Below are 70326 nucleotides of genomic sequence, written 5' to 3'. Positions count from 1 at the left end.
GCATTTATGATAATCGTGAATTTATCCATACTTGACGATGAATCTTAAAATCGTCTTTCTCTCTCTCTCTCTCTCTCTTTCATACATAAATTTTTCTTAATTATATGTGTGAAATAATCAAATGAGTCGATTATAATTTGAGAGTATTGACTTCCTTGCATTCTCTTCATGTGTGGTAATTATGATTGATGTCAACCCTACGCTATCTTGGAGAACATTTGTGAAATTGTTAGTATTGGATTGGATTGGATTAGAAGTTTCCGTATTTTTTGAGATGGTAAAACATATACTAAATATATTCTTGATAATTAAGTTGTGAGTTAATGGATTAGATCAGTGAAATATATAGAATGTGTGTTATTTAAACAACCATTTGTGTGACAATTTTTGAGACAGTTATATATTTATAAAGAAAAATATGTATTGACACAAGAATCAAAACAATTGAAAGAGAAAGTAAAAATACATAGTGCAAGCATGTGAGAGAAAGTTGTAACAAATTTTTTATTTTTTTTTTAAGAAAGAAGCTGTAACAAAAACTATCACAAAATAGCGATACAAATGATAGTCCATGCATGAACCACTTATGAGTCTCTCTACAGCTCTTTTGATTGATGTATGGGAAAAGTCATTTTTAAATAGTTAGTGTGCTCCTTTTTTTTTTTTTTGCTCTCTCTCTTTAATTTATCTAATGTAATTAAAAAAGAGTATTGATATTTATTTAGAGAGTTTTTATCAAGAATTTATCAAGAAAATGTTTCAATTAATTAAATTTGTCATTTGGCGGAAATCAAAGGAGGTAATTGTGTGTAATTAAAGAAAAGTGTTAGCAAATACATTGCTTTGAAATTTTCTTGATAAATTTTGTCATTGGATCTATCATTTCCCATTAAAAAATGGTAAATTGATACTATCACATTTAGAAACTAAGACTATTTACGATGGTTTTTTCATTCAACACCATTCAACACACACTTTTTCAATTCCCAACACTCCACGTCATTTTCTCTCTCTTATTCAACACTCGTTCAACTTTTACCCACTCCAATGGTTTTTCATTCAACACTTTACCCCACCACTTTTTATTTCTTATTCTTATTTAATTTTATATTTACATAAAATTACAATTATTGATTATAATTAAATTAAAAAACACTTAACAGTTTTTGTTTTTGTTTTTTTTGTAGAAACAAAATTTATTTAAATAATTTATTTTTATTTTCTTAACTTAAAATGCAATACAATAAATTAAGCACGCGACACGCAAATAATTTAAAATGCAAGGCAACATACTAATAGAAAGATAATAATATTAAGATAGTGGAAAATTTCTTTTTTTTTTGTCTCCAAATCAAATGAACCAAGTCTCTTTATTTATAGACAAAAAAAAAATCATGAATTTTGGTAAAAAAAAAATTAAAAATTCATTTATCATGAAATAATTGAGTTTAAATAATTAAGATGAGATTAATTCAGCAAGCCAATCAACAAGCACCACATGGTAGCTCTTACCTCTTATCCACCACCACATTCTCTCTCGTATGGAGAAAGACCAGTCACGCCTGTCAGGCGTGTGTAGTGCACTCTTCCTACAAACCACTTGTTTTGCGCCACATCATCTTCAACTTGGCCCACCAATTCAACATCTCTCTCCTTCACATCATCGTTCAACACACCATTGGAGCACTTCCACTTGTTGAAGGTTGCTTTCAACATAGCAATTCAACACCATTGGACATGGTCTAACATGATAGAATAAGAAAATAAGTTTATTATTTAAAGTTGTAAAATGTAATTTACGAAAGAAAAGAAAAAAAAATCTAATAAAATGTAATTTTTTTTAGCAAAAATAAAAGATAATTTCTGTCTCTTACACATTAAATTTTTATATTTTTCACACACATTATTCAGGAAGAAAAGGACTCTCGTAGACTAACGTTATGTTTTGTCGAGATGTGAGTAACGTTTTACCACAAATTGTTCCATCATCGGAGATTGAACTCGGGAAGTAAAATATGACTTTGGTGACCATTTTGCAGTTTTGCACTCTTTAATCTATAGGCTTAACCATATTTGAATACATTTCGGGAAAAGAATGAAAAGTGCAAAATCAAATTGTATCCTTATTTATCATAAAAATCTAACAACAATATTGGTACCTAACTACTTTTTTAATTCCTGGTCCCCATTTTTTATCAAACACAATTATTCTATAATTATTGGATATGTTTTGAGTTTATAAATTGATAAAGGTTTCAATATTGAAAGTAACTAACTTACTTGGAATCATGAAAGAAACTCTATATATTATTATATATAAAGAATGAGTTTATCTATACACACAAAAACACAAATTTTTTATTGTATCTCTTATTATTTTTTACTCGTGTAAATGCAATTGTGGCCAACAAGCTTTTTCAATGGATGATTCTTCAACTCCTTTAATTTTAACCTCGTTACCACTTAAGTCAAGTGGATGTTAGTGTTTTATTAAGCGATTGATTGAAGACTTTTCATACTAGATATCACATGTGTAGCATGAAACCAAGGGTAGCTTGCCAACTTATTAAATATTGGCAATGCCATAAGGAGTAAAAAAGTTATTTTTAATGTGTATTGTTAAATCTTTTCATACTATTTATTGGTTGCAATTTGTAGTTTATGACAGCTGACGAATGAAAATCACTCAATTATATTTGTATCTATCTTGTAATTAAAAAAAATTGTATATATCTACCGTTTATTTATCAACATGACATGACATAAATAATAGATACTTGTGCCTTTTAAATATGTGATTAGAGATTTAATCATGACTAATGTGTATAGAAAAAAAGTCTGGAGTGATGCGAGTCATCTCAATTACCTCATAAAATGAATCATTGGGTGAAACGAACCTTGTAGATTAACGCTAGTTACCTTATCTACCCAAATTCTTTTTTACCATGAAGCATTTTAAAGCTTCTTGTATGTGAAATTGACTTCAAATATTCCCAGATGATGAAAGTAGTCTAAAAATATATAAAGATAAAAAAAAAATGGAGAAGCCAAAATATAATGATAAAACGTCCCACATCTTGATTTTTTTCTCCGCAAGGCAAGCTTTTAAAATTGATTATGGATTTTAATTTTTTTGAATGGAACATTGATTATAGATGTAGATATATAGTTGCACTAACATATGAGAATCAGAGATATCAAAAACTTATGTCTGCATAAGGTAAGGTAAATATACTAAGCATCTGTTTTTGGTGATTGAGCAATATATTAATAAAACTTTGACAAATCCTATGTTTATATATGCTCCCCTCACACTCTCATAACTTCCAAAACTATATATTTACAAGTGATAGTTCTAAATATATGATTAAGCATCAACAAGACTGGTGCTTTTTCCTCCACAAAAATCTGTGATTTAAGTGTGGATTTCCCTACTTCAAAGTTCAAAATATATCTTTACATTGAAGCTCATAGATAGAATTGCAGGGTAATTAAGCACTCTGGATTGGTGCTTTTGTTTCCTACCAAAAATTGTCCTCTAAGGAAAGAAAAAATAAATAAAACTAGGAGACTTTAATTATGGATTGGTGGATTCTTTGAGGCAGGTGTGTAATCCATTGTATCCAACAAGTCATCATTTTTTTCTTGTGTTTGTGTTTTTTCTTGAGTTTGTGTCCCTTCATGGTTTAGCTTAAACAAGCTACTTTGACCCTTTTCATCTCCATCATTAGTATCTCTCAAGTTTCTAGCTGCAAGATACCAAAAGAAAACACATAAATTATAGGCTCTGAATATACAAATATTAATGAAACGAATCTGAATCTTCTACGACTAATGTATGGTGCAACAATCTTAGAGATTGTTAAATTTTATAGAAAAATTATCTTTCTAAATCTAACAATCCTTAAAATTAATGAACCATGCAGCAGCGGTAGGAGATCCAGTTTAAAGTGAAACTAAGTTTACCTTGAGTTGTAGTTAAGATGAAGCAAATCAACAAAAATGCAATAAGAAGGCGTTTGCTTGGTACAACAGCCATATTTTAATCACTCTCAACTCTAGGAATTTAGTATATGGTTTTGAAGTTGTATAAGATATGGTCTAGCTGATGTCTTTTTATAGGGAGGGAGTTAAGTAATTTGCAAGAGGGTGTATATTTCTCAAAGACAAAGAAAAACAATTGTTGTGATTTTAGGTTCAAATCAATGTCTCCTGCTCTGTCCTCCCTGAAAATGACAACACTTTTTGCTTCGATTACAGGATCCAAGTTAAATTAGAACACAAAGGGTTCCATTCCCTCAATGTTACGTTGTTGGCTTTTTGTGTCCCTATAATTTTTTGGCACTGTGCGTGTATTAACCAAATATCTGCATTAATAAAATACACCCCCTCCAAAATTGAAAGGTTATTAAAATAAAAGAGCAAGAGAAAACAAATAAGCACGTTTTGAGGAGGGGGGGCTCCATTCCTTGCATACAGGAGACCTGTAAGGGTGATATGTGATTCCCTTTTCCTATCTCACAACACATGGTGAGTTTCAATACTCCATACATATATATTCCAACAAACATCAATGTTGATTTTTCGGTGCATGTTTGGTATCATGGTATATGTGCCGATGGCGAGCCACCGTGATAATCATGCACATAGACAATTTACAAAAACACATAAATAAAATCTTGTGTTAGCTAGATGTCTCATTTTTTTTAAAACAAAATGTTTCATATTTCTCTCTAATTCTAATGTCTTGTTGGGTTTGTGTTGTCTAGCCACAAATTCAACAATGCCATTAGAGTGAAGAAAATTGCTAAGACACGATTGAAAAAAGTCCTTGTGTCAAAATCTAAATTTTACAATAAAAATTTTTGTTGAGAACTTCTTCTTTTTAAAAGAACATAATTACTTTTATGAATTTTTTTCGGTTTGTTACAATTTTAAATATATTGAGGGTATGAAGAGAAAAAAAAGTCAAAAGTTCCTTATAGTGAGAGGTCATTTTGAGTAGTTTATCTAGACAGACATGTTTTTATAGAAGTTTTAAAAAAAATGTGATTTTCAGTAGTTTATAAACAAATAATACAAATTCTTTTTTCTTTTTAATCTCTAAATTTTTTAAGTGAAAAAAATAATATTTTTTTATAATCTATAACGTGTGTATTTACAAGATCTATAATGGGTTTTATATCTCAATTTTATGTATACACACACACGGGGGTAAAAAAAGTATTAAGATCAATCAATAACCAATTATCTATATATAAAAAATCTTCATTTTTTTCTTACCGAAATGAATCAAAATTCTAATCTACTATTGTAAGCTTCATATTCAATTTTTTAAAAAATCTCTTTGGAGCTTAAATTTGTCTAGGATAAGGGGTAAGAAGTTGGAAATCCTAGTTTAAACTTCTATGAATAAATAAATATTAATCTAACAATTAATTACTAACATTTACTATTAAAAAAAATGGTGTTAAGAGAAATAATCTATAAAAAGTCTTAATTCAAAATTTTATTAATGAAAAATTGAAGAAAAAAAAAATACTATCATATATATATATATATATTTCTGGGAAGTCCTTGTGTTGCACCTCTCCCATCTTTTTTTTGTGTAGCCAAAAAAAAACAAATATATATCACTATGCACTCGAATATAACTTTTTTCCTTGCTATAATAAAAAATTAGGAAACTTTCAAAACTTGGTAAATAGCCTATATATCTGATATAAGAAAAATTGTATATCTCTTCTTTATTCATGGAGACGTAATGTATGTTACAATTTCTCCATCACAATATAAATATCTAGTATTGCTCAAAAAAAAAATATAAATATCTAGTAAAGAATTTGTAAAATTATTTTGAGTCGCATATAAAACCTGATAATTGAGTGTTTTGCCATGACTTGATAGAATAACTCTCCTCCATGCATATGGCTCTTCCCCAACTACACTACATGTATAAAGAGTGGTCGATATGCATCGATCATACGTACACCTCTTATATTTAATTAGTTTATCTTGTTACTCAATGATTCATCACACATTACCCCTCCCCTTAATCGTCCTTATGTTTAATTTGGTTATACAAGAAAGGAAACAATTCATTCATTAATCATTATTTTCTGATAAGGATTTTAGATATGTGATCGTCTAATTGTGGGGTTTCTTTGTCTCTTAATTTCACGTAAACCAGACACTTAATTAATTTCTCGAGTGATGTCTAAGATTAATGACAAAGTTGATGGGAAATAAAGATTAAGACTAAATAAATTAAGACTGTTAACGGATACCTAAGCAATTTCCATTATAGAACATATAGCATATAACAAAACAAGTCAAAGAAACATATTTATATTATTTTATTTATTTAGAAAAATGTGAGACATCATACCATACATTTTTCAGTGGAGGTGATCAAACTCAATCTATTAGTATTACACTATTACACCAACTCTAAAAAAGTTATATGGAGGGTGGCGTAGTTTAGTTAATGTGCTACATTACAACTTGTAAAGGGGATAGATCATTTCGCCTAATTATTTAATTTAGTTGATGTATTTACTAATTTTAAATAAGATGGACTGATATGATCAAGGGAAATGTTAATTTGTACCTTTATGACACAAGTTATAATGACTCTATAATCAATACCCACAATTTTATAAGTGAGTATCGATCAAATTCACTAACATGGTGACGACGTTGCACAATACTATACGAAAGTGAACAAACAAGACAAAAAAATGTTAAGTAAAACATGAAGCATCAACAAGACAATTGTAACTACGTATCTGTATGACGATCACAACCTCCAAGATATGATATGTCCTTCCCCAACAAAGCTGAAGAAACATAATTAAATCACAATTGATACAGTTTAATATCAAATATTATTTCATAATTCAACCTTAGGGAATTACATCCAAGAATTTAATCGTTTAGATGATATCATAAACATAATATACGAGCAATTCACATCTTAACATGTAAAATGTGTAACTTTTTTGTTTGAAGACACCTAACATTCTTACTCACATTCAATGAAATCCGGAGTAGAGATATTGTGTGGGCATTCATAACATCAAATATTACTGCATATCGATATCATTGACTTTCATCATAGTTAAAATAATAACGTCCTCTATAGTTTCTTACTTATAAACTCGTTTTAAAGGAGATAAATTTTCACAAATGACTGCAACAAATATAAACTTTTAAAACCTTCTCTCAAAAAAAAAAAATATGAACTTTTTTTTTTGAAGGAAAAAAATATAAACTTTTAAAACCTATAGTTGTTCGTACATGGTACACGATGGTCAGATTTTCATGTACAAACGACAGTGTACCACCCCAGTCCCCAGTAACCTTATTATTTTCACCTTTTTTGACCAACTTTTTTATTTTCACCTCAAAACAAATTAACGATTTTTTTTTTGGGGGTAGAATCAGTAGAGAAAGGGACACTGTCCGCAACCAATTTATTCATGCATTACCAAATTTAGAGAAATGATATTTGAACAATTATTTTTTACAATTTTTGTGATAACTTTATCTTTCATACTCACATTTTTTTTTACTTTCTTTTTCTATTGATTTGATTTTTATGCTAATACCTAATTTCTTTTGTAAAATTTTAGTTGTCACACATATAGATGTTCATAATACAACTCCCAAATTTGAGAGTAGGGGCCAATGGGTCTCATAACGAAGCGCGTGGAATGGGATGAATGGAGCTACATTTGAGACCGACACATACATACATTAGGTCCATTCGAAGGGAATTAAACATTGGATTTGTTTCATAAAAATAAAGTGGGTCCCATAACTTTTTGGATCATGAACCTAAAGGCTGGAGAAGATGTTTTAGGACCCTCTGGGCCATCACGTGCTTCCACAAGGATTGGTTTTTTGCTTCGTTTATTAACATGTGGTTTAGACTTTAGATAGAGGATTTGGAAGAGATAATCAAGATTGGTCTTGGATTTATTTGCTTCGTCAATGATGAATAAGAAATAATCACGCTTGGTCTCTGGGAGTTTTGTTCGAGGGTACATGATCACGTGATTGTGGTCATTCGGGCTTAATTAGAGCTCAGATTTGATTCGAGATCGGGAGTTAGTTCTTTGGTTTAAGTTGGTTTTTGGACTTTTGTTTTGTGCTCTTTCGGTGGATCAGAGGTCGAGAGTTTGTGGAAGCTGCATGTTCATTCGGTTTGGAGCTTTTCGAATATGGCGCAACTTGGGTGTTGAAGTCTGGGGAGTTTTATTTTGTGGAGTGTTCTTTGGGGATGAGTAGTGACGATGGATGATTGTGGATACTGTGTTTACAGTGTTTTGTTTATATTTAGGTGTCCGTCTTAGGTGGTGATGTGTTTTGGTGGGTTTATCTTCATGTATTTTGTTTGGTAGTTATTTTGTACCGTCTATATGCGGCATCATTTGTATATTGTTTCGTTCATACATTACATCTTGCGGAAATGACGTTTAATAATATTTGTTGATTAAAAAAAAAAAATTAGAGCTCAGATTTCATAAAACAAAAAAATAACTATTCACTCAGAGCCACTACCTATTAAACGAGTTTTGTCATTTTATTTTAGGGTTTGGCAATGTCCTAACTCCCAAGGGCATTAAAAGAACAGAAGAAGAAAAAAATAGAGCAGTGATATTTGAGGTGAGGCCTACGTTACCCTCTTTTATTTAGAGGGTAATTACTCTCTCATGATATCAACCATTCAAAATGTAATATACATAGTAATATTAAATGTCAAATAAATGAATAGATTTTTTTCTAAAAATAAAAGAGTTAATCTTAATTTTTTTGAAGAAGAAAAGTTAATCTTAATCATAAGGTAACTTTTAATAATTTTAATTTTTATTTAATATTTTTTTTAAACATCAAATGATTTTTTTATATTTTTATATTAAGGTGTTCAATCATAATTAATTTACACTAGAAGACTTATAACAAATAAATTTTACATCAAATTTCTTTCATCTCGATGTCCTTAAATTCATCACTTACATTCATAAAATTATGTATTTAAAAAATGAGAAAAATGATGTATATGTGCTTTTATATGAGATAAAAGACCTAAACGGAAAAAAATAAAGATAAAGGACCAAAATGTCACAAATAAATAAGATAAAGGATCTCAAATGTAATCATGTCTATAATTAAATAAAATTTAAAAGTATTAAAAGTTAGCTAATGATTATAATTGATTTTTTTATAGGAAAAATTGACTTATTTATGACATTTAATGTTGTCGATGTATATTACATTTTGATTGGTTGATATCATGAGAGGGTAAATACCCTCTAAACAAGAGAGGGTAATCTAGAAAAAATTGATATTTGAACAACCATTTCAAACAACTTTTGGTGACAACTTATTTTCTTTCTCTTTTCATTGACTAAAAACAATGGAGAGAGAAGAAGAAATAGAGAGAATAAGAGGATAATGTCAGTATGAAAGAGAAAGTTGTAAAAAAATTATCACAAATAGATGTAAAAATATCATTTCTCAGAAAAATATAACACTACATTGGCCCAAAAAAAGTATATATATATATATATATGAGTTAGGATCCGTTGACACCAGGTGTCAACGGATTCGTTGACACCAAATCTCAACCATCAATTTTATTTAATCAAAAGGCTCATATTTACTTAACTAAATCTCACGTTGTCATCACTTTATTGGATTCTCGCTCGCCCTTTCAATTTCATCTTTCTCATTTTAGTTATTGTTATTAATATTATTACTGCTCAGATTTTTCCCTCTTTGCTATCGGTTCTCTTATCCCAAATCAAATTCACATCATCTTCTCCATTTCAATATTTTTTACAGGTTCAAATTTGAGCATTGAAATACTAAGGGACAATTATAATTTATTCCACCAAACTACGATTCAAATTTGTGATTTATCAATAAACTGGGTAAAATTTAGATCAAACACAATTGTCAAACCTAAAATCATACAAATAAATTAAATAAAACCCATCCAAAATACCCCAAGAATCTTAAATTCATTGCTATTCAATTGCAATCGTTTTCATAAATTTGGCATAAATTGACTTAATCAGCTATGATTGATAGAGGAATCAGTCAAGAGGGAAGAAGATGCAGACAAAAATATTATTAGTGTGCGTGTGGCAGATAGTAAAAATAGAATTCAAGAAGAGAGAATAAGGAGTATCATGAGTCATGAGTTCATGTTTTTCAATGGTTGAACAAAATTATATTATGCGGTTGAGAAAATGGATATGCACAATATAGAAATATGGATTAATTACAAGCCTTTTGATTAAAAAAAATTGATGGTTGAGATTTGGTGTCAACGAATTCATTGACACCTGGTGTCAACGGATCCTGACTCTATATGAGTTAGGATCCGTTGACACCAGGTGTCAACGGATTCGTTGACACCAAATCTCAACCATCAATTTTATTTAATCAAAAGGCTCATATTTACTTAACTAAATCTCACGTTGTCATCACTTTATTGGATTCTCGCTCGCCCTTTCAATTTCATCTTTCTCATTTTAGTTATTGTTATTAATATTATTACTGCTCAGATTTTTCCCTCTTTGCTATCGGTTCTCTTATCCCAAATCAAATTCACATCATCTTCTCCATTTCAATATTTTTTACAGGTTCAAATTTGAGCATTGAAATACTAAGGGACAATTATAATTTATTCCACCAAACTACGATTCAAATTTGTGATTTATCAATAAACTGGGTAAAATTTAGATCAAACACAATTGTCAAACCTAAAATCATACAAATAAATTAAATAAAACCCATCCAAAATACCCCAAGAATCTTAAATTCATTGCTATTCAATTGCAATCGTTTTCATAAATTTGGCATAAATTGACTTAATCAGCTATGATTGATAGAGGAATCAGTCAAGAGGGAAGAAGATGCAGACAAAAATATTATTAGTGTGCGTGTGGCAGATAGTAAAAATAGAATTCAAGAAGAGAGAATAAGGAGTATCATGAGTCATGAGTTCATGTTTTTCAATGGTTGAACAAAATTATATTATGCGGTTGAGAAAATGGATATGCACAATATAGAAATATGGATTAATTACAAGCCTTTTGATTAAAAAAAATTGATGGTTGAGATTTGGTGTCAACGGATCCTGACTCTATATATATATATATATATATATATAACTAATTAATTACTTTTCCAACCAAGAATAGTAGTTTAGATAAGTCCTTTTTCAGCTACTATGAATAGTAGTCTTGAGTATAATTGTAGTTTAAATTAAGATTCTCTATATTCCCAAAATGACATTTATTAAGGATTCCATAAAATAAAATTTTATCTTTTTTTGGTGTTAAAATAAAATTTTATATAAAAAATACAAGTGGTTATTTTTATCAATGTAATAATCACAACATTTTTTATGTAAAGTTACTCTTTTAGTTTATGAATCAATATTTTAAGACACTCGTTAATATCTTTATTAATTTTATAATTATGTGGAAACAGTGATATAATATAAATGGGATTATATTGTATAAATATCTAAATATATGGTACAATAAGCAAGTGGAGTCATATGACCCCATTATCCTCGCTTTGGATCCGTGGCACATCTTTTTTAACTAACCACTTTTTTATTGGTTGAAATATATGTGATGACTATGTGTTTCACCCAATAAGATAAGGAGTATAAAAAATGTGTCAAAATAAATATTAATAGCATCACTCAAGACGTTAATTGTTTTAAATTTTTATCTTAATAGAATCCTAAAGAGTATATTTTTTTTCCCACAAACACAAAAATCATACTTGTCAATTGTCATAAAAAAACATATAACTTTAATTTTTATTATTTAACTAGTGTTCTAAAGCTTACTCCAAAACAAATGTTCATTTAAAAAGAGTGATAAATGGTTAAGGAGTTTGACTCACGTCCGACAAAAGCATAAGTTCAACTCTTACTTATAGGTAGCGTGACAATCATTTTAATAAAAGGTTAATAGTGTTTTTGGCCCCTGTAATATAGTGTACTTTTGGTTTTAGCCCCTGTATTTTTATTTTTTTTAGATTCCACCCTTGAAAAATGAAGATTCTTGCCCCTCACCCCAATGTATCAGCAGAATCTCCTACGTGGCAGTGACGTGTCATTTTTTTTTTCATGCCATGCGTGTAAATGAACGCCACGTGGCATTTGTGATTTTTTTTAAATAAAAAATAAAAAAATTTAAAAAACGAAAAAAACTTAAAAAAAATACTGAAATTTTTTTAAAAAAATGGAAAAATTAATAATGATTAAAAAAATCTGGTAAAATAAAAAATAATGTAAAAAATCTGGAAATATTTAAAAAAATTGTGGAAAAGATTAATATATATTGAAATTTTCGAACTTTTTTTCCAGAATTTCATATTTAAAAAAACTAAATTTTCGAAAAAAAATTTAAATAAAACTTCTTACTTTTGAAAATAAAAATATGAATTTTTTAATTTTACCGGAATTGAAAAAAATCTTGAAATTTGGTTTTTTTTCTAAATATATTTATTTTTAGAAAATTTTGATATATATTAATCTTTTCCAGATTTTTTTTTCCCAAATTTTTTCATTATTTTTCTTTTTACCAGATTTTTTAATCATTTTTTATTTGTATTAATTTTTTCAGATTTTTTAAATTTTTTCATAAAATTTCCAGGTTTTGTTTTAATTTTTAAAAATTTTCTTTCGTTTTTAAATTTCATGTTTTTTAAAATTATATTTATAATTTTTCCAGATTTTTTTTACCATATTTTTTTAATCATTATTAATTTTTCCATTTTTTTAAATTTTTTTTTCAGTATTTTTATTAATTTTTTAAGTTTTTTTCGTTTTTTAATTTATTTATTTTTTAAAATCACAAATGCCACGCGGCGTTCATTTACACGCGTGGCATGAAAAAAAAAAAAAAATTGGCACGTCACTGCCACATAGGAGATTCTGCTGACACGTTGGGGTGAGGGGCCAATCCTGAAGAATCTTCATTTTTCAAGGGTGGAATCTAATTTTTTTTTTACAGGGGCAAAAATCAAAAGTGCACTATATTACAGGGGTCAAAAACACTATTAAGCTTTTAATAAATGATTGGTAAATACCTCTCTTAATGTTGTTGAACCACGAAGTCTATATCAATTTAATAAGGAAAATGTTAACAAGTGCCCTAAGAGTGTGTTTGGATGGGGGAATGTAGTGTTTTGAGGAAATTCAACTACTTTGAGTTGAATTCTATTGTTTGAATTCAACTAAAAGTAGTTGAATTTCCTCAAAACATTTCCCATCCAAACATACTATAAGGGTATTGTTTAAGTATCTAAAAGTAGTAACTTTTGCATTGGAAATTGTACGGTTATAACTTCAACAAATGTTTGACTTATATTTTCAAGGCATAATTTCTTTTTATGGGTTCCTTAAACAATGTTCTTAGAGCACTTGTTAACAAGACTCATTTAATAAATACCTCTCTCAATATGTTTACCTACACATAGTTGATGTATGTCTACATAAATAAACTTAGTCTATGCATTGAGCTACTGGCCATAAATTTTGAGTCTCTAGATATTACAAAATAGGTGGAGTTTAACATGGGAAAGGTGAATCCTTTCCCACCATGGACCACTTCTAATAAACCATCAGATTTTGGAGTATATTATATCTTATCATGTGTGTCTCACACTAGATCCAACTATCTATCTTCTACAACTCATCTCCCTCATTTCACATCTGCTCCAGTTTTAAATTTGTACAGTTCCCGGTTCCTTTACAGATTCACAACATGCAGTAAGAAAAGCGAGATGAAAAATTATTTTAGAAATAATAAAACAATGAAACAATGCCCAATTTCTCTTCACTGTTGCTAATCTATTGGATTTCCTCATGTTCCCAAATTCTGGTTGTTAATCCACAATCAATTGAAATTCACAGCTGTGTTATTAATACTATGAATTCGTTATATATGCATCAGACTCACCGTCGCTGTCTCTCCGACTCACCGTCGCTGACTCGCCGTCTTTCTTCCTTGCCGTCTCACAGTCGCGGTGTCCCTTTTTAAATTTTACGAAAATAGGAGATAATTTTGTTGTGCATGTTTAATCTTTCCAAGTGAAGGCTTGGATTTTGCAATTCATTAATTAAGTGTTTTAATTTCCCATGTTTAACGAGGACGTTGGCGGCGAGAAATGTAGCGGAGGATGGAGACAACAACGAGATAGGCGAACCAGTTGCAGATTCGTCTTCATTTTCTATATATTTACCAATTCTAAATGAAATTTCCAGCCCCAAAACAATTAACCATACATGAACATAGCGTACTTGGGCAAGGTGGTGTGAGTTGTAGAGGTTGAAGATAAAGGGTGGTGGAAAGTGTAATAGAAATAATCTAGTGCTGACAGTGTATGATAAGATTGTGTTCTTCAATTAATCTAATGGTTTAAGTTAACTTTCCCATGGTGGGAAAAGATTGACCTTTCCCATGTTAAACTCCACCTACAAAATATACAAAGAAATATAAGTGTTGAAATATGTGAATATGTGAGAGAAAATTATATGTGAATAACTGTTTAAATGTTATTTCTCTTAAAATAATTTGGCGAAAATTGAATTTCGTAAGATCTGAAAGGGTGTAAGATCGAATTATGAGAGTTGAAATAGAAATTTATTCCAAAAGCACTGCTTACTGAAGTTCCCACTTCCCATGATCCCGCGCTTATTCGAAGATGGAAACCAAACCACTACAGAGTCTCTGACATCAGAAAAAATGGAACCGATCATCCTCTCCGACGAAGACGACCCCACAACACCATTCCCCGTTCATTCTAAGAAACGCAGAACCTCACAACCCGATCCACACCCTACCGTTTTCCTCATCGACGATGACCCCACTCCACAGAAGCAACATCATCTTCCTTCTTCTACACCTTCTCTCGTTGTTCCCGAGACTCCGTTCTCTCCTTTATTTGATTCCGAAATTGCAATTGTTAAATGTACTTCCGCTCCTACAAATGCATCAGGTCATTCATTACTCATCTTAATTTTTTTTTTTTTATTGTTTCATTTTTCGAAACCCTAGAATTATTCATTCTTAGTTATTTAATCAATTAATGCTGTTCATTTTGATATTATGTATATGAAGTTGGAATGTTAAACTGCAATTTCAATGTTTGTTTAGGAATTAGTCAAATGATATGTTTGGAATCAGATGATGAACCTGAAAATTCTGGAATGGGAAATTGGAATGAGAATGAGGATGAAGCGAGGGGGTTATTGTCTTCATATGAACCAATTGTTGGAAATTCGACAAGGACTTTTGATTCGATTGGGGCTGGAAGTTCTCATGGTAAATGTTTGTTGAGTTTTTAACTAGTTTCACTTGTTTTTCACTGATTGAAATGCTTTATCTATTTGTTTATGTATTTGATGATTTCAGAGAGATTTGTTTCGTGTGGAAATGTTACTCAAGCTGAAATGTCCGAGGACAATCCTTCAAATCCAACCTCCTCACAAGCGGTTAGTCATCTCATGATTATTTTGTGTTGTTTTTATGCACGTGCTCGTGTGCACACACATATATAAGATGATAAGATAGGATAAGGATTTAGGAATGAAGAGTATCAGAGAGTTAATGTAGCGTCTATTGTAGAAAAGATGGTAGAATGTGACCTGTAGGTGCTTTGGGTATTAGTGGAGAAGACATGTAGAAGCTCTAATTAAGAAAAAATATTATGTAGAGAATAGTCTAATATTTAAAAGGTAGAGGGAGATCAAACCATTAAGAAGTAACAAGATTTAAATGATTTATGATAGGATGTTATGGTGTTGTTTGACTTTGACCATTGTAGTTTAATGTAAGTAGTATGAACTATGAACAAGACTTGAGTGTTTTCTTCACTCTCTTTCTAGTTGCTTCTTACATTTTCCAACATGTATTTGAGAAACCTCTCGTTATTTTATGAGTTGTACGGTTATCCTAATGAGAGAAATATGAGCCTGGAGCAGGAAGAGGATCCTAATGAGAGAAATATGAGCCTGGAGCAGGAAGAGAATCCTAATGAGAAAAACATGAGCCAGGAGCAGAAAGAGAATGTTGACAACATGAAAAGTTCTAAAGTCTCCGCAAAGAGGGCAAACAAGGCAACTGGAAAAACAAAGATGGCAAAAGAAGAAAGAAGTCGTTTGATGGAAGAAAAGAAACTACTGAAGGAAGTGGGTTTTAGTTTATATGTTTGGTGTTTATACTTTACATCATTCCTGATTTTGATCATAATAGCTTATCGTCTTCTACAAATTTATTCTTCAGCAAGAGAAGTTAAAAAAAGAAGCTATGAAGGCTGAAGCTGCAGAACTGAAAAAAATTGAGAAAGAAAAGCAAAAGTGGGAAAAAGGGAAGTTTGCAATGAAATATATTGTTGCAGAAATAGATGCAAAGGTAGTTGAATCAGGGTCAATCGGAGGTAGGTTATTAATATCGGAATCCACAACCACGTGATAAATTTCTATGTAGCTCCTTAATTATGTTTGTTTTCTCATAAAACTTCTATTCTCTTTTTTCAGGCCATTTGCTTACTAGGTTTGCTGAAAAAGGGCTTACTTACCATATTACATCAAATCCTATCTCAGGATCAATTTTATGGTCTATGAAAGTTCCTGAACAAATTTCACAGGTAAGAAATATCTGTAGTTCATCTTCGAGCACCAAATTCATTAATAATTTCTCTCCCCGTTATATATATATATATATATATATATATATATATATATATATATATATATATATTCTTTTCTTGTATCTTTTTTGGTTTATTCGACATACATGTTTGTTGTTTGCTGCTGTATCGTGTATGTTCATTTATTTTTGTTGAAAATTCTAAATAAATGTATTTATTATTTTCACTGTTTTTAGCTGGGTTAACTTCCACAGTTTACATTTTAATTCCTTTCTGCACAAATATATTGTAATTTATGCCGATAAGTTTGTAGAGCTAGCTAGACCCTCATAAAAAGCCGGATTTTTTAATCTAATTAAATGAAGGAATTTCTACAGAAAAAGTGTATACCTCTTTGAAATTAGAAGGAAATACAAGTACGAAAATGATGAATAAATGTTATAAAATGTCTGCCAATTCCCAGAACTGAGAGCTCAAGCCACAATGGTTGAAAGTTAGCTTTGTCTGTATTCAAACTACAAGGCTAACACATTTTGGATACAATATTATTAAAAAATACTCTCTCCCTACCTCGGCATCGCTGGTGGCACTATATACTTTAAATCTAACAAACACGTAAAGCATAAGAGCATTGAACAGATTTGTCTTTCTATAATTAATTGATTACTTTATTATGTTGTGAAAGATAAAATGAAGATTAGCATGGAAAAGAGGATGCCGCATCACAAATGCCATGTAAGAATGATTTCATGTGGTTAAAATGATGATAGTATAGAACTCAAAATTTTTAAACTATAGGGACCTACAAACTACAAAGCAATCAAACTGAAAATATATTTATAAATCTTATCAAAACATTATTTGTTTACCTTCTGTGGATGAATACTTCTGACTATTCCGTTTCTCACTGATACCAATATCATTTATGATTTGCAGCTTTCCACTGAACGAGTTGAGATTCCATATGTCTTGCTAGTTTATGAGGCCGACAAGTTTTGTAACCTCACCGTGAATGACTCTATTTTTGATCAGCTCAACAGCATTCGAAGTCATTATCCAGCTTATACTGTTTGTTACCTCACAAACAGGTTATTTTCTTACATTAATAAAAGGTGAGTGATACATTTCAATTTTATTAGTACTTCAATTCTAGTAGGCAATTTCTGATATTTATGCTCTGGTGCATTATGCTATCTCGCTAATGTGTGTTCACGAGCATAACTGTGGTTTGTGTATTTGCCGATCAATCTCCATGTAATAACTTTTTTTATAAAACTCCATGTCCAATAACAAAATATCCGGTTTCAATCAAACTCTCAAAACAAATTGAAGGAATACAAGTTCGAAGTACTTAATCATTTTGCATTATACATGTATTTAAATAAACGGGATAGATTTGCCCGAATCATACACTCATAACCTGTCAAACTCTAAAACTATAAACAGATTCGACTAATCCGGCATCACCCATTTGAGAGGGCACTGATTGGGTAAATGTTTAGGTCCATATTTATCTATATTCCTATAAAGTTTTATATGTTCTGAACCTACCACTAAAAGTGGTATGAATGTATAATATTATATGTGGTTGGAGTTGAAAACATAATTTACTGGTCCTTTCTTCTGTGAGAAGCTTAAACGCGCATTTCATTTTCCATTCTAAACATTTCTTTCAGGTATTATACATATTTTTCATGAATGTTAACGAAATTTACTTAAATTTCATCTTTTTTTTTAATTGTTCTTTTGATTTGGAGGTTGTCTGGATATTTGTCTTAAATTACTATCTAATTGAATATATTTTGGAAGAATTGGTGTTAATTAGGTGTTCTAATTTTTAAGACTAATTTACAGTGTTGAAATAGAAAAAGTATATTAGAGTTCTCTTGAATTTTATTTTTTTGCAAAACTCTTGAATATTATTGAAATAATGAGGAAAAAGTATATTAGAGTTCTCTTGAATTTTATTTTTCAGTCAAAAGTAAGATTATTTAGTATTGACTCTCAGCTGTATGTTAGTTTCATACAAGGCACATAATGCATTCTACACCCTGTTGCCATATACGTGATGAAAAACTACCAAAAGGATGTTGCACACCGCAAACGACCTTATTCCTCTGTTGTCAAAGTGGAAATGCGGCGCGGCGCGGCCACCCCAAAAATTGACGCGGCGCGGGGTGCGGGCGCTATTTCGGTGACGCGGACACTAATATATTTAATATTAAAATACTATACTGTTAAAAAAATTACTAAAATACCTTAAACATTACTCAAAATTCATGAAGTATTCCTAATTTGAAATAAAAGTCACAAGTCTTAGGGGGCGTTTGTTTTTGGGAAACACAAATTATTCCCAGGAATAACATACCCGGGAATGAAAATATGAAAATTTGATTCTTGGGTATTTGTTCAAAAAAGTGTTTGGCAAATAACTTGACATTCTTGGAAAAATTGGAAGTTACAATTTTTTTTTTTAAATCTATGCATAATATCATGGGAATGCACATCCCCATCTCTTTACATGGGAATAATGGAAGTTATGGAAAGTTACTCCCAGTGGTGGAGCCAGAAAAAAATGTCAGGGTGGACCACTAAAATTAACTATTGAAAAATTGTTTAAAGTCTCGCAAATTAGACCTATAATTGGGCCACTACACCAATTTGCGGGAATTTGGATCAACCGAAACCTAAAACCGACATAAAATTGTATAAAATCTCGCAAAATAGACCTATAATCGAATTATTTAAATTTTCGGGTGGGCCACTACACAACTTTGCAGGAATTTGGATCAACAAAAACATAAAATCAACACAAAATTGCATAAAATCTCGCAAAATATACCTATAATCGTTGATTTTTTAATTTTTCTGGGTGGGCCGTGGCCCACCCCAGCCCATGAAGGGCTCCGCCACTGGTTACTCCATTCCCAGGAACCTTTATACCCAGGAATATTTTTTTCTCAACCTCATAACAAACATGGATATAATCATCCCCTAGCCATGTATTTCCGGGAATGTCATTCTTAACCTTGAAACAAACACCCCCTTAAGCAAAACATAAAACATATTTGCAAAAAATACTAATAAAATTCAAGGAAACCGACACTTTAAGCCTCTAAAGCTTAAAGTAACAAAACTGCAAAACATTAACAATTAACAAGTTCATCCTCCCAATTAACAAATTGACAAATTAACAATTAACAACTAACAAATTGACAAATTAACAAATTCTGAAATCAAGAGATGAAGAGAGGAGAACAAAGATGGGTTCTGAGATGATGAGACGAGGAGATGGATTTTTTTTGTTGGTACGGTGAAGAAGTTGAGTTTGTGGCTGTGTATTTGGTTCTGGTGGAGAAGAGTAATAGTTAGGGTTTTGAAAATTACAAAAATGACCCTTAAAACGGTTTTAAATGAAGGGAAATCTAGTATTTTACACAGGGTTGTCAAAAGCGCCCGCTTTGACCCGCATCGCGCCCGCTTTTGCCCGCAATTGCGCCCGCTTCATCCGCTTTCTCCAAACGCTCCGCGTTGGAGAACTGTGTCGCGCTTTGTTGTTTTTGGCCGCTCCGCGCCGCGTTCGGCTGCTATTGACAACAGAGACTTATTCACAAATGCAAATGCACATATATCTGCCAATGTTTTCTTATATTCCAGCCATTTAATTGACAATCTATAATTTTTTCACAATATTATCTGATTGAAACGTTGATCTTTATGATCTGTTAGGGAGCAGGAAAAATACAAGAACCCTGAAAACAATAGTTGTTGGAGACGTCCACCTGTTGAGGAGGTTGAATAACTGGCCTTCCATATTAAAATTACAATAAATAGGTCACGTTTTAAGTCTTTACCTTCTTACTGAAACATGTTTATCTTATTTGTTTTGAATTGTCTTGTAGGTGCTTGCAAAACTAACGACTAATTTCACCAAAATACATTCCAGGCAGTGTGTAGATGAGGCTGAACTGGCTGAACATGTTGCTGGTTTGACATGCAGTCTGGCGTCTTGTCAGTTTAGGTACTTGATGCCTCTATTTTTGGTATTGAATTAGAGTCCTGTCAAACTTTGATGGAGAAAAGCTTTATATGCTATATGTAAAATTAGTTATTCTTAATCCATTAAAGGGTTGGTTGAAGAAAGATGAAATTTGATAGGTCTACTTATTTGCTAGATCTATGTTAATAGAAATAAACCCACTGTTTCTTTTCAAGAGTCTGTTTGTTACAGCTTTAAAAAAAAAAATCACTTTTTAAACAAAATAATCACTTGTAGAAACTTCCATCCGTTTCTTACAGATTTTAAAAATAAAAATCTAAACTGCTTCAATGAGAAGTTGGTAGCTTCTCGGAAATCATTTTCTGATAATTGATTTTTTTTATAAAAAAAACTGATTTTCATTCTGCTAAACAAACACAAAGCTGCTTCTGCTTTTTTTAAAAATCTCTAAAAATTAATCTCTAAATTATTGAGTATCAAAATCACTTTTTTCATAATCCATAACAAACAGACTCTAAATTTTTCTTTTTTCATCAACTTTCATGCATTTTATTTGCTTCTATATATTTGTAACGAAGCACATATTTTTTCAGTTTGCCATAACTAATTACATGTGCTAAATTGATGTCACTTTAGAAGACACTTGACAATAGACAATACCTTCTTTTTAGCACTCTATATAGTAAATACATTCCCTATTCAGTTTTTTATTTATCTTATTCTGATTAATATTAATATTACATCAAATTGGTTCATTTATTACTGCAGAAAGAAATTAACCCGGTTATCTGTAAATGCAAATGGATCTCTCGTTTCAAAGGATAGTGTTGACCGGAATTTAATAAAGAAATCCACGTGGTGAGTGATTTTCATGTTGTTATTCTTAGATTATCTTTAAATTTTGTTTTCATCTTCTCCTTATTTATTTTATTACATAATTAGGATTACGAGTAGTATATTCGTATAAATTTTATTACATAATTAGGATTACGAGTAGTATTTTCGTATAAATAAGAATAAACGTTTTTTCTTCAATAATAATGTTTAACATATCATTGCTGTGAATCTATGATATGATTATCACCCCAAAAAAAGTTATTACATGGAGTATTCCTCTTCCTCTCTCTCTCTCTCTCTCTCTACTTGAAGGACTAAATCTTATAACTTCAAGTCTTCAACAGCTGTAAGAAATTGCATGAGTTTGTCATGGATGCTGGCATTAACTCCCACAGCTACTTTTTATTCCTTTTTAATACAGTTTGTCATGGTGCTAGTTTGCTACAACTTCCAAGATGTTCATAATTTGCCGGATTTTTTTTCGTTATTTTGCTTTTCACAAGTTGCGAATATGATTAAGAACTTATCTTTAATTACCTGTATCATCTGATGATTGGATGATGTGTTGATATAACTTATTGTTACTTTTGCTTGCATGACTAGGTTAAAAGCTTTGGTTGCCATCCCAAAGGTACAACCACGATTCGCAATTGCTATTTGGAAAAAATACCCAACCATGAAGTCTCTGTTAAGTGTTTATATGGATCCAACTAAATCGGTATGTGTTATAAGGTTGCATTTGTTTGCTTTAACCTTCCTGACATGGGACTCTATTTACAATTAAATTGGACACCAAAATGCAGTTTGTTTGGCAACTTTAGTTGCTTACAAATAATTGCTAGTAAAAGTAGGCATGGCAAGAATTATTTATTGTCTTTCTTAATGATAGAAGATGCACAAGTATAAATAAGACTAATTTTATGGCCACAGGAGCACGAGAAGGAATTTTTACTTAAAGACTTGATGACAGAAGGTTTGCTTGGTGGTGACAGAAGGTTAGGTGAGGTTTGCTCAAAGCGAGTGTTTAGAATTCTAATGGCTCAAAATGGATCCATCAGAACAGATGATGTCGAGAATGGTGCTGATTTCTTTGAGCGTTAATCAATCATAAAGAACTTTGTCAATATATATTTATTTCGTGTTTAAGAAAGTATTTCAACGTGTGGGCTATCATTTCTAAATTGCATCTCATTTGAACGTATAGAAATGAATCATGATGGTTGTGTACAATCATGGACTTGGCAGGAGGTCCCGTGGACTTTTGACTTTCAGCTAACTTCCATACGATCATATGTCATATATATCTGAGGGGAGATCCTCTGCACTTCATCTCTTCATTTCCCCTTCCATTACTATGGTATGAGAACTAAAATGTTGAAACTGTAGACCACTTTAAACCATGTGAATTATAGAATAAGGTCAAACTTCACGGTCCAACGTACTATTTGATCCATAGAGACTCGATAGCTTATTTGGATCAAGCCGAAAATCCAATGTCGAGAAGGACCTACGAAACTGACCAAAATCGTTGCCTTCTTTGGGGTTTATCATATCAAGTATAGATGCATGTAAGAGTGGGTAGTTCTTTATATTCTTAAGAGCATTAGGATGACCTTCAGTTTTGGGGGATATTTTCCTGCTAGAGGGAAAAACTGGGGATATAGATGCATTCATGCTCCTTTCGTTAGTAAATACTGATGATGCTTTGCTGCTTCCACTATTCCCTGTTTCCTGTTCTAGCATGTTATGTCCTATACTCTTTTCCTGTCAAAACCAAAGGATACAAGTTAAATTATAACCCGTTGTAAAATTCCTGATTAAACTGGTAGGTTGGCCAGTTAAACAGTACCAACACTGATAGGTCTGTTATCCATACAAGCAGGTATAAATGTGAAATTAATTCTATTAATTTTTTCCTACCGTCAATAAAAACCATGCAATTACATTGTCTAGAGATCTAAATTATTGAATGAGATTGAACAATTCATATTTTAACTTTAACAATATGACTTTCAAACGCAACTTAGAATGAGACATTTGATCTTCATCAATCAACAACTGTGTGATGGAAAGAATCCAATTGCTATTACTAGTTTTTAAGGATTATGGTAAACACGTATGTAACTGACCTCCTTTGATTGTTCTGAATCTGTCTTGCCTTGTTCAGCCGCCTGGATCATTCCTGACAGGCTTAAATTGCTTGCACTTCTTTTAGATAGTTGCCCCTTTTTCCCTTTGCGCCTATACCAAGAAAAATAATAAACAACCGATCAGTTCAATCCAATGCTGCAATGTGGCCATCAAGAACACATAATTTAACAAGTTCACGTTGTTTAGATAGAAATATCATATGCAGAAACCACAATGATGGAAAGAAAAAGCGTTTCGATTCTAAAATGACTGCATACCTTTTGCGTCTTTTAATATGTGAGCGTTCATCATCGCCTCTGTTAATTATCACCGGTAATTCCGAAAGGTCACATGCTAAGGGACTAGATTTGAAGAACTGCAAGCAGTAAAATACATACCAAATTGTATGTAATTCTTTGTCGTAAATTATAGAGATCAAATGAAATAAATCAATGTTAAGATGAAAGCAACAAGAGAAGAACTGACATCAGTTTCAAGAGCAGAGGCAGCAGTGCCACGCTGTTGAGAGTCAAGATTAAGAAGTGTAGTCAAGAGACTAAGTGCAGATGAAGGGAAATCCTTAAAGTTTTCTTCAAAACTAGCTTTATAACGTTGTGGTGTACGGAAGCTTGTCTTTAGCTTCATTTTTGACAAGTAATCCTCTGAAGGTGAACCACAAAGTTTAACTATCATATGGAGTTGTTCAATCTATATACATCAAAAAAAAAAAAAAAAATGCTTATTTAAAACCTTTATAACAAGGGATAATATCACTAGATATCAATGTCCAAATTAAGTTTTACCTCAGTCCTCCCGGGCATAATTGGTCTTCCAACAAACATCTCAGCCAACAAGCAACCTACACTCCATATATCAATGCTATAATCGTAATCAATTGAACCTAAAAGAAGTTCAGGAGCTCTATACCAAAGTGTTACAACTCTATTTGTAAGAGGCCCTTTAGGTTTAATTTTTAAAGAATTTGCAAGACCAAAATCAGCAATTTTTAGCACTCCTTGTTTATTTATTAACAGATTAGAAGCTTTAATATCTCGGTGCATAACTCCCCTCTCGTGACAATGCTGGAGTCCCAAAAGCAGCTGTTGCATGTAACATTTTATCTGTACAAAGTACAACCAAACTACACCATTATCACATTTTCAAAAAATACTGAACTAAATATCAAATATTTACACCTTAAAAATAGAAAATGTAGAACCAAATATCAAATATGCACACCTTAAAAATAGACTACGGAGACTATTTGAAACAACTTATGACATATTTACAAGCTGTTTTCCGTTTATTTTCATGAACTCTCTATAATAGTTTATGAAAACAACTTATAGTATAGATAAAAATAGTTTGACTTTATTTTATCTTTTGTTATATAAATAACTTATATATAGACACTTATATAATAAGCGCTAATGTTGTATGTGGTTAGTTAAGCTGTTTATCCAAACATAACCTTATATTTGTAAGTATGAGCCACAAATTCGATAACGTTTTGTGAAACTTTTAATCAACAATAACTAAAAGAAATAAATAATTTACTAATTTGACTTTTGATGATCAGCATGTATATGACAATGTATAACCTTTGGAAATAAATCATCTTCACAAACATCTAAACTAAAATCATTTGATCAAAAAGGAAATCCAACCTGTGGTTCATTGAGTCTTTCTCCAGGGCGTGAGATAACTCTAGTAAGGTCACATTGCATGTATTCAAAGACAAGATAAAGACTATATTGCATCCTTGATGTTGCCAGTCCTTCAAGTTTGATGATATTTGGATGATCCAACGTTTGTATTATCATAATCTCTCTTGCCATAAACTTGATGCTTTCAGAATCTGAAGTGTCAAATCTTACCTTCTTCAAAGCAACTATCTTTCCACTGTCCTTATCTCTAGCTTTGTATACATTGCTATATGTTCCACGTCCTACCTACAATAACCAAATCAATAAGTCACTATGGCATAATAAAGAGCCAGAACCCCTTCCTCACCTCAACATAACTGCATTATTTTTAAACAGCAAACATATTTATAACTAGAGCACAAAGGTAATCAAACCCGATTACAAAACAACCTCAATAAAGATTAAGATGGTAACAACCTCAGGAAGGTTGGATCAAACTCAGCAGTGACGGTGCCTGCAAGGATGTGGATTAAAGGCTACACTGAGAATATCGGAGTTTGTGATGCCTTACATGTTGAGATGTGGGGGTTGTATTTGGGTATAGAGATGGTTTGGAGGGAGCATTTTGATCATCTTATAGTGGAAAGTGGCTCGAAGATATTGATCGACGTGATTTCTGATAGGTTCAAATTTAATGGGAATATCCCTATTTTAGTTCATCGTATCAAGAAGCTGCTGAGAATGGATTGGCATGTGCAAATCAACCATACTTGGCACGAAGGAAATAGAAGTGCCGATTGGCTTGCTAATTTTAGCATTTTTGTGAATCATTTGAATTTGATTGTTTTGAAGACTTCATCCACTGAGCTTCAAAAGCTCATGTTTGATGATATTTCCGGGACTTGCATGCCTATCAATATCCGGTTAATTTCGTAGTTTCTTTTCTCTTGAATTTTGCCCTCTTTTTATACAAAAAAAAGGATTGAGAAGATGCTAGCACAAAAAGTTAAAAGAACAAAAAAAAACTAGAGAAAGTTGTATTGTTTTCATAGGAGACAATCTATAGATTCAACAAAAACCTTGTATAAATGACAATGACCCCTTTTATTTTAACCAAAATCCATTTTCAAGATTATGTGCTTATTGAGTTGACTAGCATTCACTTTTTTAAGTACCAATACATTTTTAATATTAAAATAAATGAGTAATGTTAAAATGTGATGATATAAAGTTATCGTGGGGATTATTTAGTAATTTTTTTAAGGTGTTGGGTTGGAGAGGTTGAATGTTTACCAAATACTAACATTAAAAATTTATAAAATGAGTGATATGTATGTGAGATCCGTTTAAAAACTCAAATGAAAGAACTTGATTGTGGATGTGCTAAGCAATCTTGTAAGAGATTTTGCCACATTCCTAGCTAACCAAATAACTCATATAATTGAGTACCAAATTAATGCCAATAACCCTTTACATTATCTCCCTTGGCAAAACCAAGACTAAAAACAAATCATCCGACATCACTATATCAAGCCAATCTAAGTACCTCAGACCAAGAAGTGCATCACTATATCTCCCTTCACATTTAATTAGTTCCATTCAGTTTGGTTTTTAAAACATTGGTTCATATAAAACTTGATGATAAAAATATATCTAGTATAGATAGTGTTGGTGCTTACCTTTCCTAGTTTTTCATATGAATCAGCAGTCTTACGAATCAAAGTAGCCAAAACGTCTTCAGAGATATTATCAACTAGCCATTTTGGCCATTCACCCTCTCCCACTTTAACTTCATAGCTTGCAATTTTCATCTTCCTTTTCTCCTCCTCAGACTTATCATCAAAAATATCTCCAACTGCTGCACCCTGTATCTTATCATCATTCCTTTCTCCTTCTCCTCCTCCAGCACTGTCAACTGATGTAGTAGTAGTCTTCACAATCACAACTCTCTTCTTAGTCTCAACTTCTGAGTGCTTGGATGAATAATTCTTGTTATGTCTGATGATTGGTTTGAGTGAAGAGCCGCCGTTTGAATACTCATCTTTCAACCTCTCAACATGGCGGCTCCGGTTTCGGTTTCGAGGGGGAGTATACTTGCTACTAACAACACATCCCATGTTATATATCTATCTATTTTTCGGAAACAATTAATTTCAAAGCATATTCTACTGCTATATATAGGTGAGGTAAAATAGATATAGATAACGTGAAAAGGAAGCTGCATGGAAACTTCCTTCCTCATTGATATATAGATAGCCGGCGTGATTAAGGATAGAGATGTTTTGGAATTATTTCAATATCATCACTATAACTTAGGTTTCCTCGTTAATGCTTGGATTATTAGGTATAGACATTCATACAACTATGTTCTTAACGAACCGCCTCATATACTGTCACAGCTCACATTGCTGCCATAATCATATACCACACAGCACAGATAAATAAATAAATTCATTCTCTCTTTTTTTTTCTTTGACTAAATAAATTGATTTTCTACTCGTCGTTTCCTTTTTTCCTTTCATTTTCAAAAAAATCATTTTGCAGTGTCTCTGCATTACAAGGGTGGGTATTCAAAATGACATTTCGCTTGTGTAACATTATTTTACATAATGTACCCATTCATTCCTGTTGGGATCATATTTCATTTCATTATTTCTTCATAATCAGGTCTGGACTCTTAAATACATACTATATGGCCAAACTTCAATCTTTTCATTTCTTTTTTGACAATATCCTTCAATCTTTTCTAATACATACAGATCATAGTTTTGCAGATTTTTAACTCGCAAGACTGATATTTTATTTTACGCTTTTTTTAACATTCCACATAAATAACAGTACTCAACACTAAACGATAGCCAAACCACTCTTTTTGACAATTCCCCTATCATGTTTTAAATAAGAATACAATTCTTTCAAAAACTAGTTTCAAAAATAAATTTTGCTGATATTATAGTCAAACAAGCAATTTAAATTAGTATTCTGTTAGAACTTAGAAGAAGCTTTACACAAATTGCACAGTAGAATATATAATCCTATATATGCGAGCTTATTGTAAAACTTGGGCATCAAGTAATTCCGTTTCTGAATAGAAATCATTTTCTAATTTAGCCTTCTTCCAATTTGCTACAATATGATAGTTTATTGCAGTGCAACAGGTGAAAGATTTGAAACCATAGCATAATGATCTCAATTATATTTCAACTCATAAGCACTTGGCACCAAATACATGCCAGAGCAACCGAATTGAAACGTTGTGGATAAGAAATATTTCAAAAGCACAGAGCTAAATGTAAGTCCAAAACATTGATTTTTACACCTGATAACTCAGTATTATGTCCATTGTTTCTTTTCATATTAACCTGGTTTCTAGACTCTACAGCAAGTGATTCTATTAAGTACAAAAAACAATTCCTTTCTTTTCTATTAGTGTGTTTGGATTGGCGTTGGAAGATGTGAAACACATGTTGAGTTCACAACAACTTATTTGGAAGTACATTGTAATGTGCTTCAGTTATAAACCAAACACACACTAGTCTCCAACTTATATCTAAGCTGCTATTTAATTAATTCACCGATACTAACACTGTCTCCGCCAATGCGTTTCTTAGCTGGCATGCCAAGATCGAAAGGACCCATAGAGTCATTCTGCATCAAGGTAATATATTAGTTAAATCAAAAGTCACAGAAAAACAAAATAAACACTGAAATGCTTTAAAATAATATTAAATACCCAGATGATGCCTGATAACCCAAGACTTCTTTCACCATCATACAAACAAGAAGAAAGCAATGAGTCTGTTTGAGTCTCCTCGGACGAGGGATTTTGTGAAAGCCTGGCTTGATCATTAACCTTTATAAATCCGATAAGAGACAATGAGCAGATTAATGAATATTGACGGGTTACAAAAAAGCATCTATTGAACTTATAGTCTACAAGTAGAAGCATAATCTCAAATACTGTATTAATTTGAACTCTGATTTCCATGGAGATGCAACATTAGAAATTGTTTTATTAGCAACACATTTTTTGCAGCCATAGGTTCATTCTAAACGTTAAGCATTCTATTCATAGTAGGCCTGCCAATACTGAATATTCATAGAGCAGATGAAAACCAATGAAACGCATTCTTCTTAAAAACATTAATCTTTTTCAAACAGAGTTGAAGACCAAAACATATGGAATGTAAAACAAAGGTCGTTTTCCTCATCAAACGCAATTTGGGAATGGAGGGGTTGGTTTACAAATCATACACCCCATTATTTCAAAATCAATAACTCAGTTGGAAGATAAGAAGTAACTAGAAAAAACAACAAAAGAACTGGTAAGTTTTGCATCGCGTGTGAAACTATCTAACATTTCAATAATTAATAGATTTGGATTAAGACTGTAAGCAACTGACCTTGTCTGTACATGGAAGCTTAAACAAGTATGAAGATGCATCCTGACAGCAGGCCACGGAATAACCTGTTTTTGTTCCACTATCAGTCTGCACATCTGTTGGGGAAGATAAATTTTGAAGATCAAATGAATTGCATGCATCGCCAGCATCAAAAAATGATGTGAGCAACGGTCCGGCAGATGGTGTTGAAACAGGAGGATGACTATTTCGGGAGGTGATAAAAGCATCCAATGAATCTGAAATTAAATGACGTGTTTGACTGGTACCATTGCTGCCAAACAATTTTGAATCAAACTTTCCCAGGAATGATGCTTCAGACAGGAGGCCGCCAATGCTTATGTTGTCTAGACAATCAGCCCATGGCATCAATGGCTGTTGAACGCTGCAACTTTCTTTTGGCTCGTTATCCTAGTTAGAATGAAACAAACATGATTACAGACGAAACAAGCATGATTATAAAACATTTTTTTATGAAATGTACTGGATTTGAGTTTTTTATTATAACATGGGCTACATTTTAACTGATAGAGGAGTGGTACTCAGAATTCAGTTTAAAATTCAGGACCGACCACCAACTGATTTCTCCAACATGTGATACAGTATCATAAATAATAATAATTTTAAATACACAAAAACAGGTATTTTCAAATTAATGCTATCTGTATGCTAATTAACGACACTTTTAATATTTCTTTTAAATGTTCATACAATTCTGTTGATATTTTTAAGTTTGAATATATGGCAAAATTTTCCATATAATTCCATTGGTCAAAGAGTAAATCATCATCAAAACCATTTTAATATTCCCCAATCTACATACATAAAACTAAGGACCATTTACTTCCCAAAAATGTTTCCAAAATGTGTCAATTTTCATTTCAATAACCATATGTAGGTTGTGAGCAACCTGGTGTTTTCGGAAACAGTGAAAAGAACTTTTCAACATTTACAAATTTTTTAAAAATCTTTATTTTGTTTTCTGAAATTCACAATGAGAACAGCTGGTCAAAGGCAAACATGTTTTTACAGTTCACGTTCATTGATAATTTTAGGAATGGAAACAGGAAATGGTATATGGAGCCTAATATTTGTATAAACCAGATCCACCAGCAACAACCATGCAATCGACCTATGTTCAGGTTAATGTAATGCACAACAAAATATCTAAGAAACTATACCAGAGGATCGGCAGGTTCATTGTCCGTTTTCTGAGCCACAATTTCACTTATTACATTGACCACGTCAGTTGCTGTGTCTACTGCAGTTGCCTCAATCTTGTCCCGATCATCACTTAAAGACTCTAAACTAGCATTGCAACCTGTCTCTGTTCTTCCTGACTGTACGCCCGACTCACAGGGAATCGGCATGGAGGATATACCAATTGGTGTAGCTTTTTGTATGTTAAACCAACCATACCTTTAAAATAAGAGAAAGAGTTACAATACTGACTATCTAATTTCAACATAGAAAAGAAAACATGTCATAGAAAATGATTGTTATCATACTTCAACCGGAAAATTGCAGGATTTCCAACAGCAGCATACACAGCTGCGGTTGTAGTGTCGCTATCATTAATTGTCCACCTTTTGCAGTTAGATAGATTTTTCATTCTGTTGTATGGAAAAAGCATGGGCTCCCCTTTGGCTGGACTTGAACTTCCCCACTTCTTTTTAATGTGTCTTAGAACTGAAGAAATTTTCTTTCTACCACTTAGTGTGAGTTCTAAGTATGGATTATGCCCATCCTGAAAAAGAAAATCAATTAAACATCCTGACTTAATGCATGCAGACTGGGACAGATAAAGTATACAAATTTGTCCAAATGTTTCATGTACCAACGTGCAACCTTTTCAAGTCCTTTTCGAATTACTTCATTTGCTGGAAAAAGTTGTAATGTGATTTTTGCAGAAGAATTGAGTGTTTGTCTCGGATAAAGATCAACCTTAAACGCATCTCTCATTTTCATGAGAAATGAATCTTTACGAGGTTGTTCTTGGCACAATCCCACAGGTTCCTTAAATGGGAAATGCTGATTCTCTTTGTTAGCCAACAATTCCTCATCGCATCCTATAGATAAACGGGTTTAACTATATTAAGTAAAACGTATATGATAAGGAAAAACACATCATGGTATAAATTTCAAAAGTACCGTTACTTCATCCAATAAAATAAACATTTCTTAAACAAACATATTGCAAGCAAACTAATTGAACCTACAAAAATTCAATCTAAACTAAATCATTTGCTCTAAGATACAAACACAACAAATCAATACAAACAGTAAATTGGCAAAAACTAGTCACCTTTTGTTTTGTGATTCAATTTATTTGTTTTCTTGGAAGAATTTTTCACTCCAACGGATCCAATCTTTAGACCGGATTTTCCAGAAGCCTTAACCGGCTTTCTGTCTTTTGATGTGGCTGTTTTCATGATAGCTCGACCTTCACGAGCGTGATAATGATAAAACAATGTCTGTTAGTATCCTTCTTAACAAAGTAAGCAGAAAAAATAACAACAAATTAGATGAACCTTTAAAGAGAAAAGAGTAATTAAAATTGGGTAGCAGAAAACTGGTAAAATAAAAAACTTTCCTTTTAGCCCTAATTTACACAATTATCAAATATATCAAACTTCCCATAAGAGAATGCAAAGTTACAATGAAGGTAGCAGATCTAATAGATAATCCCATAATCGAACTTGAATTTGAATCACAATCGTAAAACACACGAACAGTCTAGCACAGGCATCGTAAAACAACGAGCACCAAACCCTAATTTGACTATTTTTATGTGATTCAAGTTACGAGCAACAAAAAAATCCAAATTGAACTCGCGTTAAAACCAAATTAAACTACTATGTAACAGATAGAACGAAAATTGTGACGAAAATTATTGATGAAATATAGAAGAAGGTGAAAGGGATTGATACTTAGATGAATGCGATGGAAATTAATCAAAATCGCGTATACTTGTTGACAAGAGAATTATGAAGAATAAATAATGAAGAAATAAAATAAAAAGAAAAGGAAGCAAGTGAAATTGAAATTGAAATTGAAGAGGAGATTAGGAGGAACCTCGGTGAGAATGAAATCTATCGAATCGCGGAGGAAGAGAGAAAGCGAGGAAGACGAAGAAGAAGAAACAGTGTGCGCGCGGGAATGAAAATTAATGTTGAAATTTGAGGGAATGAGTAAACAAAATGAAGCGGCAACCGCTTCGTCCTCTTATGGGCCTTCGTATGTGTGTGGGCTTTACGCAATCTAATCTCCGAAACTTGCTGTTCACACCTTGAATAAGGCTAAAACACACAACTAAAAGATCTAAATATCCCTTGGCAATTTTTATTTTTTTTTGAAATGGCAAATTTATTCTCGTTGAAAAATGCAAGAAGCATTAACCGCGGAAAAAAAATAAAATGAATATAAAATGGTCCCGCATATATACGGCAAACCAAACAAATGGGAACCAACCGCCAAATAGTGAGATGAAACTATACACGCATAGCTTAGCCTCACCACCAATAACACCTACTGAAACCAAACAAACAACCACCCATCCAACCAAAGGCACGCACACCAGGAGGAGGACAGGATAAAAACCTGCCAAAAACCAGAACAGAGGAGCAGCAAAGAGGAATCAGCGCGCCTCCAGCCCGCTGTTAACAGAAAACAGGCAGGGTCCCTTGGACACAGTAGAATTAGGGCCTCGAAACTCCTACACACTCACCCTTACCTTACCAAGACAAAAAATTGGATTCCAACCTCACTCGTAATAGAGGCACACCAGAATATTCATTCTTTCTAACATCCAACGCCTCGATAACACCTTAATCTCCTCCACCAACTCATCCGTGACGTGATTAATCCCCTTGAAAATCTTATCATTCCTAGCTTTCCACAACACCCAAATCGTAGTGTGCCAAATCAACCACAAACCTTTCAACATATTTTTCTTACCTCTCCTCCCACTCCAACACTCCCAATGAATAAAAAGGTTAGGTGGAATTAAGAAATGATAATCCACCCAAGACCACACCTCACTCGCCACTTTACAATGCAAAAAAAGATGGATTGAAGATTCTTCCCTTGTATCACACATGACACAAACCGTCGATTCCTCCGGATGTAAGACATTTCTCAACGTAAGGTTGTCCTTAGTTAGAACCCGGTTAAGTAGAGCTTTCCACGCAAAGGCGACCACCTTCGAAAGAGCCAGACTCTTCCATAACTTATTGAACACCCTTTTCTCCTCCACTCCCCACCTTTCCATAACTGCTACCGGATTCATATTTTCTGTTTTCTTTTTTACGTTGATTCATATTCTCTTGGAAGTTGGAACCTCTTGTTTTTAATCAATCATTTTAATCCCCCTATTTTGTTAGTTTATGAAATTAAATTCATTTCATTTCTTGTCCATGCGTCACATTTTAATGTGATGTGGTATTTACTGATGTAAACAACCAGTATCACATCATATAAATAAAAATAATATAATAAACGAATTATACTATATATTTTTTAGGAGAGGTTATACTAATGTTGTCCATTACAAAAATAATACTCAAATCAATCCTTCTCGTTATAAGATAGATGAACTAATTTGTCCTCGATTGAAAATGTCAGATACTAGTTTGATATAATTTTTAATCCGGGAATAATTTAGACAATAGAAAAACTAGGGATGGCAATTGGACTTAAACTCTATGGACATCCGCAAAAAATACCCGTTTTTGGTAGGGTAAAACTCCGCTTTCCTGGGTTCGGACTTGGGTATGGATAATTATCCGCAAATTTATATGGGTATGGACACGGATATGGACACTGTACTCGATTGAAAATGTCAGATACTAGTTTGATATAATTTTTAATCCAGGAATAATTTAGACAATAGAAAAACTAGGGATGGCAATTGGACTTAAACTCTATGGGCACCCGCAAAAAATATCTGTTTTGGGTAGGGTAAAACCCCGCTTTCATGGGTCCGGGCTTGGGTATGGGTAATTACCCGCAAATTTATATGGGTATGGGCACGGATATAGACACTGTACTACCCAGCCCCGCCATCCACATATATGTATTTATATAATATTATAAATAAATTATTTATTTTTGGTGTACAATTAATTAATAAATTTAACTATTTAAGCCTAACCTTAAACCTAAAACAGATTAATAAAAACTTTAGCAACAATTTATTATGATTTTAACATGCAACTACAACTTTTTAACGTATAACTGATGTAAGGTATCCATTTTTTTTTTTTCAGGAATAATTTGGATGTTTTTTTTATTTGGTTAAATATTACGATTCATATTATTTCGTAAGTTGATTTAAAAAAATTTGGATCATAGTTTTATTTCAAATGTGGTGATTTTTATTATCTTTCCATGGCTAAAGTGCGGGTATGGGCACTTAAGTGCCCATAGGGTATGGGGAAGGGCGCTAAAGTTGTTGCCCACGAGGGTACGTGTAACACCCTGTTTTTCCAACGTAAAAATTTCATTTAATTAATCAGAGTAATTCACATAAACGGAATGTCACACTTCTTTTCTTAAAATCATAAACGGAATAATTAACTAATTATCCTTTAAAATTCAATAACATAATATTTAATACTTCGCAGCGGAATTTATTCGAACATCTAAAAATAATTTTGGCACGAAGGCCTCATCAAAGTATCTCATAAAAATCCAATTAACAACTTAATCATGTAAATTCATAAGCAATATGTAAGGAATAGAAAAGCATGCAACAAAGTTCTCATCCCGTTACGTATCAGAACACCTAAAGACACACATGAGAGATAATCCACTCACGAGAGCAATCTAACAGCAACTTAAACTCGATCACCTGCAAGTTACTCATACGAAGAGCGACATTTCTAAGCAGAAGGGGTGAGATTTTACAAAACAATAATATCAAGCATATAATTCATTAATTATATTTAACAACATAATTAACTTCATCTATTAGTAATAATAATCTTTTATGTAATGATTCTTAATAGCTCAATCAACTTCTAATTATCATTAACTTCATATTCATCACATTATAAACTTCATCATATAGCACATAATAACCAAATCATAACCAACATAGATCATCACATCATAAATATCATTTTAACACACAACGTAATCATCATCTCATAATAACTCAGACCACACAACATAATCATCGCTTAATAATAATAATCATATACAACACAACATAATAATCACTTAATAATAATATAAACAACACATATTCATCATCTTATAATAATACAACAACACATATTCATCATCTTATAATAATATAACAACAACATATTCATCATCTCATCATAATACAACAACACATATTCATCATCTTATAATAATATAACAACAACATATTCATCATCTCATCAAAATATAACAACACATATTTATCATCTCATAATAACTTAAACAACAACGATTAATAAATATTAATACTTCACTTAGTTCTTTATTAACAACTCATTGATAAATGACAACTTAACGACAACGACAACACAACTTCTTAATCATGCATGTGGTATCAACCAGGGCATCAAGCCCCCAACATATTGAGCGTAAATAGGCTCACAGAGCATCAAGCCCTCTCCCTTCACATATTATGTATAAATATACATTACAGAGCATCAAGCCCTCACCCAACGTAAATAAGTATGCAATGGACTCAACATCTTAACAACTTAACAACTTAGACATCTCTTATGACTCCAATAATTTGGATCAACATCTTACAACTTAAACAACTTAAACCAACATTAGCATCTTAATGATATTAATACATCACATCAGCAAGACAACACCATCAAATAATTTACAGCAAGTCAACATCAACAATAATCATCTAATACAACCATTACAACTTCATATCAACATCTTTCACAATATATAAATATTCTCACATTAATCATCAAAGTAAATCAACATCTTAAAACATCATATATACATATAACACTTCATCAATCATGGACAATATCGTATTCACAAACATATACATACGTATACTAATTCATCAATCATAAACAACATCATACTCATAAACATATACATTCATATAAAAATTCATCAATCATGAACAATATCGTATTCACAAACATATACATACATATACTAATTCATCAATCATATTCAATTATTCACTGTGACATACGTGCAGTATTTTGACCATAACTCAAGTTCTATAAATCTTTTTGAAGTCAAACCAACGACATTAGAAAACTAACATCCATACCTACAACTTTTGTGTTTATACCTAAGACCAATTCTTTACCAATCAATACCAGATTTCATTTCAAATTCGGACAAAGTTGTGATGAAATTCATAAAAATTCACTGTGACCTACGTGCAGTAATTTGACCATAACTCAAGTTCTATAAATCATTTTGAAGTCAAACCAACGGAATTAAAAAGCTAACATCCATACCTACAACTTCCGTGTTTATACCTAAGATCAATTCTGTACCAATCAATACCAGTTTTCATTTTAAATTCGGACAAAGTTGTGCTGAAATTCATAAAAATTCACTGTGCCTACGTGCAGTAATTTGACCATAACTCAAGTTCTATAAATCGTTTTGACGTCATACCAACGACATTAGAAAGCTAACATCCATACATACAACTTTCGTGTTTACACCTAAGACCAATTCTGTACCTATCAATACCAGATTTCATTTCAAATTCGGGGGAGAGATGAAAAGAAAAATCAGAAAAAGCAACCTATATTATTCAACTTCACTTTCATTCAAAATCATCACAATCATCACTTTTAAGCCTAATTCTCAAATTCTCAAAAACTAAACCCACAACATGTTAAATACAATTTTCAGAATCATAGACTCAAGATTATTGAATGTTAGTCCAACCCTTACCTTAAGAAATCGATTGCAAGGTTCTCTTCTCGTTCCTCCTCTTCTCTAGGTTTTCTCCCTTTTTCTCCAAAAACTGGTTGTACATGAAAAACTATTCTGACTTCTCACTTTTCTCTTTTTATAACCTTAACCTACCTATTTTCTCTTAACTCCATTTATTCTCTTAAACTCTTCTAAATTCCCAAATCAACCCCCAAAGTCTCAATATATATATATGACTAATACCTCAAATTCGTCCTTGAATTTTGAAAAATCGGCCAATTTCGTCCCTGAATTTTGCGAAATATCAAATTAATCCCTGAATTTACAAAATTTCAATCAAATCAGTCCCTCCGTTAAGTTGGTCTGTTAACGGAGGTGACGTGTAACGTTAACCTCTGACAAAGCTTACCACGTCAGATGCCACGCAAGCAGGGACCAAACTGATTGATTTACACAAAATTTTCAAGGACCAAATTGATGGATTTTCAGAAAATTGGCAACGGCTATTTCTCTTCTCTGTGAGTAACGGCTCTTTCTCCTCTTCCTCATTAAGGGCTATTTCTTCCCCAAATATATAAATTTGGAACCCTACTGTTATAATTCATTACATAGAGTTCAAAATCCCCAAAAATTCTTCCATGAATTGATGTCAAATTTCTTCCCCAATTCAAAAAACTTAGAACCCTAATTTTTTTGATTAAATTCGAAATTCATAAATCAAGTGGTCTGCCTTGTAGATTCGGTGTTCATAATTGATGGGTGGTGCGCGAATGGGCAAAAACAACTACAACAACTGGTATTCATCTTCAAGCTCTATGTACAATGATGATGTGAGAGAGCTTCAATGTTGGTGTCCTAGAATTTGTGTTGTAAGAATAGCAAACACTGTCAATAATCCAGGAAGACCTTTCTATGCTTGCCCTCTACATAAGGTTTGTTTAACAATGGTTATTTGATGTATGAATGTTTTGTTTAAATTATACTGATTTTGCCTTTTGCCTTGCATATCCATCATTTTGATCCTCAAATTAGTGAAAATACCATCAAATAGGTCCTTGAATTTTCACAACAGATATCACTGTGATCCTTGGTGCATACATTTGCTGAACAAAGTAAAAAGTAAAAGACATACACTTTGATTATAAAAAGACACACATTTGCATACCATCATAAGTCATATATTTGATGTTCATAAGTCACTACATAGCAAAAAAAAATAACATTACATAGCCATCAAGTCATCAAATCATTTGATGTTCTTAAGTGATTACATATCCAAAAAAGCATAAACTAAACAAGTCCAAAAAACATTAATTAAACTAGTCCAAAAGCATAATTTAAACAAGTATCAATGCTTTGGAAATCCTGGAGTTGGGATAAACTCCATGTATTGGCGTTGAGTAGAAGCGGATTTTGGATTTGGAACTCTAATAACTCCAAGAGCAGTTGGATTTTGTGGAGCAGGACCCCTCAGTGGTGTTTGTTTATGTATGTCATTTGAAATCACTGGTCCTCTCATGCCATATCTCCTTGTACTCATTCTCTACAAATAAAATCAATCATATCAGCCCTTAAATTATAACAAAATCCATCAAATTAGTCCTCAAATTATGCTAGTAAGTCTCAAATCGATCCATATTTTAGAGGGGTATAATTGGAAACCGGAAAAATTATACTGAAAAGTTAAGTATCGAATTTTTATCATTTCCATCAATTTAGTCCTTGTACACGTGGCTGCCTTGTTGACACGTGTACAAGACAACACAGCATGCAAGGGACACGTCATCACCACTAACGGAGCTTTTGGATGGAGGGACCATTTTGATGGACGTCTGTAAAATTCAGGGACTAATTTGATATTTCGCAAAATTCATGGACGTATTTGGCCGATTTTTTAAAATTCAAGGACGAACTTGAGGTATTAGTCATACATATATATATAATACTTCTACACCAAATAACAAATATATTTCTATAACAAAAATATTTATACACTAGATAATATAATATAATATAATATATTTCTACACCAAATAACATATATATTATACTAACAAATAACATAATATCTCTACACCAAATAATATATATTATAATATAATATGCTACTAAAACACAAACCTATAACACAAAAATAACACACATCATCATAATAAATCAAATAAATTATTCAGAAAGACTCTAAACTCAATAAAATAATCAAATAAAACAAATAATTCAAAGAGGGCATTACAGTATGACCACGGATACGAGCATTTTTTACAAACGCGGTTATGGAGATGGATACTATAGTACCATACTCATTGAGTACCCATTGCCATCCCTAATAAAAAACTATCAATGCTCTCAAAAAAAAAAAAAAAAACTATCAAAAACTAAATTAAATCTTCAGTCTAAATTAAATCATCTCATTGAAAATGTAAGATTTGTTTGTTCGGATAAAAAAATGCCATGTAAATGGAGAGAATAGAGATAGTGAAGAAGAAAAAAATCTATAATTTTTTTTTATATGAACTAACTTTTTATAATAGTAAATATAAATATGTTAATTCCTTCGTGGGATATAGCACAATTCTTTGTTCCTTGCTTACGAACATTTTTTTTGAGAGACGTTGGTACATTCTTTATACCCATAAACAAATGTACCAACGTCTCTCAAAAAAATGCACCAAAGTTGGATCTGAAGAGCTACAAAACTTTTATAAAAACAAAAAAGAGTATAAAAAACTAACTTTTTATAATAGTAAATATAAATATGTTAATTCTTATCTATCAGGTATAATTAATAATTAACGCCGTTGTTCCTTGCTTAATTAGTTAATGCATATAACTTTTTAAGTTTAAAAAAAAGAAGAGTTTCAAATCTATATTTTTCTTTTGAGGTATAACATATACCTAATGGAAAGAAAACCATAGTTCAAAAACGAGAGAAAGACCAAAACAACCTAAGGAAAAGAGTATATCTAGTACGGTGTGTTTTTTATTTTCTATCTATTTGTTTTGATTTCCCGTTTTTGAGCGGTGTGTTTTTGATTTTTTGTCTTAGTACGATGTTTATTTGATTCAGATTGAAAGATTAACTTTGACCAAATGCATATCCGATCAATGACATAGATTTGGCGTCGTCAACGTTGCAGATCCGGAGACATAAGTATTCCGGAGACTTGAATATAGTCATGTTAGTAGGCATAGATACTTTGCCGTTTTATGCTATGAACATGGATGCAGTGGCGGATCTTGGTGGGGACCTGCAGGTGCCACTGCATCCCCTAACTTTACTATAATTATCATATTATGCATGATAATTCAAACGGAGCATTGTTGTTGCAGTGGATTGGTGAGTTTCAAAACCCCCCAGCTTGCGTGGGTTCGATCCTCGTTAGCTGTTTTTTTTATATTTTCAATTGTATTATTAATACTTTACTAAAAAAAAGAGGTCCTAATGGGAATCAAACCACCGTTCCCTATAGTTGTTCCAGGAAAATAAACCACTACGCTAATTCATTATTTCATTAATATTTTAAAACTGATATATATATATTCTAAAAATATTTGGCAGCCACTGCATGGATGTTGAGTTTGTTCACAGATTCATCTTTTTTCGTTTTTAGTGAAGTTGAATTTATATTGTATCGATATACTCTATCAATTTGAATGAATGAATATCGTTTATTTTTATATAAAAAAAAAAAGAGTATATCTATTTTACAACATCAATCAATTAAAATCAATATTCTTGACACATCAGCACAAGTGAATTAAAATGGATATACTCTCCAACAATTAATAACCATTTTTCTCTTTATCAAAAATGGTTATTAATTGATTAACATATCGATTCTATTCTTCTGTTTATGGAGGAGAAATAAATTGACGACGGAGGTCAAAATATAGAAAACTATTCAGGGCGTGATATGACTACAACAATAGAAAAATAAATTGTTAAAAATATGTATATAAAAATATTTCCATTTTAGATTTGCCATAGATCGGGACACATCACGCCCTGCATCATATTTTCATACTAGAATCATATAAAGATCAATTTCATTTTCACACACAATTGAAAATCAAAAAAATTTAAAATGCTTATTTCATTTTCACACACAATAAAAAATCATAAAATTTGTCTCAACGAGCTTACCTCATTTGGTAAGGGATAATGCACAATATGTGCATGGATCAGGGTTCGAATCCCGAACACCCACTTATTTATCTTTAAGGTGGATTTCTCTAACCACTAAACTACTTGACAAAAAAAAATAATCATAAAATTTTAACATGCTTATATTTCATTTAACAATAATAACAAAAAAGCGTATATGACACTGACAGCTTTAAAATTTTTTTTTCGAGGAAAGCTTTAAAGAATCGTTAGGTTTCTAGTAAAAAAATAATAAATTAAAATTTTTGGTTCTCAAGTTTTCACATTATCTCCCTAAAAAAAATGTTTTCACATTATTGCAATTTTGGTCGTACCTGATTTTTTACCTTATAAATGGTGATTTTTGGACTAAAAAGTGGCAATAACAATTCATTTATTTATTATTTAAGGGTCTTGTAATATGATGCGAGGAATCGTTTGTTGAATTCAAAAAAGAAAAGGATGTGACTTTTTTTTTTACGACAACTAATAACAAAAAAATTAAAAAATATATAGTTGGGATTCCGCCGAGTACACACGTCGCAGTCGTTTAACAAAATTTTCTTATGCCCTAATCGACACTTTTCCTTTTCTATTCTCAGAAAGAAATTGTTGACCCGTACGAGACACACTTAAGGTGGCATTTAGGGTGGGAATGAGAAATATTTTTCCACCATGGGAAACACAAGATCAATGGTTAGATTGTACACTTCTATTAAATCTTATCATGCTCTCTCACACCTAATTCTAATGGTTTCTCATTCCAAACTTTTCTCATCTTCCTCCCACCTACCTATGTCCTGTACGGCCCATCTCCATCTGCATCTAAATAAAATTTGAGCTAGCTTCATCTCTTTGAAATGACTTCTTCTTTTTAATCACTAATGGAAGCTTTGAGCAAGCTTAGATCTAAAATAAATAAAAATTAGATCTGGATATTTTTTATAAATATACCTGAAAAAACGTAAAATAGGTAAGAACTTTTTATAGTTTGTTGCTTTCCTTTTGTTCCAAATTATTAAAATATTTTTTTATGCTGTGATGCAAACTTTTAAAGAAATCATACTAACAACATAATCACATGCCTCAGAGATTAACAACAAGCATATTGACGGAGAGTGTGTGAAAGCCTTCCAATTAAATGAAGAATTCTTTGAGTTAGTTTTAGATTTTTAGAATTGTGAGAAATTTTGTAGTGATTGGTTTGAAAGGATTTTCAAGAATATGCTTTATGTGAATGTTGTTCTTTCCAGATTAATAACATCCCAATATCATTAGCTGGTTTCATTTTCCAAATCTAATTTCTTTTCCATTTCTAGACATATTTCCTTTTTCAAGATTTGATTTTGTTTATTTGAGTTGTTTGATTTTAATTTGGTTTCTGAATTATAGGTGATGAAGTTTTTTATTTCTGTAATTGTTGAATTTTAATTTTGTGAGTTGAAGATTGAATGTGAAATGACATTGAACGAGAGAGACGGTGTTAGAAGATAATGGAAAAATAATCTAGTATTGACGGTACACAATAAGACAATTGATCTAAGAGTTAGCATTAACTTTCCATGGTGGGAAATTCTTACCCATTTCCACCTTAAATGCCACCCACACGTAAACGAAAAATAACTAAACATGTAAATATTAACAGTTGTTTGAGATTTTCAATTTTGCCCTCTCCTTATTTATATATTACCACACTAGTACACTACCAATGAATAATAAGTGGGTTTTGATGTTGGTCAAATTTCGTTAAAGTGCAGGTTGCACTACGTAGCCATGTTCTGTTTTTTTTTTTTTAGATGTTCTTTTCTTCTTGGAATGTCATTAATCAACATAAATAATAATATTAATATTTTGGTTAAAAACGGGATGCGCTGCCTCTTTCAAGCGTCCCCTTGCACTACACACGTTAGGATTAGTCTTTCATTCATTTCAAATTTTAATTTCCCACAATTCTGCATTCCCTTGCCAAATTGCTACTTTATATCTTGCACTAAAACACATATGTAAAGAAACAATTTTATTTGCCCCTTTAATACAATTACAACTCAATGAATATGGGCATTAACTTTTTTTTTTTTTAAGGAAAATATGGGCATTAACTGAAAAGCAAAAATAAAGAAACAACATTTATTACATTTATTTTACGAAAATTAGTTTATTACCACGTGAATAAATTTGGGAATGATTTTAGACATTAGCTCCTATAAATAGATAAACTCTCTCGCACTCATTCTCACATCACCAACATCATTTCCTCTCACTTTCTTTCAAAGTTGTTTTCTCTTACATAAAAAAATGACCAAAGCACTAGCATTTTTGCTACTCTTATTACAACTAACCTCTTTCAGTGCATTTGCTGAAGACACTTCTGATACATTTAATGACATTTTCGATTTTGATGCTGATGACGACGCTCTCAATGCATTTTCTAAAGAGTTTGAAACTCTTCACAAACCATCACATGCTCATTCCTTAAACCACCAATCTCCCGCGTCTTCCCCTCACCACCACTTTCACTCACCATCACCAGCTCCCTCCCGTCACCACCAATCTCTTCCTCCTTCCCTCCACCAACAACCACATGCTCCTTCTCCCCACCATCACTCACCATCACCTGCTCCTTCTCTTCCCCACCAATCTCCCGCTGCCTCCCCTCACCACCAATTTCCCGCTCCTTCTCCTCACCATCACCTTCTCCCTCTCCTCGCCACCAATCTTCCGCTCCGTCCCCTCACCACCAATCTCCCGCTCCCTCCCCTCACCACCAATCTACCATTGTACCTGCAAAACCCCCAACCCATCACCACCCTCCCGCTCACTCGCCATCGCCATTGCGTCCCACTCCTGTCCCTAGAAGTGTCATGGTTGTTCGAGGTGTTGTTTATGTCAAATCTTGCAACTATAGTGGTTTTGACACCCTCAAGAAAGCTACACCGCTTCTTGGTTTGTTTCTTGGCTTTATACTTAAACAACATTAATTCATACATATGTACTTTTATATCTTTGTCTTTTATATTTTACGTAGTGGTTATTTTTTGTAAAATTATATACATTATTTGTTTTTTGTTAAATAGTATATACATTATTTGTTTGTCCTTTTTCATTGGTATGTCAAACTTATGCATCTTTTGTTTTGAAATTGAAGGTCCCGTTGTGAAGCTCCAATGCAACAACACCAAGTACAAATTGGATGAGACTGATAAAGACGGACACTTTTCTCTTGTAGGCCCAAAGATCATTACCATTTATACCGCTAAGCAGTGCGACGTTGTTTTGGTCAGTGCACCACATGGCCTAAAACCCTCAAATCTCCATAATGGTATCACTGGTGTTATTCTTAGGCCAAAGAGACGATTTGTATCTAAGGGTGTTCCCTTCATTCTCTTCGGAACACAGCCACTTGCTTTTGAGCCCAGCTGCCCTCATTAAGAAAATAATAATTTAAAAATTCTGAGCTGCATTTTAGTGTTTAAGTTTTTATTTTCGCTTTCATGTTAAAATAAAGTGTTAAGAGCTCAAACTATCGATTTTAAAAAGAAAAAAAAGAAAGAGAGCTTGATACATTATCTGTGATCGATGGTTCTTGTAATAATTGAGTATTAAAATAATGTTGTTTATCACCTTTATTTAATTAGTTTATTGCAATGATATGTTTATCCTTTTTATCATGAAAATTGTCACATTTTTCGACATAGTAAGTTCTAAATTTCTGCACTTATGAATTCACACTATCTTGTATATATATGGGCATCGTACCCAGTAACATATGGATACAAGTAAACAAATACGACAATTCTCTAAAAATAAGATTACTTTGGAAGTGTCGTTAAAAACATAGTATAAACAAAGCTCAGTCTGTTGATTAAAAGAAACAAAGCTAAAATAGGAAATGTTCGTTCAAATTAAACTGTTCTTATAAATTACATACCCAAATAATTTTTCCAAGGATATTTATTTTTACAGAAGATGTAAAATAGTTCGTCCACTTGCATTCATCCAATGAGCATCTTGAAGTTAGTTGCATGACATTATATATATATCGATGGTTTTTTATAAAATTATTTTGCATTGCAAGTGCATTTCAATTGAACTCCATTATCATTAAATAAATCACTACATTTTACTTTAGTTTTAAGAATCTCATATGAAAACACAAAGATTTCTCAATTTGGCTCCCTATATGCTCAAAATTTGTCAAAATACACTAACGAAAACTTATGATAAAATGCAGCATTTTAGAAGAGGATTGAGCAATCATCTAAAATAATTGCAGTTTTTTTTTATATTAAAACTTGTAAGATATCTCCTAAAGATTCAAATTAAAAATCAACACGCCTGACCACACAAAAGCCCCACAGTCAAACTCCAACCACAACTAATTGCATTTTAGCTTAAATAGTACATTTTTAATCTCTCTATTTAAAAACTATGAAATTTTGGTCCCTTATTTTAAAGAAACTTTTTTTGTTCCAATATTTAATGATTTTTTTTAACAAATCAAAATGAGATATATTAAACCAACATATTATCCCTCCATCACAAGGTGTGCCAAAGGAAATAGCAAATAATTACAACAAAGTCTGAAGTAAAAGAGAAAACAATACATCATCCAACACCCAAGCATGACAAAGATGTTGACATCAATCATGAAATTTAAAAGGATAAACAACAAACTGTGTTTTGTACCACCAAAAGGAAAGAAGCTTGATATTTTTCAAGAGCTGATAAGGTGTGCTCTCTTTTGCACGGAAACTTTGAGCATTCCTTTCCTTCCAAATGGTCCAAGAACTTGCAAACCAAATGAGATACAGAAAAAAAACACAATGATTTTGCAAGACCTGAAGAAGTACCAAACTGAAGATAGTGATCAACTATAGATGAGGGGTCTTCTGAATACACATCCAACCACTGCCGAACAAGTTGCCAGACCTCATCTCATTTTAAGATCATTGTTTGATGAGATAGGCTATTCGTTTATGACATAACAACGATTATTTTGCTGATGTGGATATTCAAACTTCCACGTCATAAATAAATATGACACATCTTCAAAAATAAATCAAATATAAAATGACTGACCAAAATTTAGAAGAAAGTTAAATAGAGGACCAAAATGCTTATTTTTAAAATGTAAAAACTACAATTCCTTTGTAAATAGGAGAACCAAATTGCATTTGAGTCTATAATTTCAAAGTGTAGGATCCATGATGATTTAAGCTAATAAGAGTGTGTTAATGTGAGGGTTTGAAAAGTGTCCCTCGCACTCTTCGTAATTTTAATTCATTACAATTTTTATTTTTGGAAGTAAATTGAAGTTATATACATACAAACATCGATATTAGAGTATTTTTTTTTAGCAGTTTAAGACCTAAGCCTTGCGAAATCTGAAGCAAATATCACCCACTACTAAGACTTTATGCTATGTAATGGCCAGCATTTTTTTTTCTTTCAATAACTTCTAACAAAGTATACTCATGTTCGAAGCTTCAAACTGGAAAACAATGGCACACAAACACATTGAAGTCTGTCCACAATAATCTTACAATTTTTCACCAAACATTTATGAACATAGATTTCACAAATGACCTTCTCTTTACTGTTACCCACTCTAACTATGATCAAATCAGTATGGAAAATCATGACCAGGACTGTCTGCATGCATGTCCATGCAATCACTGGAGTTGGACGAATTTGTATCTCTGTTCTGGCCACTAGGATACACCATTTCATTGTTACGGGTTCCATTCCCTGATGACATGACATTACTCGAAGGATTGCTACCCTGTGCTAAATGATATGGCTGAAGGCTGCGACGAATGGGGCTAGAGAGTGCATTTGAGAATACTGAGTTCTTTACTTGATCGGTTTGCCCAGTTCGTATCCCCTGTCCTGCAACAGTACTTCCAAATGCATTGGATGGTATGGATGCGGCGAAGTTAGTTTGAATTGCTGTTTGGGAGTTCTGTTGAATTGACTGCCTTGGAGAAACTGGTGATTCCTCTGCTCCGTATTCAAGCTCATTCTACATGCAAATACATAGCCAAAGGTTATATCTACATCCAGATATCAGGAGACATTCGAAGACAGATTTATTCTGTATTGATATTCTGCAATAATGTTAACTGTAGGAGGACATAATATGTGGGAAACTGCGGTCCAAGTGAAGCGAGAAAAGGTGTATCTTTTCAAAGATTTGACTGTAGTTCAACCATCAAGATCGGACTGATACATAGCATTAGAGCAAAATCATAATGGTGCCATAAAAATCCCACCCAAAATTCAATAAAAGGCCGGACTTATTGTGAATCTATTATACAGGGACTAACATTGTGGTTGCAATCAACCTCTTAGAGTTAAATGGATAAACTTTTCAGCAAACACATACTGATAATAAACAAGGTTTAAATTATCTTGCAATAACCATGAGTATTTTAACTAACAACTTCATTTATAAGTTGAAACTGAAATCAACTTCTGCATGTCAATATTTCAGAAGCTCTTTCGTTTAACTTCTCTATACACACCTATAAAACTCATAAGGACTTCTTTACGATTTATAAGTTAAGGCCCAACTTGAATTAGCTTCTAAAGCTCAAACACATTAGAGCTTCTCGATTAAAATAAGTTTATAGATCTTCACTTGCAGAAAAATCTTCGCAAGCTACTAAGCTTATATAATTTTACGAGGAAGTTAAATAAGAGAGCTTATGAAAAAACTGATATGCAGATGCCAGTTTCAACTTACGTTAGAACTTTTGTTTGCATGCTTATAACTATTGCAAGCAAGATTATTCTTTTAATATACTTTTCTCACAAGTGTTCATTCAGAGACTATTTTCAGTTCAAAAGCTCTTATTGGTTAGAAGCTAGACCTAACTCTTCTGCAATAAATAAATAATACGGACAGGAAAATGGCAAACAGTCAGTATTCAGTTTGCCAAAAATCAAACAAGCAAGTTTTCTAGTACAGTCATCCACGACTAATCTAACACCAAAAGTTTAACCAACACGGTGTGGCACAAATGATAGATATTTGGGTCCAACCTTTTACTTGGGAGTTTGATCCCTTGCCAATTGTGTATAGGAAAACATCCTTAGATGGATCTCAGCAATCCTGAGGGATTAATCTCCCCAGCGGTGCGAGGGGATGATACCTTGGCTTACCAAAAACCAAAAGCTTAAAGATAATGTCTACTAAATAACAGTTTCACACTCAAAGCAATCGGCAAAGTGACCTTTAAGCTATAGGAAATAATAGACCTGGGGTCTGTTTGGGTTGACTCATTTGAGTTTATCTACTGGTATAGGCATTTGTGACATTGTTCGGGGGAACTTATGAAAACAACTTACGACATGCTCATAAGCTATTTTCGGCTTATTTCCATGAGTTTTTCAGGATAGTTTATGAAAGCAGCTTATAGATTATACAAAAACAAATTGACTTCATTTTATCTTGTGTTATAAAATATCCTATTCATAAGTGCTTATGCGATAAGCGCTTGTGCTATAAGTTGTAAAATAATGTATATAAAATATTTTATTCATAAGTGACCTTTTGCCTCCAAAATTGTTTCTACTTGAAGCTAGAAACTGTACCTTCTGATTCTAGAGTTGATTTTCACACTCAAATGTATTGTTCAACACACCTTTACATAAGATATCAAATATAAATCAATTAACCTTCAACTCAATTTCAGCCATAACCAACTCACTCAAAATCTTTTTTTATTTTTTATTTTTTTTAACGCAAAACCAAACCAAACATACGCTAAGTTGTTTATTCAATCAAACAGGGCCCTAATACAACACAAATATTGAGTTGGAAAAGGGTAGTTTGTAAAAAGTAGTTTTCCCATTGAATGAGTAATGGTTCAGCACAAAAACCCAAAAAAGAAGCCGACAACGGAAATCAGTAAACAATGCATAGAGAATAAAACAAAACCTGCAAGTGAGAAACAATATCAATAGTAGTGACCCTCATTCCTTCTTGTTGCTGTCTAAGAATCCACTGATACATTTTCTCCTGCAATGAATTAAAAACAAAAAAGCATTTTATAATTCAATCAAATAAATAAACAAAATTTCAACCATTGAGTAACATCAAACATTATAAACAAAATTAGGGACTGGAATGTGGTGAAATTAGTTCAAGAATTAAATTATAATTAGTAAAGTCATAGATTAATGGGAAATTGAATAACCCTAAAATGCAAGAATGAAATCAGGTACTGTTTAGCTTGAAAACAACAATAATTAATTAAATAATTAAAAGAAAACAATGGAGATTGCGTGTATAATAAATTATTAATTGAATAATAATTTGAAAAGGGGAAAAGGAAGAAGAAGAAGGAAGCATACAAGAGCGTGGCGTTCACCGGCTTGAAAGGAGAGTTTTTGTTGATTCATGGCGTGGGTATAGAGATGAGAGAGGGAATTAGCGGTGGTGCAGAAGGTGGAGTACATGGTACGATCCACTTCATCGAGACGAGACTCCACCGATTTTCTCTTTTTCGCCATGTCTCCACCGATCAAGGAACGAAGATGTATGTATAATTAATATAATTGAAAGATGGTTCGGTGCGGTGCTTGCCGGAAAGAGAAGCAAGAGAAGAAGACTGGAACAATGGGGGATATCTCCTCTATATATACACTGCCCAATAATTATAAGCCTACAAATTAATCATATTTCTTCATAAAATATAAACAAAACCTAACTAACTTTGTTTTCTTTTAATCGATTCGAGTGATTAATCTCTTTTTTTTTTAAGTCGAGTGATTAATCTTTTGTTATTGGTTTTTGAAAGAAGGTCGAGTGATTAATCTTGTTCGGATATGATATGTGATTCAGACTCACATATATAACGGGATTTAACTGTGATGTAAATGTCGACATAATTGATTTTTATTATATGTCATTATCAAATTATTTTACACTATTGATAATGAATTAATCTAATTGATAAGAGATTTGAGCTTTTTAAACAAGTGGTCACCATAATTTAGTAGAATTGTTATACTATACCATAGTAAAAATAACTATTCTACATTACATCTTTTTAATCATATTATTCTCAAAATTAAGTTAAATTAAATTAAATGGTTTAAAAAAAACACTATAAACATATTTATTAAAAAACATTTATTTTTGATTATATTAAGAAACTTAGATAACATAAAAAATACTTTCTTATTTTGCTAAGAACTTACTTAGCAACCGTCTCTTGTATATAAGAAAAATCCGATTGGGAAGAGAGTACTCACCTTATATGCTCCACAAATTTACAACGAAGATTAATCATTGTTAAAAAAGGTCATATGAACTTCATATCGATAACATGGTAACTAAAAAAAAACTTCAAAGCAAATCATGTTAAATACAAATGTATAAATCAAGCAATTAGACTCGAGTAGTTTATAAGTTATGCTAATGACGAATTATTCAGATGAATTCGAGTTTAATTCATAAGTGAAATAAATTTTAACAAGAATTAACTTTCCTCGTACTTAAACTCTGAATTATCGAGGTCTTTTCTTTAAGAACCATAAGATTAAAAAAAAAATATACAAATGTAATATTAGGAGGACTCCTTCTATAAAGAGAAAAAAACAAAACTTGCAATGTGGACATGATATGGTCATTTTTATAACATCACGATGTGGTTACTTATCTTATATAATAAGGTAAAATTTCAAAAGTAATATTTGATGACATTGAAATCTATTTTAATTTTGAACTAGATATTTTTCGAAATTTCATATGAAATTAATTAAACTTTGATTTTTAAATTTATTTAATAAATTTTAAATATATGATAATGTTTTTATATTATTTAAGATATTTTCTTTATCGATCAATAAAAGAGATAATTGATCGCGTAAGTTTAATTCGGTTGATAAGGACAATGCATAATATATGTAGAGGTTTGAGTTTGAATCTCAAAAACCTCACTCATTCAATTAAAAAAGGTAATTTTCTATATACTAGACTGTTTGAACAAAAATTTGTTTTCGATGTGGCAACTTAATTTATGCAATAAAAGTGTTGATGATGGTTGATTCCTGCATAACACCCACCTGCGGAGAGGCAAGGAATTTATGTCCTATTTGAGGGTTTAGAGGAGAAAGAAACGAAGGACTTGGGCGAATAGAGTAAAAGGGGTATAATATTTAACTTGATAGCATAGAAATTCAATTCACGCAAGGTATAGAAATACATAGATTGCAGATTATGTTGAACTAAGATTGTGTACATCCCCTAAAACAGGACTGGTACCTGTTAAAACTTTTTTTTTAGCATGCAATTATAATTTGTCAATTGGCCTCAAATGTCAGGAATGACCGTATCGTCATCGAGGCAAGATATCGTGGCAACTTCTAATTATGAGATTACTTTCAACATGTAGAACAGATTGTTCATTGTGTAACAGTCCGATTTTTGCTAGATTTATTTTTTAATTGTTTTATTATGTGTTTATATGTGTTTGTGTGTGATCATTCATCATTGGATGCATTTTCATGGATTTCCATGTTAGAAGGGTAATTTAGTCATTTTGGACTCATGGGTATTTTGGCCATTTTTGGTGTAAGAGTAAATTAGTCAATTTTGGTGAGAATTATTTTTAGTGTTTAGTGAGAACCGTTATTTTACTAAGTTACTAGAGTAGTGATTAGTATTTTACCGTTAAGTGACAGTTGGTAGTATTTTACTGTTAAGTGACCGTTATTAGTAATTTATCGTTGAGTGTGTAGAAACATTTTAGAATTGAGTTTGAGTGGATTAAGTCCACTAAGGTTAGGGTTAAGCCCATTAAGAGAATAGACTATATAAGGGTTGCCTTAAAAGAAAATATCACACAATTTTTCATGACTAAGATATTTTGAGAGAGATAGAAAGAGAAAGTAGGAGGAAAGAAGAAAAAGGGTTAGAGAGAAGAAGAACTTGAAGATTCAAAGATTGGAAGAGAGCTAGGAGCTAAAGTGAAGCTAGAGCTAGGAAATTGATTTGACTAAGGTAAGGGGGTTAGAATTCATCATAATCATTTATGAATTGTTGTATGAATTATTGTATGAATAAGTGCTTAATTAAGTAATTGACTAATTGTTCATAATTGTTAGAATTCGTACTCCAATTATGATGTTATGTTTGAATGCATGAAGTTGTTGATAATTGAATTGTTGTTAGAGAAATCTCATGTTCAAAGTATGAGAAAATGGTATATGTTGAAATATGCTCAAATTATTGAATTATGCTATGTTGTTGTTGAATTGTGATGAGATTCATGTTCAATTGATGTTGTTGTTGCTAGGTGATGTTGTTGATGATAATTCATGGCTTGGGTGTGCATAATTCATGATTTGTTGATGAGAAATGAGATGTTGTTGGAGACTTTGTAAAATGGGTTGAATTGGTTCAAATGTCAATTGTTTCCATGTTGTTGTGTCTTTGTAGACCATTTTAGCTATATTGATCTATAAACAATCACTGGAAACACTTTTGGGCTTTGGGAGATCAAAATTGGGGATTTTGGGTGAAAAGGGGTTGAAACCTGTAACATTTTCTGCAAAACTATGAATGTTCGCTTAAGCGAGCTGGTGAGCGAACATTCATAATGCATTCTAGGTTCTGGTCGCTTAAGCGTCCTGCAAGCGAACAGGTAAGCGAACCTTACTGGTAGCTACTGGAACTCGTTCGCTTAAGCGAACTGATGAGCCACCAGTAAGCGTACCTTTCAGGTGGCCACTGTCACTCGTTCGTTTAAGCAAACCAGGTGGTTGCTTAAGCGAACATGTCCAGTTTCAGCCACTTTTGAATTTGTTCCGGGTCTTAGGGGGCCAATCCAAGCTTTGTAAAATGATTCTTTCAACATGTTTAACTACTGTTTAAACCCATAAACCTACTGGAACATGCTTAGCTTACCTAAACTTGAAATTTTTCCGTCTTGAGTCATAACTTGGGAGTTTTTAGGAATTTCGGATTTTTGTCGGAACAAACTTTTGCAAACTAATGAAGCTTACAAGTTGAACCTACAACTCATATAGACTTAGGTAAGACTAGTAAGATTGGTCAAACATCTTAATCATGTCAAAAGTGATATTTCGGGTGGGAATGTGAAAGATTGTGAAATTGAGTTTTTCATACGAACTTAAGCTATTCTTTAGACTAATGTCTAATAGTCCGTAAGTGACTTAAGTTCATGACTACATGATTGATTAAAATTGTTTGGGAGCTTTCAATTTGTCTATGTTGTTTTGTCTTGGGAATTATCAATGTTGGCCGTTTGCCTATGTTGTTTTGTCTTGGGAAATGTTCCTTTGAGTCTATCGGCTTATGAATTATCGTGACTATTCTTATATGACTAAGTGAAATTGTATGAATGAATGATTATATGTTGGATATGATGTTTATCATGGGATGTTGTATGTTCTCTTACTTATAATGTAATAAATGCTTGAAATGGTAAAACTATATGAGGTAGTTGATGTTGAATGACATTGTTGATTATTGATGATCATGTTGATGTTGTGATAATGAATCTTATTTGAACTATAACTTGATTGTGTATGGATATGATTTCTTGATAATATAATTGTTGTGGAGATGATCAATATATTTGGAAGTTGTCCTTTATATTGTGGTAGAAATTGTGAAGTGATGTCGCATTATCGAGTCTTTGTTACATGTCCATGCATCATAGTCGTGTTGAGATTTTATATGATGTTTTTGTTGCATCATTGGGCTTCGGCCTAGCAGAGATCATTTAGTGATCTAGTTTGGTGGACTTCGATCTTGCAGAGATCCATTAGTGATCCAGATTTTGGGCTTCGGCCTTGCAAAGACCTTTGGTGGTCTAGATATAGGTGACGACCTTGAAGTGATATGGTACCCCATGCATATATGTGTCGAACTAGGTGTACAGCATGACATGAGTCTTATGGGTGAAATGTGATTGATGATTGTGCATAATAATTGTGATTGATGATTGTTCATGACACATGTGATTGGTGATTACTTAATGTAAGATATTGGGATTATGGTATGAGTATATATATGGATATTCTTATTTGATTAAGTGCATGATATTTGAATTGAATTATTCATGTTTAACTGTTATATGAATTATGATGATGTAATACTTACCCCTAGTGGTTTTGACCGCCTACCTATCTGTATGGATGGGTAGACGATGTGCATGATTAGTTGCTCTGGTGAGTTGTTTGTTGCTTGGTGGATATCGGGAGCTATCTCCGATATCGACATTGTAGAGTCTAGGATGGCTCTGATCTAGGTGTCTGTTATGTCAGTCTAGATTATCTTTTATGTTTGGATTATTCATGTTGGAGATTTACCCATTGTTGGGATTTGGAGATTCATCTATGTTGATGTATTATTTGATTCATGACATGTATGCCTCGAAGTATTATGGTTTATATCCGCTGCGACTATTGAGATTTTATGCATGCATGTTTGAATTTGAATTTTGTACGATGACGTAGCATCTATTTATTGAATAAATGTATTATTCGCATGTTTTATTGCTTTAATATAAATAGGGTGTTACACATTGCAATTTGCAGGGATTAAGTATACTTTATTGGCTACTGCTTGCTACTTATTATGGAATTGGAGAAATCAAAAGACCCACAACTCCAACTTTGTGAGAGTCCTCTAAAGCCTTGGTACAAAGTTCGCGAAGTAGGAAACAAGTTTGGCAGGGACCGTAGGGTGCAGTCTTTTGCTGCGAGATGAAAGTGGTGGATAAATTTGTAGGTTTTCGAAATAGTTTTGCATCATACACAAGTGTATTTTTCACTATTGAATCGATAAATTTCATCATATATCACATGATCGAACATTAGAAACTATTGGGTGCAACAATTCTCAAGGAACTAAGATTTGGAGTTTAATTAATGTCATCGTATTACTTGCAATTTTTATTTTGATCGAGTCATTTTTAAGACGGATTCTACCCTTGTTGCAACCGTCATCTTTAATCTCCCCAACCAAATCTCCTATCTCAAACGTTTATTGGAAGAAGTTTTTAATCTCCTTAACTGCCAAAATTGGATTGTCCCCCTTCAATGTTACTTGAGGAAGACTAACTAAAAAAGGATGTAATAGTCATTTCCTTCTAGCTTTTATTGATACTATTGTAAAAAAAGATCAATAAGTGTTTTAATGACGGTTCTAATGACATTCGTTAAACCAATCAACATTAGTAATATTTATTGAAATATATGTATTCAACTCTTTAAAAATATAAATTATGCTTTTTTCAATGTAAAATTCATTTTGTTTAGATTTCTTATCAAGTGCCTAAAAAAAAAAACCTATAATGTTTAGTGATTTGGGTAAAAGGGGTGTAAATAGGACATAGGGTGCTGCAGGTAAAAGGGGTGTTGTGTAAATAGGACATAGGGTGCTGCAGCTAAGAAAACAATTAAAACGCGTTTTAACTATATAAATAAAAGGTCGGAGGTTTTTTGTTTAAAAAACAAGTAAAGCGATAAAAAAAAAGTTGTGTATTAGAAAGAAGAGGTAGAGCTGAAAGAGATCGTGAATTAGGGTTTTAACAAAGAACCGAAAAGATGAGTCGTAGTTTAGGAATTCCGGTGAAGCTCCTCCACGAGGCCTCCGGCCACGTCGTCACAGTGGAACTAAAGAGCGGCGAACTCTACAGAGGCAACATGATTGAGTGTGAGGATAACTGGAACTGCCAACTCGAAAGCATCACTTACACTGCTAAGGTAAGTGCTTATTTCATTTAATCACTTCTCCTTCATTCATTCATACATTTTTCTCAATTTTTTGTAGAATTGAGTTATGGCCGTCGTGGCTGGGTTTATCGTTGTGATATTTGCAAATTCTGCAGATGTGGAACGGGATTAGGGTTTATGTTGTATTTTAGGGATCTTTGAATACTTATGGTTTTGAACACTGGATCTTTCTAGTATTAACTAATTAGGTTTGATATCATATCATTTGAGAAAAAAAAGTAGGGATTTTGGCTGGTTTGTCTTTTATTTCTTTAAATTGAGAAAATTAAAGAAAGAAAAGTTAGGCTCTGTTTGGCAAGCTCATACTTTGAGCTTATAGCTAATAAGTTCATATGACCAAGAAAGACCTGTTTTGTAATATTTTTTTTTCTTTTCTCACAAGCTTATAGATTATTTTTACTAGCTTATTGCTTAGTTTGATAAGCTAGTTCAGTTAGCATGTAGCTTACAGCTTACAACTTATCATCTTTTCTCTCAAATTTACCCCTTTCATGTTGGAAAAAGTTTACTATTAGTTAAACACATTTTATTATGTCAATTCTTATTTATAAGGTAGTTCAATTGCTAATTCTACCAAACACTACAAATTCAATCCACCAGCTTATCTGATATAAGCTAGCTTATAAGCTATTTGCTATTTTTTGCCAAACAGAGCCTTAATCCATTAAGAGAGATTTGGGTTGTATGGTCTATTTTTAAGATATGATTGATAAATTAATTGTAAGACATTGTTTTGTCTTTCCGGTGTAGCCGGTCTATCTCGGTGGGGAAAAAGTCTTTGGTTGTTGTGGTTGTATGTATGCTCAAATGTGATCATTGAATTTGCAGTCCATCTTTCTCTCCTATGAAACTTGTTAATTTCTTTTTGCTGTGTTTAGTATCTTCACTTCAAGTGTATTTTGTTAAAATTCAGTGTATCTACAATAGTTGCTAATAATGGCTAAATCTTCTGCAGGATGGAAAAACGTCACAACTTGAGCATGTATTTATTCGAGGTAGCAAAGTCAGGTATGAATCATCATATATTGCTTAGTTACTATATAACTTAATATTTCAAGTAAGGTTTTATTGTATATCGCATTTTCTGTAAGGACAGTTCTCTGAAGTGATACTAATGTGACAGGTTCATGGTCATACCGGACATGCTGAAGAATGCTCCCATGTTTAAGCGTTTGGATGCAAGAATCAAGGTACCTTCTTATTAAAAAGTGATTAATTACTCTATATTTGGTCTATTGTGATTCTGTATTTATTTTGTCTGAATATCTTGAAGGGCAAGGGTGCATCGCTTGGTGTTGGTAGAGGCAGAGCAGTTGCAATGCGAGCGAAGGTATTTACCTTTATTTATTCCTAGTTTATTTATATTCATCTTGCCCTGGGAAAATGTTTGTTCAATGACTTTGCTAGTTGAAGGACCTAACGTTGTTACAAATGTGGTGTAATTTCAAATGTTTCGTGTGTAGGCTCAAGCTGCTGGCCGTGGAGCTCCACCTGGGAGGGGTGTACCACCAGTGAGGAGGTGATCACCATTTGTATAATCTCTATTTTCTGTCTGTTGGACGTGATGTTTAGTTTTGTTGTAGACGTTTGTGATAGAAAGAAATTTGAATTGGAACTATCAAGAATTCACTGACTACTTCTCACCGGCTCTAATCTTTTGCCTGTATTGTGTGCTTGGCTGGTAGAATTTTGTCTTGGTACTTTCAAAATTAGTATATGTCAGTGCAAGTTATTGTGAGTTGCATGAGGGCAGTTTGACAGCCCGCAAAACTGGTCTAAGGCTGATTATTTTAAACTGATTTTATAAGCTCTGGTTATTTTGTAATTAGAAGGAAAGTCACCAAAAGATTTTAGAGTAATGCAGCTTTCTTGGCCAGCATGCATTGTTCATTGCATGCTTTATTTAAGAAGTAAAAAATATCACATCGGAGCTGTCAAAAACTCAGCGCCAAAACTTTTTGCTTAAATTAAAAAGAATTTGGTTTTGATTGGATTTTCTACAAGGAACCAAATACGAAGCTATGGTGAGCCCTGTTTATGGGTGTCTTATCGCAGACTACCATATTTACCCCATTTATGGTTATTACACGAAGTAAAAGTATATAACATATGGTTTTTGTTTTGTGGGTCCTATTTAATAATTTTAGTAAAATGAATAAATTTTGTTGAAATGTAATGATATATCCGTGGGATCTATTTAATAATTTCTTGAGTTATTGGGTTAAAGAAAATTGGTGCTTATTAAATATGAGTTTTTCTAATGATAAGAAGTTTAAAGTAATAATTTTGATTTGGAATTTGTGTTTTTTATATTAAATATGTAGCTTTTAATAAATAAATAATCGTTGGTTTTCAATGAAAAGTTATTACTTTTAGTTGCCTTAACATGTGCAATATTGCACATGTTAGACAAACCCATTAAATATTACGGTAAAATTGATGATGTGATTGCACATGTTAGACAAACCCATTAAATATTACGGTAAAATTGATGATGTGGATATAGAAGACCCATTTAAGCATCCAACATGGGGTGCTATGTTGTGGATAGTCTAATTATTGTTTACTGAAGACAATTTTTCATTAACAACGATTTACCTATATGATATTTGATTTGATGTTTTAAAAATAAATAAGAAAACCTTGATGTTTACATGATCAATACATTACAACTCTTCATCTATGAATATTTCTTTTCAATGATCAGAAAATTCATTTTGATTTTAGGACAAAGTTCAGAAAATTCATTTTGATTCAAGGACAAAAGGAAAAAACACAGAACAATTTTTGCTAATAGTCTCATGTTGATATCATGGTTTTGGTTTGATTCAGATATTGTAAAAATATATTACATAAATCAAATCAAATTTATTATGTTTTTATTTTTCTGTCGATAATTGAATCATTTGTACTTGTTATATAATGGTTGCATTCTCTTTCTTTCTTTTTTTTTTATAGAAGAAAATTTATGTTAATTGGGTTGGGTTAGTGTTGGCTTCAAAGCTCGACAAACGTTAAAATAGTAAGACACATATGAAGTTAAAATCTAATTATAGTCAACAGAAGGCATTTTTCATTAACTTATCAATGGTTTACCTATGTGATATTTATTGTTTTCATAACGTTTTTTTTTTTCATTAGCAAGATGAAGTTTTTCATTACAACTCATTTCCCGTATTCTCCGAAAATTTCGTTTCAATGATCAGAAAATTCACTTTGAGTCAAGGGGACAAAAGGGAAAAAAGGACAGAACACTTCCTCTTGTTTTTTTATTTTGTTTTTGAAAGAAACAATTCCTCCTCCTTGCTTAATAAGCACCTCATGACATGGACAGGAATAAAATGTCACGCGAAATGAAATGGTATATAAATCCTGCCCTTTAAGGGGTGTTTGTTTCAAGGTTAAGAATGACATTTCTCGGAATACATGGCTAGGGAATGATTATACCCATGTTTGTTATGAGGTTGAGAAAAAAATATTTCTAGGTATAAAGGTTCCTGGGAATGGAGTAACTTCTCATAACTTCCATTATTCCCATGAATTTATTCTCATGTAAAGAGATGAGAATGTGCATTCCCATGATATTATGCATAGATTTTAAAAAAAATTGTAACTTCCAATTTTTTCAGGAATGTCAAGTTATTTGCCAAACACTTTTTTTAACAAATACTCAAGAATCAAATTTTCATATTTTCATTCCCGGGTATGTTATTCCTGGGAATAATTTATGTTTCCCAAAAACAAACGCCCCCTTATAGTTTTTTAAGTGTTTTAATTTAAGGTACAACTCAATCATACCGAAAACAGAGAAATTCAATTTTAATTGATTGAAAATTATCATTAAATTTCTCTTTGACTGTGAACGACTAAAAAACATAATAGTCATTATTTTTTTTTGGGTACAATGCACCCTAATACATTTTTTATTTTATTTTATGTTGGTCTTATAACAATTTGTGAATTAGAGAGAGAGAAAAGAACAAAAGAGAGAAGACTAAAGAGAAGAACGGTGAAGAAAGAAAGGATTCCGTTGAACTCAGGTTTGATTATCTTTCCTATCACTTGTCTTTGTTGGTTTTTTATTTCACTTAGGGTTTGGAGTTTTTTAGATGTAGTCCCTATATGTAATAGTTTTTTTAGACATGACAACAAAATTTGCCCCCGTCCAGACTCGGCCGCCTCCGCTTAGAATTTAATGGAGAAAAGCCGATTTAACTGGGTGTGGGGCGAGGAAATCTGAGTTTTTAGTATGGGGGTGGGGGATACTTATACCTGCTCCGCCTGCACCTGCTTTTTGAAATCTCCTTATTAAATTTTATAATCTTATTTTCATTTTCTGTCAAATAAGCACCAACTTATTTTAATATATTATATATTACTCTTTAGAAACATGTTTATTAGATTTGTTTTGCTCTTTGGAGCGGGGCTGGGTGTTCAATTTTTACCCCGATATGGTTTGGAGATGGGGGGCGAGGGCGATAATGCTTAAACCCGCCCCCGCGCCCCCGTTGCCATGTCTAATTTTTTTTAGACAACATTGAGTCACAAATGACACGTGTGCACAATGTAACAATAAGGACGAGTTTGATTAACAAAATTACATTTAAGAGACCAAAACGAAACTAAAAATAGTTATGAGATCAAAATGAAACCACATGATAAGTTAATAAAAAAGTATAATTTAGCCTTATTAATAATATTAAAATTATATAAATATATAAATGCACGTTTTTCCCTCGTATTTATTTTAAATAAAAATTTTACCCATTTTTTCTTGACCTAAAGAATGTATAGAATCCATTTTTTTATATATAAATTTTATAAAAATTAATTCTTTAATTTTACTTGTTTTAAATTAATTTGCTAACAACAATTAGTGTAACATCTGAAGAGTACAGTCCTCCCATTTATTCTGATCAGCCATCATTTTTGTACCTATAATAAATAACAATAGTTAAATTTAAGGTAAAATTTAATCATCACAAGTATTGACATAATAATACTAGTGCTCAAAATAGACAATTCTTCTTCATGACATTCCGTTTATTATGTAACAAGCAACATCTCCTTTTTTTCGTTTTAGTTTTGGTTTACCCCTGAAAATCAAACTCACTCATTTGTCCCCACTTCATTTTATTATCATCAATTCATCACACTCAACCTAAACGTTACAAAAAGCACCCAAAATTCAGTTGTAACTTATCAAAGTTAGAAACCAAATCACACAAATTTTGAGCTGTGTTCTTTGCTTTTCTCTCTTTCTCTTTTTTTTTTTTTTTTTATCTACAACAAGCAACCTCTATTAGTTTCTTCATTACATTACCAAATTTTCTCTCATCAGGTACTTAAAGAGTAAGAGGTTGTTTATTCAGTGTAAGAAATAACATATATGCAATTATAGAAATGAAATGAAAATAAGTGTTCTATGGTTTCTTCTTGAATAAGTTGTTGTGTTGAGAATTATTGATGTTCCTAAGAATTAAAATTGCTATAAAGTGAGAGGATTAATGAATCTGAAGAGGATTGTGCAATCTCACTTTCATTTCATGGTTATTGTTTTATTTTTATCTATGTTTATTAGATGTAAATTGAGTATTGCCCTGTGCAATTGCGGATACTAATCCGTCAAGTTGAGTAGGATCGCATGAGTTTCAAAGCATTCCTTAAGAGTTTTAATGCTGTTTTGTTCCCAGAGATCACTAATTTTAATGATTTTTTAAGTTGTATGTTGAACTATTTCATTGGAATTTGTTGTGCTTCTGACGACGTTTTTTCTCCTTCTATGCAGATAAGAAAGTTAGGTTTCGATATGGATTCTACAACCAAGGGGGATAGGAAGATTGCACTTGATCTTGCATCATGGCTGTTCAATGTAGTCACATCTGTAGGAATAATCCTTGTGAACAAAGCCCTGATGGCTACATATGGTTTCACTTTTGGTATAGTCATAATTCATCACCCTTTTCAATTCCCCCCTCCCTGATATGTATTAAATAAACTATTTAAAACAACTTATTTGCATGATTTTAGTGTATCTTTGGTTTAACTTTTGGAGAAGTCAAAATTTATTTCAAAGAAGGAGAACTGATTTTGACATGTTTGGAGTTCTCAAGTAAAATTGATTTTGCATTCCGAACTCATTTTAACAGGAAGCTAAAATTTGAAGTTTTCGCCTCTACAATTCATTTTTAATCTTGAATTTATTGTTCAACCGATTTTTTCATAATTGTATACAAATGTAAACCACTTTACGTTCATCTCACTTTAAACCGTTATCACCACCTAACAAAACACACTTATTCTTGTGATTGATAAGCATTATTGTCTATATGTATCTCGCTATCACAAAGTTTATTACTGATAATAGCACTGAATGATTTATTAAACATCATTTCTCTTCTATAACTAGTTGATCAAAGAGTATGTGACTTACGATTTCTTCTAATGTAGTAATTGAGTTCTGACACTGCATATTTATATATTCATACACTATTATTTGTGCAGCTACAACCTTAACTGGTCTGCATTTTGCCACAACAACCTTGCTGACATCATTTCTTAAGTGGAACGGATATATCCAAGACACTCATCTTCCCTTGCCCGATCTTATCAAATTTGTCTTGTTTGCAAATTTCTCTATTGTGGGAATGAACGTGAGTTTAATGTGGAACTCTGTCGGTTTCTATCAGGTAAAGCATCATCACAGTTAAAATTTATATATCCGTGTGATCAAGACAAATATTTATATTGTTTCTTAACCTTGTAATGAAAATTTCAGATTGCTAAGCTGAGTATGATTCCAGTATCTTGTTTCTTGGAAATTGTCTTGGACAATGTGAAATATTCAAGGGACACAAAGCTTAGCATTTCTTTGGTTCTCCTTGGAGTTGCTGTATGTACAGTCACTGATGTGAGTGTCAATGCTAAGGGTTTCATAGCTGCTGCAGTGGCAGTTTGGAGCACCGCACTGCAGCAATATGTAAGTAATATGCTAACCTATATATCAATTCTTAATTTGAGTTGAAAGATTGCAATAGATCAAAATTGAATTTGTTGTCATAAAGGCGGTTCTAGAGTTGGTAAATGTGTACTGTCAGATGCATGGTGCTTGTTGTCATGTATGTAAGAATTAATTCACCTTGTTACAAATCTAAAGTTGACAAAAACAGCCAACTTATGTAATTTCAATGTTGGTGAGATAATCAGCGGTTGACGGTTACTACACACATAATAAATCATTGATATATGGAAATATTTTTCTTTAAATTTCTCATTAATTGTTGACATTGCTTACTTTACCATGTAAATTGAACTGCCAATTCACTTTAGAGGAGCTATATCTTTAATCATTAGTATTATTCTCAAATGCATGTTTTCTTTGTTAGACAATGGACACATGCATGCATCACTATTTTTTATAGGCAAATTATTAGTGGTTAATTTGTTAGAAGGATTTGGATTTGTTAGTAGCAGGGATCGAGCCCTCAACCTATTTTATGATCCTTCGTTAGAGCCTGGATCGAGCCCTGTAACATATGTTAGCTTTGTTCTAGTTCTTACTATACTGTTTTATTAGGATGCCATCAACAATATTTGGCCTGATATTTTACTTTTACTCTGTGCAGTATGTGCATTTTCTGCAGAAGAAGTATTCACTTGGATCTTTCAACTTGTTGGGCCATATAGCACCAATTCAGGCAACAAGTTTACTGGTTGTTGGCCCCTTTCTTGACTATTGGTTAACAAGAAAACGAGTTGATGCCTACAACTATGGTTTAACATCCACTGTATGTTTCACTCTCTCTTTGTTTCTTATATAGCAAATACATCTCTGAAATATGTAAAACTGTTTATCAATGTTTTTCTCCTTTTGTCTGCAGCTGTTCATTGCTCTTTCGTGCACTATCGCGGTTGGAACAAACCTTAGTCAGTTCATATGCATTGGAAGGTTCACAGCAGTATCATTCCAAGTCCTTGGCCATATGAAGACTATTCTGGTCCTTACATTAGGATTCATCTTATTTGGAAGAGAGGGTCTCAATCTACAAGTAATAGTAGGCATGATCATTGCTATAATGGGAATGATTTGGTATGGTAATGCATCTTCAAAGCCAGGAGGAAAAGAGTCTCGTAGTAGCTTGTCCATTCCTATTCCTACCACCAAAACACAAGATTATGATTTACTACCGGTAGTATCTGCTGAAACTGATCACAGTGATGAGGAAGTGTAAGTATAAAGGGATGTGAAACTTCTTCTACTCAAGTACATTGATTGGAAAAGTCATGTATTCATTTGGTGAATTGGTTCATTATCTTTATATAATGTAAAAATATTTGGTCAATTGTTTTCCTATATAGATAATCCATAATGATTTGTGTTATGGAGTTGGAGATAACCCAAAGCTCTATCTGAGTCTATTTTTTTCCATTTATATTACCCATCTCGAAGAAAATCAAGTTATTCATCTCTTGTACCCAAAGTTAATTCTATGTTTTTATCATTGTGGGTACCTATCGTCGGTATGCTAGAATCAAGGTGGTCCATCTTGATTTTTCAAAAGTTATAGTAGTTTTGACACAATCGCGGTCGATAACCGTGATTCTGACATATCCATCGTCAGTGGCGGAACTGGGGGTGGCAACCCATTCTAAAAATAAATAAATTTTTTTATATATTGGAAATTACAAAAATATCCTTCAATAGTACTAATATTTCCTATTCAGTCTCATTTCCTCTTCCCGTTTCTCTTTCATCTGAGAACAAGTGAGAAACGCGATCCTTTTCTTCTCCCAACCAAAGCAAATCGATCCACCACCGCCGGTGAGCCGCGACCACTCTTCTCCTTCTCCATCCATCACTGCCGCCGCGATTACTCTCCTCCTTCAGTTTAGAGAGTTATCTCCATCTCTCTCCACAAACCCTAATTGTTGTAACTTGTAAGGTAATGTGAAATTGAATGTAATTTCCTTCAATTATGATTATGATTTGATGATTACATGTTCTTTAGTTGATTGCCATGAGTTCTTTAGTTGATTTTCAACTCTAATTGTTAAACCTGTTGACTGTTGTTCTTTGCCCCTTTGGTCGTAACCATATTCACTGTCCTTTGTTAATTGATAAATTTATAATTGCATAACCTTTACTCTCTTTACAAAGATTTTTTTGTTAATCATAGTTTTAATCATAGCCTAGTGATGGTTTCACTTTCTAATGAAATTACTTGTTTAAGTCTTTGTGGTAAATTCTTGGAGGAATCTACTGATTAATTTTATGTGAAATATAGTATTATTGATGTAGGACTAAACTTTTTACATCTTAAACTGCTCCAAATTGAAAGCTAATGGAGTGGAATGGATGATGACTCAAGAAGATATGCAGTTAAAATGCCGTATATTTGATGGTTGTTTGAAATTGTGAATATTTTTATGTAATGTTAGATAAATTGGAGCAAGAAGATAGCTATGTGGTTGTAGCTTAATGTTGGAGAAGAGAAGAAGAGTTATTTATGATAAAATGAAACCTTAGAAAAGAACTTTGAGTTTGACAACTAGCTAGAGCAAGAGCCATAGGAGAGATCATGGTTTAGTATTCGGAGCTGTCTGTGCCTTACTGCCAGTTTATTTTCTGCTGTTTTCAGTTTTTTACTGGTTTTTTGGTGCTACTGGTGTAGCAGATCAGCGCTGCTTGCAGCTGTTTTTCTGTCTTTGGTGGTTGCTTTTCAATGATGCTTGGCTAGTTCAGGAGTGAGGAAGGGGTATGCTTGCTCTATGCTAGTATATACTTCGGCCTCATTGTTTGATGCCATTGTTGGTTTTGGGTTTTCTCGGGGAATTGGTGTTATGTATTTAGGCGGCACCTCTTTGTATTTTTTCCCGATTTTTCCTCAAGTTTTTTTAATAGCAGCCACCCCAAACTTTTTTGTCTGGCTCCGCCACTGTCCATCGTAATACCAAACAAACACTAAATTTAATAAGAAACATTTAGCAAGAAATTGGATATGCTTTATGCTTGTCATTTCATATGCACGCTTTATTTTTTCGTCAAGGAGAAAACTTAGGTACAATTCCTTAAGTGCTTTTCGTATGTTTTTTAACTAAATTCACCATGATTTCCTCAAATTCATAATTTTCTCAAAGTTTGTTATATCCAAAAAATATATATTTTTAGTTAAGAACCATACGAAAAGCAACTAAGGAATTATACCTAAATTTTCTCCTTTCGTCAAAATATGTATGCATAATCTCTTAGAACTTCCCTAAAAAAAAATCTCTTAGAACTAAAAATGAATTTTTTTTTATATGTAAATATAACAAAAATATCTTAAAAAGCAAACCACTAAGCAGTTTAGTTTCGGTCGTAATGAGGTTTGTTTGTCGAGGTGGATAGTGATGAGCGAACCATGAGAAATACCTATTTTACCCCTGTCTTGTTCTTGTTATTCCCTCGATTCTTCTTCGCAGTCTCTCTTCTCAGTTCTGATTAGCAATCGTAGCTATTTCTTCTTCTGGTCAACGAATCGTTACCGTGTCCGATTTGTCGCCGGAGCTCTGCTGCTGAACCTCACTCGGAGCATATCGATCTGTGAGTTTATCTCATTAAATAATTAATCCAAATTCACTAATTTTATCTAATCATCAATCTATCTATTTTCGTAATCGTAATGCATACAACTTTAATTCGATCTGCACTTTGCTACTGTTTTGATTTCACCCAAATTCATTCATGACATTTTAAATGCTACCCTTCAATTAGTTAGTTGATTGGTCTCTTCGCCAATGTTGGTTTTAAAAGAGTATCTTTATGTCTCTCTAAGATGCTTGATTAATCATAGAGAGACAAAGTGTCAAACTCTAAACAATGCAATTTTGCTTTCAAATTAGGGCATATGTGGAGAATACTTGCAAAAGAATGGGCAAGGAGGGTAGATAGACAATTTATACTAATAGGTAGAGGAAAAGCAAAGGCCAAACCACTTAATATTTAAAACTTTACTGGCATGAAAAATGAAGCCTTAACAATTAACAAGCATTCATTTCATTTTATATCATGTTCATGATCTCGTCTTTCCCTTACCAGGCTAAAATTCGCAAATGGGTGATCGCCAAGTAGCTGACAACCAGCATACCGTTGATCAACAGCTGCCATCTTCTCCTCCTCTTCCTCCTCCCTCAAAAGATGATATGATTTCATGTGTTATGGCTTTGGAGGCTGCTTTGCTTCCCTGTTTGCCAGCCAGAGAACTTCAAGCAATAGACCGTTCTCCCCACCCTTCCCATCAAAGTGAGTAACTTCAAATCAAATCTTTCAAATTTCTGATTTTGGTTCACTGCATTACAAATTAAGTTACATGATAGCTTAATTTTTTTTTATATTTTTCAGACGAGACTATATATGTAAAAGGGTGTACTTGAGACCTTTTTTGTGATCAATGGATGAATATGATGTACCATGTGATAATTGAGTTGATTGGTTAAACTGTTATGAGTTAACAGACCTTTTTATGTTAAAGTTTAGAATCCTTGCAACAACATTGTGCCCCCCTTGTGGAATTCACTTGTTGACACATTGTTAAATGTGCAGTTATGAGTGCACCAATCATCCATGGGGAGAAAAGAAGGGTGGTAAAAGGTTCATATTGATGATTTTAAATAGATAAATAAATTAGTAAAGAACCAGTGAACCATATGTTAATCAATAATTATTGATATGATGCAATCTAACCACAGAAATGAGTGAAAATGGGATGTACTGATGTCTGATCTTCGATGAAATTCAGTGTTTTGATCTATTTTATTAATTTTTAATTTTTTTTTTTATTTCACACGTTTTAGGGGCGAGGGCCATAGGTTGTACTTGCATTTATTTAGACCTTTCTAGCCTTAAGGTCAAATAGAACCCGTGGTTTGACTGCAATTTTGGAACTTTTTCATATGTAACACTAATCACTAGAATCATAGCACTAAAATTAGCTGTGAAGTTAAATAGGAAGTGATAATGTCACTCTGTGAAGACCTTATAAAGTTTGACAGCACTTGCAGGATCAATTAATGTCCCGCTTATGTCCTTATTCTGCACTAGTTATGTCTTTGATTATTAGCAAACATAGAAAATGGAAGTAGAACAGTCAAACTAAACAGATTTTAATATATTTGAAAAATTATCTTAATGGGGTATTCCTTGGTTGGGTTTTTCTATCAGTCGATGTGGATCGCCATGCTAGAGATTTTATGGAGGCTGCCAAGAAACTTCAACTTTATTTCATTAGTCTGCAACGTGAGGATAAGCCAACAAAAGCTGAAATGCTTAGAAAGGTATGTTGACTACTCTGAATTAGTGTTTTTCTTCAGTCAGAGACCTTCTAATTTTCTAATGTTCTTATCTAACTTCAACTGTTATGTGTTGTCCAAGCAGGAGATTACTCTTATGGAAGATGAGCTTAACGAAAAAAACGAGCTGATTAAAAAACAAGAACATTTGATTCAGGAGTGGAAAAAAGAGCTGTCAGATCAGTTGGAAAAACACAATATTGAGTTGAACAGGGTTTAGCTTGAGATTTAATTCATAGTCTCTCTATAAATATTTAAAAATTCAATGGCAGTTTTTTGGTCTCTATAAATATTTAAAAATTCAATGTAGACTCCCATTCCTTAGTATCACTGCTGCTACTTACCACCCCACTAGTACACAGTTTGTAGAATATGATGTCTTCTATGCGGCAAGTGATACTAATTAGCTGAGAAATGTGTGCTTTGATTGATGAAATTACTCAGAAATCTGTTTGCTGAATGTTGATGACAACAATCGAATCATCCATAATGGATGACGAGAAAAGCTGAACAATGTCACTATCCTTGTTAAAATAACAAGTAAAAAAGCTAGAAGAAAACAGCAAAGTGTATATTGGATCTCATTGTTAGAATATTATCTTCAAGTTGAGAATACCTCGGGTTAAAGATTGTACTAAATGGTAGCATTCTGTTAGGCAAACAAGCTTTCTAGCTCTTCATTGCAACATTGAATTGCATGTTCTCTGGGCATGTACCACATCCTAACTTTATGCATAAAGGGTTACTCTGGGATGTTAAATGTTTTTTCTATTTCCATTTACGGTGTATGTACATTGTAACAGCGTAACTAATGTCTGCAGCTCAAATATTATGGTACCTCAATGGTATGGCAACAAAATTAGCTTAACATTCACCCGTTGGTTCTAAAACTGAGATCACTTTAGGTTTGTTTACGTTAGCAGTATAGGGTAAAATTGAGTGGTATGAAATGAAGTATAATGGATCATTATTTTAAAAAAAATCGATGATGATACTGTTTCATTCATTCAATGTCATTTTATCACATTTCATCAATCCAAACATACTAGTATTTTATTAGTTAGTAGATATACTCTTCTGTAGTGCTGAGCTTCACAGTTAAATGCATAGTTGTGGTTGAGGGGAGTTGAAATACAGATTGTGTATCCATTTCAGCCCAACTTTATTATCAAGTGACTAACATCCAAAATATGTTGATTTTGTTGGCAGCACTATTCAAGTCAAACGAGTCATACTAAACAAAACGTGTTTTCTATAGTAGAGGTTGGAGAAGTATAGAAGAAATAAAGGAAACGGGAAAAGGTATTGGGTAAAAAAGTTGCTCTGGGGAGTGTTGGAGAAAAAGGTGAGATTGACGCTAGAAAATAAAAGAATAAGAAGATGAATAAGAAAGAGTGATGTTATTTTGAACTAAGAATAGAACGCAAGATAAGAATTTCACTTCAAAACAAATAAAAAAACATAAGAACATAATGTATGTTTGGTTCAGCTTTTTGAGTGAATTGA

At 32.4% G+C, this 70326-nt stretch overlaps 9 protein-coding genes across 14 annotated transcripts; 5 read left to right on the top strand and 4 right to left on the bottom strand.

Annotated features, from left to right (window-relative positions):
• Nucleotides 1–3245: 3245 nt before the first annotated feature.
• On the bottom strand, nt 3246–4227 carry LOC11426088 (uncharacterized). The gene is made up of 2 exons (XM_003630100.3): nt 3967–4227; nt 3246–3749 (listed from the first exon to the last, which is right to left on the bottom strand). The coding sequence occupies exons 1-2, from the start codon at nt 4037–4039 to the stop codon at nt 3574–3576; spliced, it is 249 nt and encodes an 82-aa protein (XP_003630148.1). The 5' UTR covers nt 4040–4227; the 3' UTR covers nt 3246–3573.
• A 10381-nt stretch (nt 4228–14608) lies between these two features.
• LOC11435572 (crossover junction endonuclease EME1B) lies at nt 14609–22855 on the top strand. Its single transcript, XM_003630098.4, has 12 exons — nt 14609–15036; nt 15195–15362; nt 15453–15532; nt 16022–16228; nt 16323–16476; nt 16577–16686; nt 17626–17801; nt 20419–20482; nt 20592–20710; nt 21458–21547; nt 22130–22244; nt 22457–22855. The coding sequence occupies exons 1-12, from the start codon at nt 14721–14723 to the stop codon at nt 22625–22627; spliced, it is 1770 nt and encodes a 589-aa protein (XP_003630146.3). The 5' UTR covers nt 14609–14720; the 3' UTR covers nt 22628–22855.
• LOC11442375 (probable serine/threonine-protein kinase At1g54610) lies at nt 22700–27470 on the bottom strand. The gene is made up of 7 exons (XM_003630097.4): nt 26982–27470; nt 25324–25608; nt 24460–24777; nt 24143–24364; nt 23935–24032; nt 23656–23767; nt 22700–23290 (listed from the first exon to the last, which is right to left on the bottom strand). Exons 1-7 carry the CDS (start codon nt 27417–27419, stop codon nt 22946–22948), a joined length of 1818 nt encoding a protein of 605 aa, XP_003630145.2. The 5' UTR covers nt 27420–27470; the 3' UTR covers nt 22700–22945.
• Nucleotides 27471–28486: 1016 nt separating this feature from the next.
• Nucleotides 28487–32931, bottom strand: LOC112417128 (TSL-kinase interacting protein 1). Of its 2 annotated transcripts, none has more exons than XM_039829681.1 (8): nt 32778–32931; nt 32008–32145; nt 31647–31771; nt 31211–31449; nt 30884–31121; nt 29706–30113; nt 29036–29155; nt 28487–28950 (listed from the first exon to the last, which is right to left on the bottom strand). In XM_039829681.1, exons 2-8 carry the CDS (start codon nt 32132–32134, stop codon nt 28861–28863), a joined length of 1347 nt encoding a protein of 448 aa, XP_039685615.1. In that variant the 5' UTR covers nt 32135–32145; nt 32778–32931; the 3' UTR covers nt 28487–28860. The 2 variants fall into 2 exon arrangements, with proteins under 2 accessions (XP_039685615.1, XP_024627867.1); XM_024772099.2 differs by having other exon boundaries at nt 31551–31771; nt 32778–32924.
• An 11082-nt stretch (nt 32932–44013) lies between these two features.
• Nucleotides 44014–45147, top strand: LOC11439955 (non-classical arabinogalactan protein 30). Its single transcript, XM_024773128.1, has 3 exons — nt 44014–44153; nt 44249–44661; nt 44864–45147. The coding sequence occupies exons 1-3, from the start codon at nt 44014–44016 to the stop codon at nt 45145–45147; spliced, it is 837 nt and encodes a 278-aa protein (XP_024628896.1).
• Nucleotides 45148–46988: 1841 nt separating this feature from the next.
• Nucleotides 46989–50370, bottom strand: LOC11436180 (uncharacterized). The gene is made up of 3 exons (XM_003630090.4): nt 50077–50370; nt 49661–49741; nt 46989–47740 (listed from the first exon to the last, which is right to left on the bottom strand). Exons 1-3 carry the CDS (start codon nt 50233–50235, stop codon nt 47342–47344), a joined length of 639 nt encoding a protein of 212 aa, XP_003630138.1. The 5' UTR covers nt 50236–50370; the 3' UTR covers nt 46989–47341.
• Nucleotides 50371–56197: 5827 nt separating this feature from the next.
• LOC11426884 (small nuclear ribonucleoprotein SmD3b) lies at nt 56198–58258 on the top strand. The gene is made up of 5 exons (XM_003630089.4): nt 56198–56463; nt 57449–57501; nt 57617–57683; nt 57767–57823; nt 57957–58258. The coding sequence occupies exons 1-5, from the start codon at nt 56305–56307 to the stop codon at nt 58014–58016; spliced, it is 396 nt and encodes a 131-aa protein (XP_003630137.1). The 5' UTR covers nt 56198–56304; the 3' UTR covers nt 58017–58258.
• Nucleotides 58259–60446: 2188 nt separating this feature from the next.
• LOC11436179 (UDP-rhamnose/UDP-galactose transporter 4) lies at nt 60447–65053 on the top strand. 3 transcript variants are annotated; one of them, XM_003630088.3, is made up of 6 exons: nt 60447–60533; nt 62282–62432; nt 62998–63182; nt 63272–63472; nt 64119–64280; nt 64374–65053. In XM_003630088.3, the coding sequence occupies exons 2-6, from the start codon at nt 62303–62305 to the stop codon at nt 64722–64724; spliced, it is 1029 nt and encodes a 342-aa protein (XP_003630136.1). In that variant the 5' UTR covers nt 60447–60533; nt 62282–62302; the 3' UTR covers nt 64725–65053. The 3 variants fall into 3 exon arrangements, with proteins under 3 accessions (XP_003630136.1, XP_024627420.1, XP_024627419.1); XM_024771652.2 differs by lacking the exon at nt 60447–60533 and adding an exon at nt 61507–61834; XM_024771651.2 differs by lacking the exon at nt 60447–60533 and adding an exon at nt 61873–62042.
• A 113-nt stretch (nt 65054–65166) lies between these two features.
• Nucleotides 65167–69694, top strand: LOC11437169 (mediator of RNA polymerase II transcription subunit 28). 3 transcript variants are annotated; one of them, XM_039828673.1, is made up of 5 exons: nt 65167–65435; nt 65778–66248; nt 67571–67774; nt 68693–68805; nt 68906–69694. In XM_039828673.1, the coding sequence occupies exons 3-5, from the start codon at nt 67585–67587 to the stop codon at nt 69038–69040; spliced, it is 438 nt and encodes a 145-aa protein (XP_039684607.1). In that variant the 5' UTR covers nt 65167–65435; nt 65778–66248; nt 67571–67584; the 3' UTR covers nt 69041–69694. The 3 variants fall into 3 exon arrangements, with proteins under 3 accessions (XP_039684607.1, XP_003630135.2, XP_024627421.1); XM_003630087.4 differs by lacking the exon at nt 65778–66248 and having other exon boundaries at nt 65168–65435; XM_024771653.2 differs by lacking the exons at nt 65167–65435; nt 65778–66248 and adding an exon at nt 66647–67075.
• The last annotated feature ends 632 nt before the right edge of the window (nt 69695–70326 follow it).

This window comes from Medicago truncatula, chromosome 8 (assembly GCF_003473485.1).
Source record: "Medicago truncatula cultivar Jemalong A17 chromosome 8, MtrunA17r5.0-ANR, whole genome shotgun sequence".
Classification (NCBI taxonomy): Eukaryota; Viridiplantae; Streptophyta; class Magnoliopsida; order Fabales; family Fabaceae; genus Medicago; species Medicago truncatula.
Note: the sequence above shows the minus strand (reverse complement) of the source record. Positions and strands in the feature narration are given on the sequence as shown.

Coding starts and splice junctions, on each gene's coding strand:
- LOC11426088 (XM_003630100.3), bottom strand. CDS start 4,039: ATGGCTGTTGTACCAAGCAAACGCCTTCTTATTGCATTTTTGTTGATT. Junction 3,750..3,966: donor CATCTTAACTACAACTCAAG/GTAAACTTAGTT, acceptor GGTATCTTGCAG/CTAGAAACTTGAGAGATACT.
- LOC11435572 (XM_003630098.4), top strand. CDS start 14,721: ATGATCCCGCGCTTATTCGAAGATGGAAACCAAACCACTACAGAGTCT. Junction 15,363..15,452: donor TGGGGCTGGAAGTTCTCATG/GTAAATGTTTGT, acceptor TGATGATTTCAG/AGAGATTTGTTTCGTGTGGA. Junction 22,245..22,456: donor ATATGGATCCAACTAAATCG/GTATGTGTTATA, acceptor TTATGGCCACAG/GAGCACGAGAAGGAATTTTT.
- LOC11442375 (XM_003630097.4), bottom strand. CDS start 27,419: ATGGGATGTGTTGTTAGTAGCAAGTATACTCCCCCTCGAAACCGAAAC. Junction 24,365..24,459: donor TTATGCCCGGGAGGACTGAG/GTAAAACTTAAT, acceptor TGATGTATATAG/ATTGAACAACTCCATATGAT. Junction 23,291..23,655: donor ATTCAGAACAATCAAAGGAG/GTCAGTTACATA, acceptor TGGTTTTGACAG/GAAAAGAGTATAGGACATAA.
- LOC112417128 (XM_024772099.2), bottom strand. CDS start 32,134: ATGAAAACAGCCACATCAAAAGACAGAAAGCCGGTTAAGGCTTCTGGA. Junction 31,450..31,550: donor TTCGAAAAGGACTTGAAAAG/GTTGCACGTTGG, acceptor TTTCTTTTTCAG/GATGGGCATAATCCATACTT. Junction 31,122..31,210: donor CCTGCAATTTTCCGGTTGAA/GTATGATAACAA, acceptor CTTATTTTAAAG/GTATGGTTGGTTTAACATAC.
- LOC11439955 (XM_024773128.1), top strand. CDS start 44,014: ATGACCAAAGCACTAGCATTTTTGCTACTCTTATTACAACTAACCTCT. Junction 44,154..44,248: donor CTCAATGCATTTTCTAAAGA/GTTTGAAACTCT, acceptor CACCATCACCAG/CTCCCTCCCGTCACCACCAA. Junction 44,662..44,863: donor GAAAGCTACACCGCTTCTTG/GTTTGTTTCTTG, acceptor TTGAAATTGAAG/GTCCCGTTGTGAAGCTCCAA.
- LOC11436180 (XM_003630090.4), bottom strand. CDS start 50,235: ATGGCGAAAAAGAGAAAATCGGTGGAGTCTCGTCTCGATGAAGTGGAT. Junction 49,742..50,076: donor CCGGTGAACGCCACGCTCTT/GTATGCTTCCTT, acceptor AATTCATTGCAG/GAGAAAATGTATCAGTGGAT. Junction 47,741..49,660: donor ATATTGTTTCTCACTTGCAG/GTTTTGTTTTAT, acceptor ATTTGCATGTAG/AATGAGCTTGAATACGGAGC.
- LOC11426884 (XM_003630089.4), top strand. CDS start 56,305: ATGAGTCGTAGTTTAGGAATTCCGGTGAAGCTCCTCCACGAGGCCTCC. Junction 57,502..57,616: donor ATTCGAGGTAGCAAAGTCAG/GTATGAATCATC, acceptor CTAATGTGACAG/GTTCATGGTCATACCGGACA. Junction 57,824..57,956: donor CAGTTGCAATGCGAGCGAAG/GTATTTACCTTT, acceptor TTTCGTGTGTAG/GCTCAAGCTGCTGGCCGTGG.
- LOC11436179 (XM_024771651.2), top strand. CDS start 62,001: ATGAATCTGAAGAGGATTGTGCAATCTCACTTTCATTTCATG. Junction 62,433..62,997: donor TACATATGGTTTCACTTTTG/GTATAGTCATAA, acceptor TTATTTGTGCAG/CTACAACCTTAACTGGTCTG. Junction 63,183..63,271: donor ACTCTGTCGGTTTCTATCAG/GTAAAGCATCAT, acceptor TGAAAATTTCAG/ATTGCTAAGCTGAGTATGAT.
- LOC11437169 (XM_039828673.1), top strand. CDS start 67,585: ATGGGTGATCGCCAAGTAGCTGACAACCAGCATACCGTTGATCAACAG. Junction 67,775..68,692: donor TCCCCACCCTTCCCATCAAA/GTGAGTAACTTC, acceptor TTTTTCTATCAG/TCGATGTGGATCGCCATGCT. Junction 68,806..68,905: donor AAGCTGAAATGCTTAGAAAG/GTATGTTGACTA, acceptor TTGTCCAAGCAG/GAGATTACTCTTATGGAAGA.